The sequence below is a fragment of the Capricornis sumatraensis genome, chromosome 5 (assembly GCF_032405125.1).
Source record: "Capricornis sumatraensis isolate serow.1 chromosome 5, serow.2, whole genome shotgun sequence".
NCBI lineage: Eukaryota > Metazoa > Chordata > Mammalia > Artiodactyla > Bovidae > Capricornis > Capricornis sumatraensis.
The window spans coordinates 80,900,246-80,971,673 of NC_091073.1; the positions used below are offsets into that span (position 1 = coordinate 80,900,246).

General features: G+C 47.2%; 2 protein-coding genes across 2 annotated transcripts; one reads left to right on the forward strand and one right to left on the reverse strand.

Annotated features, from left to right (window-relative positions):
• Positions 1-39,014: 39,014 nt before the first annotated feature.
• On the forward strand, positions 39,015-47,269 carry IGFBP3 (insulin like growth factor binding protein 3). The gene is made up of 5 exons (XM_068972549.1): positions 39,015-39,423; positions 42,358-42,584; positions 43,062-43,181; positions 44,174-44,310; positions 45,870-47,269. Exons 1-4 carry the CDS (start codon positions 39,015-39,017, stop codon positions 44,297-44,299), a joined length of 882 nt encoding a protein of 293 aa, XP_068828650.1. The 3' UTR covers positions 44,300-44,310; positions 45,870-47,269.
• A 6,776-nt stretch (positions 47,270-54,045) lies between these two features.
• IGFBP1 (insulin like growth factor binding protein 1) lies at positions 54,046-58,897 on the reverse strand. The gene is made up of 4 exons (XM_068972539.1): positions 58,465-58,897; positions 56,782-56,966; positions 55,566-55,694; positions 54,046-54,706 (listed from the first exon to the last, which is right to left on the reverse strand). Exons 1-4 carry the CDS (start codon positions 58,808-58,810, stop codon positions 54,575-54,577), a joined length of 792 nt encoding a protein of 263 aa, XP_068828640.1. The 5' UTR covers positions 58,811-58,897; the 3' UTR covers positions 54,046-54,574.
• Positions 58,898-71,428: the final 12,531 nt, after the last annotated feature.

Genomic DNA, 71,428 nt, shown 5'->3' on the forward strand with positions numbered 1-71,428 from the left:
CCCCTCCATCAGCACACAGCTTCTGCCTGTGCCAGTCACACTCCTCGGTCCCAGGTTCCTGGGGGCCCTAACACACCTCTAATCAGGAAAGCTATCCCATGGCCACGCATGCAGGACTGAATGAGCCACTGTCTCGTGGGCTTGCCCCTCAACTTGGGGATGGGATGCTAACTTTGTCCACCAATCAGTTTAGGTTAAGATCCAGTGTGGGGATACAAGGGAGAGTTTTTGAAAGCTGTCAAGAGCTATGAAGGTATCAATAGGGAAAGCATCCAACTCCCTCTGCTGAGATCCCAGTGCAGCAAAGTAATTCCCAGTCTGACAGACCAGGCCTCCCATCACAGCCCTGCCATGCATTGGCCCTGCCACTTGGGCATGGGACTTTCCCTCTGAGCCCCCATTTCCTCTTCTTCACATGGGACAATGACGTCCCATCTGAGACATGATGGGAGTGGGATGAGAGAAGCAGTGCAGATGGTGCTCCCTTCGTGCCCGGCACACTCCAGCTTTCAGCATGTCATCCATCACTTCTGTGTGCTCCCAACGCTACCTTTTTCCAAGTAGAAAACCCCAAACAGGGACTTGAATCTTGGGGCAAGGGAGGAAGGAGTGAGGAGGGAAGTGGGAGGCGGGTGCAGAGCACGAGGCAGGTCTGACCTGATGATTCAGCAGGGAGAGGAACAGAGAGGTCCCCCTGCTCCCATTCTGAGAGTTTATTACATGCAAGGATGCAGGGGGGAAGAGCAGCCAGAGGTGCCAGCTCCCCAGGTCCTCGTGCAAGGTGGTACCGAGACGAGGGGGCCAGAGAACAGACAAGCAGAAATGGGATACCTTGGTCTGCTGCAGAGAAACAGTTCTATCATCTAAAGGGAGGTGAGCAGAAGGCTTCACACCTCCTCAACATTCAGGAGGCAAATGAGAAAACACTCGAGATAGCCTTCTTGATCCAGGGAAGGGACTAAGAGATGGAAGCCCCTTACAACCAATCCTGGGGTCTAGGAAGACCACAAGGCATTCTGAAAAGACTGGAGTTCAGCCATAGCTCCAACCCTGCCCCGTGGTCTCTGCGGACACTTGAGAGAGGCCTTAGAGAAGCTGACCTCCTTTCAGGGGAGAAGGTTCCGGGTGGAGTGGGGTGGACAGCTTGGTAAAGGGCAGGACTGCATAGTGAGAGCCCTCTTCAGGGCTGAGATTTCCTCCAAAGGGCATTGGGAGCCCTCGGGATTTGAAGCAAAATAATCTAATCAAATTGGCACCATTTGTCTGTTATGTTTCCTGAAAGCAGAAAACTCTGAAGAGAATGAATATTCAAATCATCCTTAATAGGGAGGGTAGGCTTTTTGTTAAATAATATAAAATAGCAACAGATTTTAAGTTTGGCTCTGCGTAAAGTCTAAACTCCACTACTCAAGAAACTAAGAAAGATATTTTGTAAGATTTTCTTAGCAGATTATGATGTTTCCCAGACTGCACTGGGCTTCCTAAGTTCTTCCGGGTTTATTTTATGAGATACCAGCTTTTTAGCAGTCAATCCAAAGAAGGGGATTGCTACAGGGGAAAGTTAGGATGCCATTAATGTAGATTTTAGAAAAAAACAAGTTTGGGCTGGAGAGAGCATCAGCTTTGTTAATATTTATTTAGTACTGCAAAGTCAGGTCTGACTTGGGACGTAAAAGTCATGGAAAGGATGCTATTCTTAGAACTTCTCCTGGGATCTCTGCCCCTGACGCCAGGAACTCTGGAGCCCTGAGGCACCAAAAAGGCCTGAGCAGGGGACAGTGGCCAGTTGTTAATTACTTGCAAGGATGAGGGAGGAACGTCCCCTACCCCCAGAGAGAAAGAGGGCTCGCTGGGGGCCACTGTCTGGGTTATCAGACTGCCTCTAATTGTACTACCCCCGTGCCTGGCCAGAACAGAGGCAGATGTAGCTGAAACAAATGAAGAAGCAGCTTCTATAATCCATCCCCTCTTTTGACGAGGAAACGAGGCTCAAAGAAGTAGGGTGTCCAGTGTGGACCAGCCATGATGCTCTCCTCTGATCCCATAGCATGCGGCCAGCAGCCTGTGAACAGGGCAGCTGCCCAGACACCCCGCCTCCTCACCGCAGCCCCATCTGGTCCCTGACCTGCCTCCCGCTCATGGGTGGGTTCCGCCGGGTCTGGTTCCGCCCGCACAGTGTCTGACCCCCACCCCCAGCCACACGGGACAGCTGCAAGCTGCCGGTCAAGGTCTTACACTGCAGGGCCAGTCACTCTCTTGTAAATAAAATCTCCCTGGAGCCATTTCTGGCAAATGACACCTGGACAGCTGGAGTCTGTGTGGTTTGCTTTTCAGAGATTTCCTGATTTCTGGTGGTGGACAGCCAAGGCGAAATCCAAATTCCCATAATTTAGACACAAGAGCCTTGGGACTGTGTGCAGCTGATGGGACTGAACCCTCAAGTTGCCCTCTAAGGGTGTGATCGGGTTTATCTTTGTCAATCAATCCAGAACAACTCACACCTGAAACAGGGGGGTTGGGGACAACAGCTCAGAGACACACCCCAAGCCTGGGCAATGGGGCAGGCAGGACTCCTCCTCACTGCCTTCACTCCCCATGGCCATGGTCATAGTTGTCTTCAAAAGTACATTTCATAGACTACTTTCTTGTAAAGTAGTTAGCAAAGAGTGGAGAAGTCTTCTTTTTTGGCAACTGTCATGACTCAGCATGACAGCAGTGCTTCAGCCAGCAAAATCCTGTTTTCCTAATGATTCTTCTTGGTTTCATGAAATCAAAACTTGCAATGTCAGGAAGGAAGATGCAAAGGCTGTGAAACACGTGTACTGAAAAGGGCCCCAGTCGAATGTCTGCACTTTGCAGTGGTTCTTTCACAGGCTGCTTGTGAGGATCAGCTGCCCAGATCCTTCGATGTGCCCCCATGAATCAGACTTGGGCATGTGTCCTGGCTTCTCCCTGGGAGCACCTGCAGGGCTTGACAACCCCAGACCAGTGACTCAGGAGTTCCAGGAGGACATCAGGGGCCACCCAAGGATCCTCCCTGCTGCACCCCTTCCCAAGATCTGTATTTGAAGCTGCTGAGTTGGTCTCTGCGTCAGGACCTTTGCAAGCTCTTTTCCTGCCTTCAACACTTTTCTTGGCTCTTTTCATGGCTGATCCCTCACGCGGTTCAGACTTAAAGCAAGTGTCATTCTTCTGATAGGCCCTCCTGTCATCTCTATCACTCTGCCTTCATTTATTACAACCTAAAGTCATCTTGGCCATTTTGGTTTGTTCACTGCATCTCTCCACTTAGAAAGCCTACCTTAGAAAGCATCTCACCTACCTTAGAAAGCAAGACAGGACTTTCTTCTTCCTGCCTCCTTCCTGCAGTCACTCAATGAAAAACCACTGAGTGTTTACTCTGTGCTGGGTGGTATTCCAGAACTGTGTGAGCAGGACAGCCATGGAGCTGGTATTCTAGGTGTTGTGGAGACCAGGGTGAGGGTTGGAGCTAAAGAAGAGGATGAGGGAGGCCGTTTTAGTCAGTGGTCAGGAAAGCTCTCTGTGGGAGCCCAGGTGTTAGGAAGGAGCCAAAAGCCCTGAGGAAGTAATCAAAGGACAGAGAGAAGCCCCCAGGTCTTGAAAGTCCATACCTCCAGCCCCCCTGTGGTGCCAAACACGTGTCTGGGTCACTGTCCAGGGTCCTGAACCAGACTGTCCAGTGGTCTCGGGTCGGCTAGGCAAAGGTCTGGGCTGAGGTGGAGGCAGAAAGAGTAAAAGCTTCAGGGGCTTAGACCTTCAGTCTAATGGAATAGCTGGCTTCAATCCCACCTATTTCCTACCAGTAAGTGTGTGAGTTAGTTGCTCAGCTGTGTCCAACTCTTTGCAATCCCAGGGACTATAGCTCACCAGGCTCCTATATCCATGGAATTTTCCAGGCAAAAATACTGGAGTGGGCAGCCATTCCCTTCTCCAGGGGATCTTCCTGACCCAAGGATCGAACTCAGGTCTCCTGCATTGTAGGCAGATTCTTTACTGCTGAGCCACCAGGGAAACCCAGCAGTGACCTTGGATAGTACTTAATCCTTGTATAATGGGGCTAACAGACCTACCTCGAGGGTTGCTGTGAGGCTAAAATAAAGCCCTGACACACAGTACAGGAGGTGCAGCAGCAGAGTCATTGTTCCTTATTACTGTCAGGGAAGGGCTGACCACTGAGGCAGGAGGGAAGCTGAACTCAAACACACATCCCACGTTTTGCTGTCAGAAGGGCTGTTTGGGGTATTCTGGCTGCCTACCACCCAAGGCTTGAATCCCACCATGGGCAAAAGCTACTCATCTCTCCCACATGCACAGGATGGTGGGGAGAGGCAGCCTCGGGGTAGAAGAGCACTTATTTGGGGTGGAATGTTTGCTTCAGATGAACAGTGGTCCGCAGAATGTTTTCTTCAGTCTGTCTCCTTGCAACTCCCCCATCCTGGCCCTAGTCCTTTGTGCTTATGGCCGCAGAGAAGCCGCACGTGCCCTTTCTCAAGGTGTCTTTGCAGGATCTCCAGGCAGCCCCACCATTTCCTGACTGCAACATGGACTGGTGCACATCACTGTCCACCAGCCCTGCGGGGGAAGCACAGGGGAGGCCCAACTGACAGGGGCTGTCCCAGAGGTCACAGGAGATGGGGTTTGGGGGCAAATGATGCTGGCAGGACAGGGAGGTGGCCGGAGACAGGGCACTGGGGCTCAGAGTTGCTTCACAGTCAGTGAGAGTGATTCTCACGGCCCGGGTGCATCCATGACATCAGCTCCTCACTTTCCCTTCTGGGACTCTAATTCTCATCAGTTAAATGTGACTGAATTAGCCCTCCTGAAACCCCATCCACCTGGGAGCCCAGTGACATCATGCTCCTACAGGCGCCCCCTCCCCACCCACCCAACCCCGCCATCGCCTGCTGCGCCTGCCCCTGAGCTGCTGTCAGACTGAATTACCCTGCTTATTAAGATCTCACACAATGGAATGACGAGCAGCTGGCTCTGCCGTCCAGCCCCAAAGCATTGAGTTTCTGTAACCCTGCTCCCAGCTCTCAGGGCTGCCCAGGAACAGGAGGCCCCCAGTGGGAATATGCTGTTCTCTATGACCTCCCCCAATGCCCAGACTCAGCTGCTGGAAATTCAGACTCAGAACCTGTTCACAGACACGGGTGCCCACCAGATCCCCAGCCCAAGCTCCCCAGAGGAGACAGTGGGGCCATGGCCCACAGCCCTGCCTAGCTGGAATGCTCTCCAGGGGGCCCGTGGAGCCTGGTGCTCTGAGGCTGGGCACCCTCACGGAACACTCCCGGCATCCTCAGCACCCTGTCCTGCTGGGTCCTGGTGGACACCCCCCTCCACATTAGTGGTCCACAAGAAGACAGAAGGGGTGAGTGGGGTTGCCCAGAGGCACCTTGAGAGGAACCTCAGGTTTCAGATTCCTCTGGCACCCCAGCCATGTTGTCAGTCTCACTTTACGCTTCCTCCAAAATCCATAAACCCTGGCAGGGGTCTGAATGCTGCCCCTTCACCCCCAGAGGACTCACACTTTCCTCCCTCGTGGGCTTCATCCAAAGCCACTCTGAGGATGCCTGGTAAAGTGTAGCAGTGTGAGGGGAGACCCAGGGCAGGAAGGAGATGGCCTGGCCCCAGGAGGCCTGGGGCACAACCCAGAACGTCTGTGCCCTTCAGTGAGCTGTGGGCCTCCTTGTCGGGCCCTCGGGGTCTCAGCACCTGTGGGAAGTGGAGGTGACAATGGTGCTGCCTCTCTGCCTTACTGTAGGACTAGAGGCAAAGCCCGTGGACTCTCAGTGACCCCCTGGGGTGGGCCCTCCTCAAAGCAGGGACCCTCTGGTGCTGTGGCAAGAGCACACTCGATTTGGGACAGAATTTTCACACTGGTGTTCTATGGTGCCTAAACCCTCACCACTCCCACCCACTAAGACGTCTGTTCTTGAGGAAAAGAACTCTTCCTGCAAAGGGGTAAATTGAATGCCGAGGAGACAGCCAGGTCCCGGGGACCCCCGACAGCTCTGAACCCGGGGTTTGCCATCAAAGACAGACACTTAGATGTATGTCTGCAGAAGTGGGCCCGCATCTCTCTGAACATTGGCCTCTCTGTCTCTGAAAATGGGATAACACCCACTTCAAAGGACAACTTTGAGAATGAGACCACGGAATGCAGGCTTGGAGCCCTTGTTTTTCAGTCGTTCAGTCCTGTACAACTCTTTGTGACCCCATGAGCTGCAGCACGCCAGGCTTCCCTGTCCTTCACCATCTCCTGGAGTTTGCTCAAACTCATGTCCGTTGAGTCAGTGATGCCAGCCAGCCATCTCATTCTCTGTCGCCCCCACCTCCTCTTGGAGCCCTTGGATGATGCCTGGAGATGGTGAATCTGGATCCTTCGTACCACATTGTTTCTGGAAGAGAGCAATGCCCTTGGCTCTGACTACCTGTCTATGGTGGCTGCCTCTGGGGCAGATTTTAACAGCTGTGGCCATGTTACCTGTATCCCTGACTCTAGAGCAGTGAGGAATCTCTGGGATTTCCAGCCTCCACACAAGGAGCCCACAGAGTCCACATCTTTCCCTGGGCAGTGGTGCCTAGTGGTCAGCCCGAGGCCCCGTGTGATCCACAGCTCATACTTCCCCAGTCACACATCATCAGACTCCACAGGGACAGCTGAGGCTCCCTCCCAGCAGCAAAGAGAAGGCATGGGTAACGTGGAAATTCGCCAACCTCTCCTGAAAGTAGAGGACAGGATCCACCCAGGGACACTGGACATCGGAATCAATGTTTCGGGCTGCTGACTCCCAAAACAGAACTGATGCCTCCTTAGAACTCCAGGAGAAGAGACTTGTCTAGAGGTCACCTCCAGGTTTCCCCCAGCAGCCCTTCTGCCGCTGCCCCCACACTGAGCACCACCGACCATGCAGACCAGGTCGGTGATGAGAGGGCTCCACACAGGCCCAGGCAGAGAACTGGACTGTCTTAATGAGCCTGGGCCCTATAACTAAGTCCAGGCAGCCTAGGCATTGATTGCTTAGGGTTCTGAAGGTGGGAAGGCTGAGATTAGGGTACCAGCAAGTTTGGATTCTGTGAGCACTCACTTCTTGGTTTGTGGACAGTTCTCTTCTCACTGTGTCCTCATATGATAGGGAGAGGGGAGAGAGAGAAAGGAGCAAGCATTCTGGTGCCTCTTCTTATAAGGACACTAATCCCATTGTGAGGGCCCCATCCTCATGACCTCTTCTGACTCTTCAGTTCAATTCAGTTCAGTTCAGTCACTCAGTCATGTCCGACTCTTTGTGACTCCATGAATCGCAGCACACCAGGCCTCCCTGTCCATCACCAACTCCCAGAGTTCACTCAAAATCATGTCCATAGAGTCGGTGATGCCATCCAGCCATCTCATTCTCTGTCGTCCCCTTCTCCTCCTGCCCCCAATCTGACTCTTATCACCTCCCAAAGGTCCCAACATCCAAATATCATCCCACTGGAGTTAGAAAGTGAGGTCTTCAACATATGGGATTGGGGAACAAGAATATTCAGCCCACAGCACAGGGTTTCAGGACACTGCCTGTTAAGGGAAACCAGAATTGGGGGTGCCTATTGACACTAAGCATGGGGTAGAGTCCCGCCATTGTTTTGCGATTCACCTTTTTTCAGGACACAAGGCACCATGCCATGGGCACTTCAGGCCCTGCCCCTCGGGAACTGCTGGCTATTTTTATTCCCATCTGGTTGAGATCAAGGTTTTGTTCTGGGACATACAATGTGATAATAGACTCCTGACTCCTCTGGGTCTCCCTGAATCCATTTCAATGTGAAGTGGAGGTTCCAGTAGTAATAATAACAAAACCCACCTTGAGACATCACAGTCTGGGTTAAATGAGATACCGCAGCATTAAATTTCCCTCATAATAAACAGTCTAAAACATGACACTTACCTAAAATAAAAAGATATATTACGGGGTAGAATACAAGGCAAGCACCCACTTTTAATGTAGACTGTGAGCATTCGAGCTCTGTGCCCACTCCCTCAGGGTGTGCAAGCAGGAGGGGCTGTTCAAGAAAATTTTACAGTCAGCTCAGGCCTCTGTGAGGCTAGTCAGCTTCTGGGGTTAGGGATCCCAGGACCACAGATACTGCAGCTGTGTCTCAGGGTCCCAGGGGCCCTCTTGCCTGGAGCCCTGCCTTCAGACCTGTGCTCTCTCCTGAATGGAGAAGCTGTACCTGCAGGCATTGGGCAGAGCCAGAGGGGAAGTGGGATGTGCAGCTATTTCAGAAAGCAACTGCGATCTTTCCTCTTAGTCACCTCTCCTCTTGCCCACATCCCGGGTCTCTCCTCTGAAACAGCTCTGGGTCCCCTCCTACTGAGGGAATGACCTTGACCCGGGTGTTCCCCCAGTTCTCATGTAGACACTGACAGATGACCCAGACACACCCTAGGCTCCTCCTCCATGAGTCTCACTCCACATCTGGGGGCCCTGGGCCCAAACACGATGTGTCCACACCCTCACCTGCCCCCATGGCTCCTTGGGGCCCCACAACCTAATGACTGCCATCCACGCTGGTCTGCTCAAGCCCACCGCTCCAGTCGAGGCCTGTACTATTTTAGGCTGGTGCTTTGACCTCCCACCCCCAAAACCCAGCCACAGAGCCAGCTTCATGCTGCTCTGCTCTGCTCACTTGACATCCCCAGCTTCATGCTGCCATCATCTTTCCACTCAGGCCCTCCACAGTCAGGGCTCACCCAAGAAACAGATCTCTTCCTGCTCTCAGGGTCCAGCCTCCTGGTCCAACACACAGGACACAGAGAACAGAATATCCTCCATCAGGAGGGTCACAGGCAAAGCTAAAGTAGATAAATCAGAGAGTGGGTGTGCCAAGGGTGTGGGGGACAAGAATCAACCATCCAGAGGGCTTTTCCTAAAACAGGGCATTTGGCAGCAGACCTGTGAAAGACTTAGCTTTGAAGTTTCAGGCCCAACTCAGCTCTGAACAGTCCCTGGGCCCAAATGCCACCTGTCCCTGTTCCCAGCTCAAGGTCAATGCCCCCAGTTTTACTGTATTTAACCTGCCCTTTGAAGTGGTGAAATGTGGGCATCATGAGGGAAAGATGGCATCTGCAGCCCCAGGACACACATAAGAAGGTGCTGGGAGAGTCAGGGTCCACGGAACACAGGGGGACCCACCCACCTGTGCCCATTTCTGTGCCCATTTCAGCCAGCAGTTTCTGTGCCCACCCAGGGGGACCAGCAGCCACTGGGTCCTGGACAGGTGGACTCCCACAGCACTGTCTTCCTTGAGTTGTGGTGGTTATGCAGTCACTCAGTCATGTCCGATTCTTTGTAACCCCATGGGCTGCAGCACACCAGGCTTCCCTGTCCTTCACCGTCTCCCAGAGCGTCCTCAAACATGTCCATTGAGTCAGTGATGCCATCCAACCATCTCATCCTCTGGCACCCCCTTCTCCTCTTGCCCTCAATCTTTCCCAGCATCAGGATCTTTTCCAGTGAGTCAGCTCTTTGCCTCAGGTGGCCAAAGTATTGGAGTGTCAGCATCAGTCCTTCCAATGAATATTCAGAACTGATTTCCTTTAGAAAATTTAGATTGACTGGTTTGATCTCCTTGCTGTCCAAGGGACATTCAAGAGTCTTCTCCAACACCACTGTTCAAAGACCTCCTTGAGGAGCAGAAAACAAATAAAAAGGAAAGTACAGAATGGGGTGAGTGCTTTAAAGGAATTGCTGGGAATTCACAATTTGGAGTGAGGACGGGGTTTCCTTGAGGGAGCAAGCCAGCTGGCCTCTCTGAAGAGAGCTGGGAAGGGCCGAGGTACCACCCTGAGGCCTCCTACATGGGGAGGGGCTCAGGGAAGAAAGCACTAGGAGAGGGCCTGGGGCACCAGGAGTGAGAATGGGGCCGCAGTCCCAGGATGCTGTGCCCCACTGACCATGAAGGTCCAGACACCACACCACTCTTAACAGTAATCCTATGAAGGGCGTGGCAACAGGTCAGAGGGAGCAGGGCCGGCGCAGGCGAGGACAAGAGCACAGTGAAGGGACCGAGGGATGGGTACAGCTTCAGACAGAAACATAACTGGGCCTCTATTTCTGTTTCTTTCTCTCCTTGTTGGTGATGGGTCATTCTCTCAGGGAGGTGTTAACCCAACTCAGACTCAGCTGCTCGCTCCTTGAAAGCCAATACTGAGAGACAAGTGCTGGGGGGAAAGACAGACAGCTTTACTGAGGAAGCTGGCAATTCTGGGATGAAGATGGACTTATGTCCCAAAGAATCAACTCCTCACTGTCAATCAGGTGGTGGTGGCTTAGTCGCTAAGTAGGATCTGACTCTTACAACCCCAGGGACTGTAACCTGCCAGGCTCCTCTGTCCCTGGGATTCTCCAGGCAAGAATACTATAGTGGGTTGCCATTTCCTTCTTTGGGGAATCTTCCCAAGCCAGGGATCAAACCCAGGTCTCCTGCATCACAGGCAGATTCTCTACTGACGAGCTATGAAGGATATTGTCAATCACAGGGCAAGAGCTTTCAAAGGGGACTTTCAGGGGTGCAGAGGCTGGGGGGTAGCTACATGCAGAACAGCACTGTCAACTCCAAAAATCACCTTGAAATCAGTAATGCAGTGGTCTGATCAATGTCATCCTGATTGCTTTAAGTACACTTAACGTTCAGTTCCAGAGTCAGTGTGTTCCCATTTCCTTGAGGCCAGTTCTCAGCATTGTGCATGATGGAACAGCTTATATCACGGCTACTGTCTGGTCATCATGTAATTAAGTTTTTCCACCTGACTGGGGCCTCAGTTGTTTTGTATCTGCAAAACAACTCAAAGGATACAGCTCAGAAGATTATCTATAGCCCTTGTGCATGTGTGTGCACTCAGTTGTGTCCAGCTCTTTGCAATCCCATGGAGAGTAGTCCACCAGGCACCTCTAGAGTGGACTTCCATTTCCTCTTCCAGGGGATCTTTGAGCCCTCCAGGAGGAGCTAAAGGTCTTTGAGTAGTTTGTTTAATGGCTAAACTGCTACCACTTTGTCTTATTTACCTATCTTCTTTTGTTTCTGCATTTCCTCCCTTCTCTGATTAAATTTGTTGATAGAGTTTTTCTATAGGTAAGAAGCAGGCAGAGAACGTGATGCGGATGGGTGCAGGTTCTGACCTGAGAAAGCCCCGTAGGGTCCTGCTTTATTATAGAGGAAGTCCTTCACCCTCCTCCATGAGGCTGGAAGCCTCTCCAGGTCTACAACCTGAAACTTTATAACAGCAGGGGACATCTGTCCTCCCTGCCAACTCCACATAGAAAAATCCCCTGGAACCTGTTGGCTGAGAGCAGGTCATACGTCCATTCCTGGAAGGAGGCATTTGCTTTGGGATGTCCGCACTGCGAGTGCCCCCACCTAAAAACACGCTTCTCATGGGGAGAGGCAGCCCCTCAAAATGAAAGGGCTGCTTTACTGTGAGAAGACATTGTTGGAGGCCCTAGAAGTCCTAAGGAAACCTAGAGCAGGGACAGCAGCCCAGGTCTCCAGGAAGATGACTTTGACAGAAGTGCAGGCTCTGTGGGTACACAGCTGTCACTGAATTTAAATGAGAGTGACCTGGGACATTTTCTCAGAAATGAGAGAAATGGACAGGATGAAGGAAGTGAAACAAAAGCAAACAGAATTGAAGGAAGGAGGGAGATGAATTTCAAGGCCAGAAGGCAGAGTGGAGGGACATGGCACACCTGGGGTCATTGTTCTTGTCCACAGATACTTGCGGTCACTCCTGCCTTATGTCGGCTCCCAGTTCATCAAAAGGTCTCAGCTACTTCCCTGCCTGAGACCAGAGCACTTCACAGCCACAGAGGTCTTGTGGCCCACGCCCAACATTTCCCCTTCTGAACGAGATGAGAAGTGCACACAGCAGCCCAAACTCATTAGCCCTTCTGGCACTTTCCAAGGTGGCAGACTTGGATCCAGGCAGGAGTGCTGACCTGGCTTATGAAGCTTCTGCAGAGGGTCAGCAGCTCTGGAAACAGAAACCACACTGGCCCCAAGGAAGAAGCCTGTGAAGGCAGCACTAAGCAGGCCCTCACACTTACCACAAAGGGCTAGAATAACAGTCAGGTCCATTTTTAGAAGTCCATCAAAATGTCCTGCCAAAATGAAACAAAAGACAATAACATAAAAATTCATGGCAGCAGGGTATGAAAATGAGGGTCAGACGCAGTGCAGGCCACACAGGGGGCCACCCACTGTCTGGTCCCAGAGGGCCCCCAGACTTCCCTCCTTGACCTCACAGAATTCTCCCTTCATCCCAAACATGCAGCATCTCTGGGCCTCCTGCACCTCTGCTCTCTCCACCACTCCTGCCTGCAAATGCCTAGTTACCCTTGAGGCCAGGTCCCAGCAACGCTCAGTCTGGGCAGCCTGCCCTGAACCGTCTCCCATAGTTCTCATTTCCCAGCCCCAAAATCATGTCCCCAGATGCTTGGGTGGTGTGCCCCTCTCCACCACTCTGTATTCAGCCACTGTCCTGGCACCTGGCACCCTTCACACTCAGTAAATGTCGGGGACCTGTTTGGTGATTGATACAAGGCCTCTGGCTTAAAGGCAACTGACCTAAGGTCATTTTTCCATTCCAAAAACAACTCCAAAAGGCCAGGGGCTCCAACCCACACCTTCTCCTGGTGCCAAAACCCATCTGAAAAAGAGCACAGCACCAGGAAGTCAACTCACACTAGATGGTTTCTAAACAGCAGCACTCTGAGAACACCTTCCCCGGGGTTGGTGGCCTCACTGTCAACCTCTGAAATAGCACAAAGCCATGTCAACTTCAGAAACAGTGCAATAAGAAATGGCCAACACTAAGGCCACAAAAACAGCAGGGTTTTAGAAAGGGAAGTTTCTCTATGGATTGGGACATTTCAAACCTTTGCAGGAAGATGCCCATGAAAAGTATTAAGTGAGAAAGCTTCCAGTTACCTGGCCTATTCGATCAGGCCCCTTCTTGCCCCTCAGTGGGCATCTGATGTGTCTTCTCTGATGGTTCAGGAGGCAGCAAGAGACCACTAAGTCCCAGGAGGTGGCAAACACCTGCACAGACAAGTCACCTGCAGTGACTGGGGGCCTAGAACCACTGTCACCAAGCCCAGTGTGGGCGAAGCTTCAGAAACCTTCTCCACCTGAGCCATGGCAGCTCCGGGTCCTCACCGAAAAAAAAAAAACATTTCGTGTTGTGCACAGGATGAGGACAGGTAGCTAAAGCCAGAATGTTAATCACGGATACACTTATGCACTATGTATGGTCCTCTCAGATTTAACAGCCTGGTGTGTGGTGTCACAGAACATGCATGCTGAGCCGAAAGAATCTATACTGACTTGAGAGCCTCCACCAAGGTGCTTGGGGTTCCTCCTTGCAAAGCCTTTGGTAAATTGAGGGAAGCTCTGTGCACAGGGAAGGTACACAGAGAGGAGAAAAGCAAAACACAGAACATAATATAGCCTCATCTCTCTGCAACAAAATTTTCAAAATGGTCACCCAGACACCTCTCAATTAATGAATATTCTTCATCTAAAGAGAACTGAGTTTTCTTCACAATTCAACTTATATCAGAAAAAAAGTGAGTCAGTTCTATAATAACTTATAGGGGAAAGAATCTGATAAAGAAAGGATATAAGTATATATATAACTGAATCACTTTGCTGTATTCCTGAAACTAATACAATATTGTAAATCAACTATATTCCAATATAAAATAAAAATTAAAAAGAAAAGAAAATGATGAGTCAAAAGGGAAAGGAAAGCTCATTTGGAAAGCTTGGCACCCAATAGATACTCTTGTTGATGTCAACACCAGTCATGGTGATTGCTAGCTGATTAGAAGCTTCACACCATCATCCCATTGCTACTGTTTAGTCACGGATCACTTACCTGCCTGGAATAAAAGGGGGAAGTTCAATATATCAAGGTTTATCCACCATGCAAAATACCCCGCATCCATTAAAAGAATGAAACAGATGTCTGTGTGCTGTCATAGAAAGCGCTGGAGACCTACTGTAGGGAACAAATTGTGCACATCGCTAGGTACACAGATCCTGGTTATGCGTGCGTGTGTGCTTAGCCACTCCCGTGTGTCTGACTCTTTGGGACACTATGGACTGTAGCCCTCTAGGCTCCTCTGTTCATGGGATTCTCGGGCAACAGTACTGGAGTGGGTTTCCAGGCCGTCCTCCAGGGGATCTTCCCAACCTAGGGATCGAACCCTCTTATGTCTCCTGCATTGGCAGGTTCTTTACGACTAGCGCCACCTGGGAAGCCCGATCCTGGTTAAATCCTACTCAGCACAGAAGTGCATAGGGAGGTCCTGCAGGACACTTCCCAAGCAATAGCCACACCCACCTCTGGGAGGAGAGGGAACAGGTGAGGGTGGGTGAGGACATGTGAGGTCAGGTTAGGGCATGTAGGCACAGGTGGGGAACAGGTGAAGGCAGGGGAGGGCAGTTGGTGGCTGGTAAGAACAGGTGAGGGCAGGTGAGGGCAGGTGGGGACAGGTGAGGATAGGTGAAGACAGGTAAGGGCAGGTGAGGGCAGGTGGGGTTTGGTGAGGGCAGGTCATGGCAGGTGGAGACAGGTGGGGGCAGGTCAGGTGAACTGGCTCATCCTACTCTACACTTCCCGTGTTGTTGGAATCTTTCTCTGAAAAATGGAAGGGCAAGACGTCGAGCTCCCCCTAGTCTGTACCCCTCGATACAAGGAGAAGGCCTTGCCAAATGCCCCAATGTGTACCCCAGAGGAGAAGGAGGAGGATGACCATCTGGTGGAGCAGCTGGCAGAGAGGAGGGAAAGGCAGGCTGGGCCAGGCACCCTGAGGGGAGGGCGCAGAAGGCTGCCTGGCACCCTCTGTGAGGCAAAGGGGATGGGGTTCCTGGTAGGACCTCTCTCATGTGAACTTGACAGGCCCTGAAGGTGAAGTGGAGTCTGACCAGGGATAAAATCAGGTTGAGCCCCCAACTTCCAGGGAGGGGTAGCACTCAGAGGCACCAATTCCTCTCTCCTAATGATAAGTTTTTGACAGTGAACATGGGGACACAGGGAGAAGCTGTTCCAAGACAGAGAATGCAGAGTTGCCCAGCACACTGCCTCCATGGCAGCTGAATGTAAGCTCACAGGTGAGTCATGCAGGCCAGCTGCGTCATTTGAAATCTCTCATCTCTACTGAGGATTAGACTTGGGTGTGAGACAACCTGGTCAAGTCCAAGTCAGATTCAAGGGCCTAGAGTCCACTTTGGAGGAGGCAAGCTGTTGGTGGGTGCCAGGGCAGCTGGGTTCTCCTGGAGCAAGCCTTCACTCTTCACTCACCCTGAGGGGCTGCCACTCATCCAACTACTCTGCAGGGAGGGATGACTTCACACTGGCTTTCAGGGACCTGGAGAGTTCAGTGTTCTTACAGGAACAGTTAAGACCATAGTCTTGCAGCAAAGGGCTCCTTCCTCCCTCCCAAAAAAAAAAATATGAATTTGACATCCCCCGTGTCAGACAATGAGGTTCTGTTCTCTTGGCCCAAGTCCTTTCTCACTAAAGAATCCAGACCAGACACTTCGAGATATGTGCCAGGCTGGTCTCTCCACCCTTGGCTTTAGGGAAGGCTGCAGGGAGGGCTGGAGAAAGAGTGCCTGTTGGAGGGGACAGGAAGATGGAATCTGAAAAGTGAACTCATGTTTTTATGTTGATCCCCTTCCTCAAGTGGAGTAATGAATTAGGTAAAGAACTATATCCCAGTTTACAAAAAAAAAATAAAGATGCAGATAGAAGGCTAAAAAGAAGCCCAATGGTGTGTCCTCTCTGTCTGTGGAAGACCACAGTGCGCCCTCGTTTTGGTATGGGAACGCTGAGCTTGGACATTCCGTAGGCCCTGGGGCTGCCTGGTGTAACTGCAGCCTTGGTTCCTGCCAACAGGTGTGCACAGAAGTAATTCATGCAGAAGTGGGACAGTGGCCTGGGAACAATTCCAACATCACTGAAAAAAGCGACCGAAGGATGCTAAACCACAAACCAGAGGACCTGCCTCGGACGTCTCAGGACCATTGGCTCACCCTGTACCATCAGCCATATCCGCACACTGACTCAGCCACTGTAGTGAATATCTTCCTCAGCCTTCAATCTAAAATATGTTCATCCTTCTAAAAGCTTCTGTAATAAGAAGAGTAACCAAAAAAGTAATAAAATGTGCCCTTTAGGACTTAAGGTAGAGTTAACAAGATTGACATATGCAGGAGTGGGGCTTCCATTCCAGGAAGGAAAGATATTTAGCAGATATTCTAGAGTCCAAATCTATGAAAATAGAAGCCAATTACCTTCTGGAAATGTCTACTCTGATATAAAATGGTGGTAGTAGGGGTTTAGTTGCTAAGTTGTGCCCAACTCTAAAGACCCCCTCCATAGACTGTAGCCCACCAAGCTACTCTGTCCATAGAATTCCCCAGGCAAGAATGCTAGAGTGCGTTGCCATTTCCTCCTCCAGGGGATCTGCCTGACACATGGATTGAATCCATGGTGCCTGCATTGCAGGTGGATACTTTACCACAAAACCACCAGGAAAGACCTTGACATAAAATGGTTACATACAACCGTATTTATTACCTTTTCCTAAATTTTCTTAAAGGTAAATCAGCATTTTAATTTCTTTGAGGTGATTACATAGTACTTAGTATTTCCAAATAACTGAGTTTCCACATCCTGTAGGATCACAGGAAAGTGATAATTTTTTAAAAAGAATAGAAAAAAAAAATCTTGTTCTGTTTAAGCCTGTCAATGCATCTGTACAGACCTTCACAATTTTTATTCTTCATTTCAAACTGGCAGCCATCAGTGAAAATGGACAAAGAACTCCCTTCATTCACCTAACGTTTTAAGAACCTCAGATCACAGCCAAACACTTAACCAGTTTAGTTGGCCAGGCTGCACCAGGCAGACTCCACTTAAGATATTTCTGTGGTTTCCTGCTCCAGATGAAGCTGAAAATCCCCTCACAGTGGATTTTCTGGTAGGTTTCCACCCAATGCTAATAGCACTCCTTGGAAACAGTTACTGCAGAAAACAAAGTTGTAACCACTCACAGGGAATTTAGTGGCATTTGGTCTGTGAGCAGAACTGTTTACCAAGAGCCACGGTCAAGACCACTGTAAGGGATCTCACAAAGGAATCAGGGGCCAAAAAGTGTGTCTCCAACCACTCCCCAGGGCAGAGAGAACCTGCTAGGTTCACATCGTATTCTAAAATGGGTTGTATAATCAGGTTTTTTATGGATTTGATTAATATGTTAACATATTGGGCTAGTGTATTTTATTATAAAATATACATAATTTGATCTTCATCCCCTTTCTGGCACAGAGGTACTAAAACCCTTGGAATTCCTTGTGATATGAGTTATAAAGGTATCTCATTATGTTAATGAGATGGTTTCGGAAAGTACCTAAGGATGGAGCTTGGTTGCCAGGAGAACAAACCACGTGATTAGAGGGTTAGAACTTCCTCCATCAGTGACCTCCATTAATGGAGAGGGGCTGAAGGTGAAATCAATCACCAATGGCCAATGATTTAATCAGATGTTCTTATGTAATAAAGCCTCCATAAAATCCCAAAGGACAGGATTCAAAATCTTTCTGGTTGGTGAGCACATGGAGATTTGGGAAAGTGGTGCTCCTCGAGAGGACATGGCAGCTCCACACCCTTCCCCCTAACTTGCCCTGTGCATCTCTTCCATCTGGCTGTGAAATAAAATTCATATCTTATGGCAAGACAAGAAAAATTTTAACATAAAAATTTTCTCTGCCCTTTGGCCTCCTCTCTCTCCCACTGTGCATTGTGCATGGACTTAACCTCCCCATCCATATGAACACCTGCTCAACCATAAATGGCAACATCCTCCTAGCATCGACAACTCCTTAAAAGGCGGCCTTCCTTCTCGACCTTGTAAGGGGTCATGATGTTCTTCAACCAAACTTGGGTCCATTCTCCAACACACAGTGAAGCCAGTCTACCAAACGCCCAGCTGTGGTTAAGGAAAGCGCAGCGTTTGTCATAAGGCACCACAGGGAGAGAATGGCTGGCTCAAACACCCCGAACTCCCAGAAGGGCTTCTGAAAGGCATTTTTAAGGCCAAGTTGGGGGGCAGGGGTGCGATTGGTAATGAGCCTGTGTACAACTCTCTGGTTGGCTGATGGCGAGATAACAGGGCGGTGTCACATGGGTCAACCTTATTGATCCTTAGGCTCCAGTAAGCCTGGAGGGCTACATGCTCATGGTCATCAAGTGGTTAATTCTTTCATTTGGTGGAAGGTTTAGCATCTGTAAAACAACCCAGGAAAGCTCATCGTATGCTATTATCTAGGCACTTCAGAGAGGAGCTACAGCAGAGGATATGGGGAAGGAGTCTGTCCCAGGAAGGCCCCATAGTATCCTGCTCCCTTACAATGATGACCCGCCACTCTGTACCTGCAGATCTGGATTTTGTAAACTGTCAATAATACGTCATTTAAAATACAGCCCTGAGTCCAAAAGTCCGTTATACACAAGGGCGGGATGATTTGGGAGAATGGCATTCTATCATGTATACTATCATGTAAGAATTGAATCGCCAGTCTATGTCTGACACAGGATACAGCATGCTTGGGGCTGGTGCATGGGGATCACCCACACAGATGTTATGGGGAGGGAGGTGGGAGGGGGTTTCATGTTTGGGAACACATGTAAGAATTAAAGATTTTAAAATTTAATAAAAAAAAAAAAAGAGAAAAAAATAAATAAATAAATAAAATACAGCCCTCTGTCTCAAAAAACTTATATAACCGTGCTTTGACTTCTAATGGGCTAAACAGTTCTTGGGGCTTTTTGAGATGCTCTTCCAGGGTTATAATCCTCAATTTGGCTTGAATAAAATTTTCCATTTCTTTCTTAAATCAACTGATTAATTCTTCATCAACAATACCCTTTCACCATACCTAGCCATATGAATCTCTTCCATCTGGCTATTTCTGAGTTATACGCTTTTATAATAAACTAGTGATCTAGTGAGTAAAATGTTTCTCTGAGTTCTGAGAGCCACTCCAGCAAATTAATTGAACCCACAGAGGGGGTCACTGGAACGCCCCATCCATAGCCAGTTGATCAGAAGCACAGGTGACAACATGGAAGTGGTGACTGCCCTCTGAAGTTGGGGCTCCCAACTTCCTGGGGTACAGTCTTGTAGGAAAGAGCCCTTAACCTGTGAGGCCTGATATTCCTAGGGTAGACAGTCAGAATTAAGCTGAATTGCAGGCTACTCAGTTTGGCGTCACAGAATTGCCTTTTTATGGGAAAAACTCTCAACATGGTAATTGGTGGTCTGATACATAGCTGGTGTCAGAATAGCACATACTAACTAAACATTAATTTGCATTAATATATTAATTAACAAACTAATGACTTTTTGACTAAAAAAAAAGATTTCAACAACTGAGTTACCAATGATAGAATAACTTTTCCTTAGAGTACTATTTTCTTCAAACTGGTTAGCTGGATAAGTAACCAGTAGGGCTTCCAAGGTAAAGAATCTGCCTGCCAAACAGGATACACAAGAGACATGGGTTCCATCCCTGGGTTGGGAAAATCCCCTGGAGGAGGAAATGGCAGCACACTCCAGTATTCTTGCCTGGGAACTCCCATGGACAGAGGATCCTGGCAGGCTACAGTCCATGGGGTCGCAAAGAGTCAGACATGACTTAGCGACTAAACCAACACCACAGGGTCACCATAGCATCTTTCATGATAATGCAGGTCTGAATCCATGGAAATCCAAAGGTTGTGAGCTGATAAGAGCTCTACCTGTCAGAACAGATCAGAATACAGACAGACAAGTCTGTTCTAAGGATCAGTCTATGAAACTAAATCTTCCCATAAGCGCTGTATATGCCTGCATGCTCAGTCATACCCAAGAGACGTCAACAAGTCCCACTGAGGCACAGTCAGTCAGTTGATAAATTATGTCTGACTCTTTGTGACCTCATAGACTCTAGCCAGCCAGGCTCCTCTGTCCATGGAATTTTCCAGGCAAGAATACTGGGGTGGGTTGCCTTTTCCTACTCCAGGAGATCTGCCTGACCCAGGAATCAAACCCACATTTCTTGCATCTCCTGCATTGGCAGGCAAATTTTTTACCACTGTGCCAACTGGGAAGCCTCTAAGGGCTATACGGACCATGATAAGAAAGACAGTCAGTCCCAGGACTTGCAGGGGAACAATCTCTCCAAAGTCCTAAAGACTGGTGTCACTTCATAGCTCCAGGGAAAAGTCTTCCTCAGGAAAGAAACGACATCAGATCTTTCAGTATGAAAATGTCAACTGAAAAAATGCACAGCCTCAAAGTTGAGAATTATGTTTCATTCAAGGTCCTTGCTGAGGACTATAGTCCAGAAGAGAATCTCTCAGATAGCTCTGAGAAAACTATTCCAAAGAGGTAAGAGAGGAGCCAGGATATAAAGGAGTCTTTGCTGAAAAAAATACACTACTGAAAAGGATCACCACTAAACATAAAAAACAGACAACTCAAGATAATGACTTTAGTCATTAACCTTTAGTCATAAGCCTTTCTATGTATGGGGAACAGCAGGAGTCTGGACTCACTGAAGTTATTCCTTTGATATGTATCTTAACTATGGTATTCAGTTGCTCAGTTGTGTCTGACTGTTTGGGACCCAAGGACTATAGCCCACCAGGCTCCTTTGTCCATCAGATTTCCCAGGCAGGAATACTGGAGTGAGTCGCCATTTCATTCACCATCTCAACTATATCCAGGGCCAGTTTCCTATTTTTCTCATCCTGAATTCCCTCAGGGCACATCGTGGCTGGGAAGAGGGGTAGCTGCAGTGGCTGATGGCCTAACAGCAGGCAACATGTGTTGTTCACCAAAATAAACTTGTGGGTGGCGTGATCTCACTGTGATGAATTCTGCATGTTCATAACCCAGCCAAGTGGAGAAGGCTGTCATACCTGAGGCTCATGCAGGGGCTATGTGAACTCAGCCACCCCAGAAATCAGACACTTTAAACAGGTCTGGACTCCTAATTACTCAACCTCCTCAAGGGGTTTCCCAAATAAGAATAACCCTCAGATAAGTGTGGCAATGGGTTTCCCTGGTGGCTCAGTGGTAAAGAATCTCCCTGCCCATGCAGGAGATGCAGGTAGGAGACACAAGTTTTATCCCTGGGTTGGGAAGATCCCCTGGAGGAGGGCATGGCAACCCACTTCAGTATGCTTGCCTGGAGAATCCCACGGACAGAGGAGCCTGGCGGGCTGCAGTCGAGGGGACTGCAGAGTTGGACATGACTTAGCAACTAAACAAACAAAAACAGAGTGTGATAACACATGAAGATGGTGTGATCATTCGAATGAGGACTCCCTTTGCCCGAGAGCTCTCTAGGAGGCTTTGGGGGTTTCTTGGTGGAAGCAACTTGCCTTGCTCCTTCAGACTAGGTGGGTCCAGGGTCATTGGTTGGGGTCTCGTAGGCCAGTCTCATGAGGACTTTGTGGCTGCCCTGCCTGTGCTGGGCCTGGAGCCTGGAAGGGAAGCTCCATAAGGGGAAACCCCTCCCCAGGAGGGAGCCCACCACTTTCTCCCACGAGAGGCCATGTTCTGGGTCTAGCATGGACATTCAACCATTCATCTGAGAGCACAACTTTGAACTTCAGGACAATAGGCATTTGGATTTGCCTCACTGCCTTTCCCTCATCACACAAAGTAGAACCTAATATGCTCTCAAGTTTGGGATTTAGGCAAGGTTTGGGGGCTTATCCAAAGCTCTGCCACTTCACTGTAGTCAAGCAACATTCTGTAAATTTCACATAGGATATAGACCACAGGACCACAGCAGTGGCCACAAGACTGGAAAAGGTCAGTTTTCATTCCAATCCCAAAAAAGGCATGCCAAAGAATGCTCAAACTACTGCACAATTGCACTCAACTCACATGCTAGTAAAGTAATGCTCTAAATTCTCCAAGCCAGGCTTCAGCAATACGTCAACCATGAACTTCCAGATGTTCAAGCTGGTTTTAGAAAAGGCAGAGGAACCAGAGATCAAATTGCCAATATCTGTTGGATTATTGAAAAAGCAAGAGAGTTCCAGAAAAACATCTATTTCTGCTTTATTGACTGTCTCAAAGCATTTGACTGTGTGGATCACAACAAACTATGGAAAATTCTGAAAGAGATGGGAATACCAGACCATCTGACCTGTCTCTTGAGAAATCTGTATGCAGGTCAGGAACCAACAGTTAGAAGTGGACATGTGGAACAACAGACTGGTTCCAAATAGGAAAGGGAGTCATCAAGGCTATATATTGTTACCCTGCTTATTTAACTTATATGCAGAGTACATCATGAGAAACGCTGGACTGGAAGAAACACAAGCTGGAATCAAGATTGCCGGGAGAAATATCAGTAACCTCAGATATGCAGATGACACCACCCTTATGGCAGAAAGTGAAGAGGAACTAAAAAGCCTCTTGATGAAAGTGAAAGAGGAGGGTGGAAAAGTTGGCTTAAAGCTCAACATTCAGAAAACAAAGATCATGGCATCTGGTCCCATCACTTCATGGGAAATAGATGGGAAAACAGTGGAAACAGTGTCAGACTTTATTTTTGGGGGCTCCAAAATCACTGCAGATGGTGACTGCAGCCATGAAATTAAACGACGCTTACTCCTTGGAAGAAAAGTTATGACCAACCTAGATAGCATATTCAAAAGCAGAGATATTACTTTGCTGACTAAGGTCCATCTAGTCAAGGCTATGGTTTTTCCAGTAGTCATGTATGGATGTGAGAGTTGGACTGTGAAGAAGGCTGAGCACCGAAGAATTGATGCTTTTGAACTGTGGTGTTGGAGAAGACTCTTGAGAGTCCCCTGGACTGCAAGGAGATCCAACCAGTCCATTCTGAAGGAGATCAGCCCTGGGATTTCTTTGGAAGGAATGATGTTAAAGCTGAAACTCCAGTACTTTGGCCACCTCATGCGAAGAGTTGACTCATTGGAAAAGACTCTGATGCTGGGAGGGACTGGGGGCAGGAGGAGAAGGGGATGACAGAGGATGACATGGCTGGACGGCATCACTGACTCGATGGACGTGAGTCTGAGTGAACTCCGGGAGTTGGTGATGGACAGGGAGGCCTGGCATGCTGCAATTCATGGAGTCACAGAGTCAGACACGACTGAGTGACTGAACTGAAAATCACTGCAGATGGTGTTTGCAGCCATGAAATTAAAAGACGCTTACTCCTTGGAAGGAAAGTTATGACCAACCTAGATAAAGCAGACACATTACTTTGTCAACAAAGGTCCGTCTAGTCAAGGCTATGGTTTTTCCAGTAGTCATGTATGGATGTGAGAGTTGGACTATAAAGAAAGCTAAGCACAGAAGAACTGATGCTTTTGAACTGTGGTGTTGGAGAAGACTCTTGAGAGTCCCTTGGACTGCAAGGAGGTCCATCCTAAAGGAGATCAGTCCTGAGTGTTCATTGGAAGGACTGATGTTGAAACTGAAACTCCAATACTTTGGCCACCTGATGTGAAGAGCTGATTCATTTGAAAAGACCCTGATGCTGGGAAAGATTGAGGGCAGGAGGAGAAGGGGACAACAGAGGATGAGATGACTGGATGGCATCACCAACTCAATGGACATGAGTTTGGGTAAACTCCAGGAGTTGGTGATAGACAGGGAGGCCTTGTGTCCTGCGGTCCATTGGGTAGCAAAGAGTTGGACACAACTGAGCGAATGAACTGAACTGAACTGATAGACCACTATCTGGGGTTCACTTCTATCTGGTCTGCCTCTGTTGGGCTGAGAATTTGCCTATTTGTTGGTAGCTTGTTAGAGAAGATACTCACTCTTAATCTTAATTTATTTCATATATCTCAATGTGTGTTTTTTGAGTGCTTAGTCGCTAATGAGTTTTTGAAGCTTACAACAACCACATTTTAAATAAATCTCACATTATCCCAGGATATTAGCAAAAGATGGGGGAGTAATCAGAAGACTTTACACAGGTTTTATTTTTTAACTCCCTCAACCTAAAATTAATGAAAATTACTCATTGCACTTCAACAAAATACAACCTATTTTGGCCATTAAAATTGTTTTCAACTTGATGCTTGCACTTTTGCCAATCTTGATAATTATTGCTTCATTATGGCTTCAGCTAATACTTTATTAAACTAAAAACAAGTGATAAAATCAGAAAATGTGGATTTGTGTCCGCATTACACAGGCAGACACACTTAAACACACACACAAACTCCCAATCACACACACTCGCACACTCATGTGTCTATCCACACACTCAAATGTGTGTATGCACAAACACACCCATACAAGTTCACACACACATAGAAAATCCTCAAGAAGGCTGTTTTACGTGGAATGAGGAAAACATCTGAGATCAAAAATCTTTTCCATTGCCTCACTGAGAAATGGAATCTTGTCCAACAATAAATATTCCACCAACTCTTTAAAAGCAGCTGATGTACCCATGCAACAGGGGAAGTTTTTAATTTTTTTTAAGTCTCTGGGATATTTAACCATGAAAGCCTCCTCTTATTGTCTTAGGCTTTCTCTAAACTCCAGGTTCTGGGCTCAGCCCAGAACTCCACACTTAGGAGACTGTCTTTGCAGAGCCCAGAATGACTAGATCCTCCCAACCACACATGGCTGTAACCCCATTGCATTTGCTGTGGGGCATGGCACTCTAGAGAACCCTCTCATTGTTCTGCACGTGTACTTAGCTGGAAAACCTTCCAGATTAATACAAATTACTGAAATAATAATCAAGATAAAACAAATGAAAGACTTGCCACCGTGTTGGGCACCCGTACATTTGCTCTCGCTGTGCTGCTGGCTCCAGGTACCCACAGAATCTAGGCCAATGGCTCTGAGGTCTGGAACTGCTTCCCCTGTTGCATGGGTACATCAGCTGCTTTTAAAGAGTTGGTGGAATATTTATTGTTGGACAAGATTCCATTTCTCAGTGAGGCAATGGAAAAGATTTTTGATCTCAGATGTTTTCCTCATTCCATGTAAAACAGCCTTCTTGAGGATTTTATATGTGTGTGTGAACTTGTATGGGTGTGTTTGTGCATACACACATTTGAGTGTGTGGATAGACACATGAGTGTGCGAGTGTGTGTGATTGGGAGTTTGTGTGTGTGTTTAAGTGTGTCTGCCTGTGTAATGCGGACACAAATCCACATTTTCTGATTTTATCACTTGTTTTTAGTTTAATAAAGTATTAGCTGAAGCCATAATGAAGCAAAGAATAGGAAAAAAAATTAAAAGGTGAAATATTTGCAACCTACATTACAAGCAGGGACCATAGGCAATTCCCACACAGGAAGTACTGGCAGGCAGAAACCACAAGGATGGCACACAGTGGACTCAGGGGAGAACTCCTCCTCCACCCAGGGTCAGTCTGACCATACAGGGGCCCCTCCATCTGCCCTGTCAGGAGCAGGCTGTGCAGTTAAGAGACATATCACATTTTTTAAAATGGGGTGCAAAAAGCAGAACATGTGCCTTCCCAAATAACCTATGAGGGGTAAAAATCTCACCTATGCCATCGTATTGGTGGTGTCCCACTGTCTCAACCACTTGACTTCCAATACCTTCCTGGGTTTCACTCTGTGGATAACCGGCTTCTTTTTTATTCTGTGTCCTCAAACTCAAAAAGTAAGAACCAAGTTCATCTATTTGGTGAATAACAATGGCCTCTGCATAGAGAAGTCCTACTAGAAACTGCACTGGAAGACAATCATAAATGAAGGCATGATTCTACGGCTGAGAATGGCATGTACTTCAAGGCAGGAAAAAACAATGCACCCTTAGGGTCACCACTACCCACTTTAATGGCCTCCTTAGAGAGACTCTCTGAGTCTGATTCCTGGTCTGAAGAATTCTTACAAAATAATTGCTGCAAGGATTGAATATTATAAACTGAGTGGTCTAGTACAGAGAATGCCACAAATAGGTATCCAAGGAATGACTGATCTTGCTTTTATGTTCCATATCTGCACTTTCCTCTCCACCATGATTCAGCCGCTAGATGACCACAGCAGCAGTCCATAGTGATCCTGATCCCAAATCAAGGCTCCTGCCTTTCCTATAGTTACCTCTGACTTTTAAACACCCCTACCCCTGCTTCTAGTCATTGAGATACCTGATTCTATCATCATGGGTTAAAACCCCTGATATCCCAACTGCCCTGGAGACAGAGCCAAATGACAAGCCTTTTCCCCCTCTTTAAAACATCCATCAAGCACCTCAATGCAGGACCTGGGATTTGATTCGAGATATGAGTAAGAACTGGTCCCTGCCCTGAAGAAGAGAAACAGAGAGGTAGTCAGTTCTCTGAAAGGCAGAGTAAGTTCTATGATGGGAGCACAAGAAAATCACGAGGGCAGTAGTAAAAAAATGTTTATCTAGAGGTGGTAACTACCCAGCCTTGTTTTGAAGCTCTCAGAAGGAAGGGAAAGCATTGAGGGCTTACCCAAAAGACAGGAAACAGCACGGTGTGTTCAAGACATATTTAGTGTGGCCAAACAAACAAAGGGATTATTGGAAGATAAAGATGTGCCAAAGAAAATCATCTGGGATCCTGCATCAAGTCTGGAATTTACCTTATATATACCTTTAAGTAGAAAAAATAAAAAACTGATAAGTACAATTGTGTCCAAAGTGACTATTCATGTCTTCAAGAATTAGATTCTAGATGGATCTTCAAAAGTCTACACAGACATTAAAAGAATAGGAAAAAAAATTAAAAGGTAAAATATTTGCAACCTACATTACAAGTGATATAAAAATATTAAGTTCCTTAGTATAGAAAAGAGAGAAGAAAAAGAATAAGAAATCTATAGAAAAAAAATGACTTAAGAGATATGAACAGACAGTTCACAAAAAAGAATTAAAAATGACCTTTAAGTTTATGAAAACATGCTCACTCACTCAGAATTAGAGGAAAGCAAATCCGAAATATACTGAGTTAACTGTTTCTCACTGGTCAGGTTGGCAAAAATTCAAAAGACTGACCACCTATAATGAGGCAAGACTAAAGAAATACACTCATATACCCAGGGGAATGCCAAGGGGCACATGCCCTGAGGCGAGAAATTTAGCTAACTCATACATGTATTTACCCTTTAACCCATCAACGTCATTTCTAGGAATGCACTGGCAAGAATTTTAAGAGATATACGCATAGGGTTACTCACTGTAGCACTATTTTATGAAAAGATAAAAAAGAAACAAAAAAGGCTGGAAACAATAAAGGCACTGTGGCTCCTATTCAGTTGCTCTCTGTCTCAGACAACTTGATCTAAGAAAGCCAACTGCATGTCATGAGTAGCTTGATGACCCAGGTGGTAAGGAACTGAAGCCTCTGGCCAACAGCCATGTCACTAGCCATCTTAGAAGTGGGTCCCCATCCCCAAGAGGCACATGATTGGGAAGGACCCAAAGCAGCATCACACATGTTCTCAGAACTGAACTGGAATTTAGACCAGAGCCCATAGGGTGCTTCCTTGGTGGCTCAGATGGTAAAGAATCTGCCTGCAATACCGGAGACTCAGGTTCAACCCCTGGGTTGGGAAGATCCCCCGGAGAAGAGGATGCCTACCCACTCCTGTATTCTTGCCTAGAGAGTTCCATGGACAAAGGAGACTAGCGGGCTACAGTCCATGGGGTCACAAAGAGCTGGACACAAACATCACATGACAGAATAACCCCTATAGGGTTCAGGCCTGATGCAGACCCAAGAGTATCAGAAATCTTTAAAGCAGAACTGAGATTAGAACCACTGGCCACAGACAGTGAAATAGAATTTATGGTTGGACCTAACCAAGGTGATAACCTGCTAAAACAAGAAATGGGTAAACAAAGCATCAACATTTAAGAGGACCCTGCAACTAGAGAGTCTAGAGAATATACATTCCTCATGTGGAAGACACAGCTATAAAGCCAGGACAGTATGAATAATTCTTAAGAGAAAAAAAGGCCAACCTCCAGGCAACTCAGATGTAGAAATGATCAAAGACATAAAGTAGCTACTAGAACCATGCTCCATGAGGTGAAAGAAAACAAAATCTAAGTGAAAGAGAAGTGCTCAACAGAGAAAGGAAATGTAAAAATAACCCAACAAACATTTTAGAAGACACAAATGTAGCATGTGAAATAAAAACTCACTGGATCAGCTCAATAACAAAGTGATTATCAGGAAGTAAAGAGTAAGTGGACTTGAAAATAGGTTAATAGAAATCCAACCTAAAATGACAGAGAGAAAGAGGATCAAAAAAAGAGGTGAACAGAGAACCAGAGATGTACATAAGAATCTCAAGGTAACACGAAAGAAAACAGGAGAAGATTGGCACAGAAAAAAGAATCTGAAAAAATAACAGCTGAAAACTACATCCTCACAATGCAAATTTACAGATTCAAGAAGTGAGAAGAGGAGGAGGATAAACTCCAAGAAAACCATACCCAAACACTTCACAATCAAACTGTAGGGAAAAAAAGATAAAAACAGAAATTAAACAGCCAGAGAATGGGATGTGTGTTTGTGCTCAGTTGGTAAGTTGTGTCCGATTCTTCGTGACCCAGGGGACTGTAGCCCACCAGGCTAATCTGTCCATGGGGTTCTCCAGGCAAGAAGAACTAGAGTGGGTTGCCATTTCCCCTCCAGAGGATCTTCCCCACCCACGGAACAAACCCACACCTCCTGCATCTCCTGCACTGGCAGGTTGAGTCTTTCCCACTAAGCCACCTGGGAGCCAAGAATCGGATGCATTACGTAAAAGAGAACAGACATGTTCTCTAAGGATTTTCCTTCGGAAGTAGGAAGCCAAAAACAGGTTAGGAAGATGGCCACGGATTAAAAAGTAAAGGGAGCTTTGTCAAGTAACCACTTGGTTGTCCAGATGTTCCCATGAAGACTGGGAGACATGTGGTTGGCTACTAGCTGGGAAAAGTGGACTATTAAGGTTCATCCTGCCCTGAATGTGAGCACATGGACTTCTGATCGCCACCAAGGTCTCTATCAGAGCTGAGAAGCCAATGTTTAAACAATGTTTGGAGAAGCTGCCTCTCCATCTGCTGACTCTAGATTTCCAGGATGAGGATCTGCAGCCTAACTACAGCTCAAGGCTAAAAGCCACAGATACACGCTCCTGACTTTTTATTATGAGGCAGTCATCCCAGCAGATCTCCTGCTTATGTCACTTTCTACCTGCTTTCAAGAAAGCCTGGGGCTTCCCTGGTGACTCAGTGGCAACTACTGAGGCCTGTGCACCCTAGAGCCGATGCTCAACAAGAGAAGCCACCAAAATGAGAAGCCCAGGCACTGCAGCAAAGAGCAGCCCCTGCTCACCACAGCTAGGGAAAAGCCCTCGCAGCAATGAAGACCCCGCCAAGCCAAAACAGTAATAAAATCATTTTTTAAAAAAGAAAACCTGTTGATTCTGCGGACAGCCCCAGTGGAAACAGGGAGCTCTGTCTATAGTATAAATGTTTATACTGTGGTTCTAAGACATTTTTTGAGGCAAATTATCTGTGTATATGTAGGTTATCTTTTTAATAACTCTTCAGCACAAATTGTAACCAGGGAAGTCTATCTTCTTATTAAATGGACACAAATATTCATGACAGTTTATACTTCATACAGAATTGATAAATCTTTCGGTGAACACTAAGTCATGATTTTAAAAGTTTGGTTGCTAATGGTGGAAACTACTTGACTGAATTAAGTATCTGGGATTAATCCGTGAAAAACAGATATCTCCACACTTTTTTGAAAAGAATGACTTCATTTTCTAATTCTCAAATTCTTCTAAAAACAACTGTCTAATTCTTAAGTGGGTCAGTTTAAAAAAGAAGAATGGGGAAAGATACAGCATGCAGGCAATAAACAGAAGGAACTGGAGTGTCTAGATTAGCATCAGATAAGCAGACTCCAGAGCAAAGTTAACAAGACAAGAAGGAACACTGCGTGATCGTGAAGCATCAATTCACAGAAATCCTAACTGTATATGCAAAACTCAGAACCTCGAAATACTTGAAGCAAAAGCTGATCAAACTGAAAGAAGAACTGATTTTTGAGCTTAAATTCTGTAGCCACTCACAGCCTGCCTGTCTCAATTTCTGCTCCGCCTCCCCTCAACTCAATCTCTTGGGAAAACCACTCCCAGTTAAATCCAACTGTCTGACAGCTCTTTGCACCTGTTGCTGAATGGAGCCGGAGAACAGGACACAGTCATGCTAATTAGGCTTACTTTAAATTCACGACATTCCAGTGGATCCTTAATGGTACCATTTTCCCAAGCCATTCCTCTACCCACCTACCCCCTGCTTCGAGATCTCTATTTTCCCCCCTCTCTCCTCCCACCTGTGTTGGTTTTTCTCTTTTCCCCACTGATAACTCAGCCTTTTTTTTTTTTTTTCTTTTTTAGTTTCTCATGACCTCACTCACCACTTCGGTAATTCCATCCAATCTCATTGTTTCAAATACAAAATATATTCCTTTCTTGAGGCTGTCTAACAAATTACCACAAATGGGGTGGCTTAAAATAACAGAAATTCACTATCTCTGAGTTCTGGGGAGCAGAAGTCTGAAAGAAGGGGTCAGCTGGGCCAGTTTCCTCCAAGACACTAGGTAGACTCCTAGTGTCCCCTAGCACATGGTGGTGCCAACAATCTTTGGTGTTCCTGGCTTCCAGCTACCTTTCTCCCATGTCTGCCTCTCTTGACGAGGCATTCTCCTGTTTGTATCTGTGTCTCTCCCCGTCCATGGACACCCATCTCTGGATTTAAGACCTCCTCTCATCCTGTGTAAGCTCATCTTATTTAATTGCATCTGCAAAGATATTTAAAACTAACTTCACCTACCATGTGTACCTGAATTTTGAGGTATCACTATTTAATTCAGTATACTTCACTCTCTATCCTCCAAAAGTTGACATCTGCCATGCATACAAAATACATTCACCTCATCTTAAAATCCTCCATTCCAGAATTAACTCAAAATTTCATCTAAATATGATCAACTCAAAAAGTTCCCAGTCCCATCATCTACTTACCTAAATGACCCAGATGGTTGATCCTGAGAGTGTGACCCATCCTGGGGCAAAATCCCTCTTCATGGGTAGACCTTTTAAACTAGAAAGCATGTTTTCTGCTTCTGAAATGCAATGGTGGGACAGGCATAGGATTGGCATTTCCATTTCAAAAGGGAGAAACTGGAAGGAATGAAAGGGTCATGGGTCCCAAGCAAGTCCAAACTCAGCATGGAAAATTCCACTAGGTTTCAGGACCTGACAATAATCCACTGTTATTTGATTCTCTACCCTCTGGGCCTGCAGAGAAGAAAATCAAAACAATTTAAAAACTTCCTATAAAGAGAACTTCAGGCCCAGATGGTTTCACTGATAAATACTACCAAATATATAAAGTAATATCAAGATTCTATATAAACTCTCCCAGAAATAAGGCATTACCAGGGAAGAAAACTACAGATTAATAACATTTATGAAAACAGATGCAAAAAATTCTGAAAAAAATATTTTAGCAAACCAGGTTCATAAATATATAAAATAATAATACACCATGACCAAAGGGCTGGGGGAAGAGACGGGGGGGGGGGGGGGGGGGCAGGGGTGGCTGCTATCTCAGGAATGCAAGGCTGGTTTAACATTTGAAAATAATTCTATGTAACTCACCAGACTAATAAACTTAAAAAGAAAAGCTACAGATCACTTTAATAGATTCAGTAAGGCATTGGACAAAAGTCAATATCTATCCCTAAAAATTGCTCTCTGTGCAAAATAGGAAGAGAGAAGAACTTGGTCATCCTGATAACTGTCATCCATGCAAAACCTATAGCTAATATCAAACTTGATTATGAAAGTCTGAATGTTTTTCTCCCAAGATCAGAAACAAAACAAGGAGGTCCTCTTTTACCATTCCAAATCAAGCATCATACTAGAAGTTCCAGCCAGGGTAACGAGGCAAGAGAAAGTAAAAGCATCCAGATTAGAAAAAAAAAAAAGTAAAACTTCTTTATTCACAGATGATATAATAAATAATATAACTACTAGAACTAATAAGTAAGTTTTGCATAGTTGCAGGATATAAAATCAATATACCCACACCAATTGTATACTAGCAATAAAAACTTAGAAATTTAAACTTTAAAAATATACCATTTACAACCACATCCAAAAAATATGATATAGTTAGGAATATGTCTGACAAAACATATGAACAACTTAAACACTGAAAAATACAAAATATTGCTAAGAGAAAATATAGAATTCCTAAAGAAGTCAATACATATATACTGTGTTTATGAGTCTGAAGACTCAGTTAAGACCTCTGTTAAGAGGTCAGTTCTTCCCAAATTGATTTCTAGAATCAGAGAAGTTCTAACCAAAATTCTGGTAGCCATATTTATAAAGAGAGAAATTGAAAATTTGGTTCTAAAATGTATATGAAAATTATAAGACTTGAAAAACCAAAACAATGTATGGCAAAACCAATACAGTATTGTAAAGTAAAATAAAGTAAAAATAAAAATTTAAATTAAAAAAAATAATGAAATGAAAAAAAAAGAAAAGCCAAAACAACTTTTCAATAAAAAAAAATTTGGAGGATTATTACTATATGATTTTAAGATTGTTATAGAGCTACAGTAAGTAAAAACTGTATGATACTGACATAAAGATAGACATGTAGAGATGGCATAATGAATTGATAAATGGAACAGAACAAAGAATCCAAAAATACACTCATACATATAAAGACAACTAATTTTCATCAAAGGCAAGTCAGTGGAAAAGAATAGTCTTTTCAGAAAATGATGCTGGAAATAAAGATATCCATATAACTTCAATTCAAACCTCACACCATATTTGAAGATTAACTCAAGTGGACCATAGGCCTAAACGTAAAAGCTAAAATTGTAAAACTTTTAGAAGAAAAGAAGATAAACCCTTTGTGTGTGACCTTAAGTTGGCTAAAGGTTTCTTAAATGCAACACTAAAAGCATAGTTTATAAGAGAAAAGGACAAACTACACTTCATGAAATTAAAATCTTCACTCTCCATAGGACCTTGTGAAAACCTTGAATGACCAGCCATAGACTAGGGGAAAACAAGTTGCAAGTCATATATTCAGTAGAGAGGGAATTGTACCCAAAAATATATAAAGAAATCTCAAAATTCAACAAGAAAACAATCAGCCCGATTTTTTTTAATGGGTAACAATTTGAACAGACAAGAGAGAAGATACACAGACAACCGATTAGCACAAAACAAATGCTCAACATCCTTAGTCATTAAGGCAATGCAAATTCAAACCTAAACGAGATACCATTATTTAACTAATAGAATGGCTAAAATGAGAAAGACTGCCCATCCCAACTGTTGGCAACTGGAACTCCCACACACTACCGGTGGGAATGAACATGATATAGTCATTCTGGAAAACAGTTTGACAGTTTGTCCACTTCATAAACATCATATATATATATATATGTATATTCTATATATGAATATGAATATATATGACTGGACTTATATGACATTATATATATTACATATATATGATTATATACAATATAATCCAGGTACTTCATTACCAGTATTTACCTAGGAGAACTGAAAACTTACATCCATACAAATATTTGTCCATGAATCTTCATAGCAGTTTCATGTTTAATAGCCAAAGAATGAAAACAACTCAGATATACACCAACAGGTGAATAGATTTAAAAAATCAGGATTGTAGCTATACAATGAGATTCAACTCAACAACAACAAAAATGAACTGCTTATTCATCCCTGACTCAACAGGGATAAATCTCAAAATATTAATAATTATACTGAGTAAAAGAAGCCAGATGAAAAAGAGTCTATAATGTATAATTCCATTCACTGAAAATTCCAGAAAATGCCAACTAATCCGGAGTGACAGAAAGGAGATCCCTAGCTGGGAGGTGACAGGATGTATGTTGGTGCCAACTGAATGAAAAATGCCCGCCAAATCTTCCTTGCTCCCTATTTGCCAGGGGAAGACCCTGTTATGTCCATGGACAATCTGAAGACTGCATACTATCCCCAAACAGAGCAGAAACTGGAAACACGCCAACATTTGAACTAAACAATCAGGCATCTGAGGGGAGCAGGTGCTCTGCGCTGGCATTCATCTGAGAATAAAACTTCTAATAGAAGGCTTGTTCAGGTGGCTATGAGAATACAGGAATAAACTCTTAACTTCCCACAGAGTGGGCATCACTGTTTCCAAGAGTTAACCCTTCCATAGATGCCATGAGATCCACAGCAGCGCCCTTTCAGAACCTGTTCCAGGTCAGAAGCCAGTAAGGGGAGGAACGAGTCAGCAGATGGGCAAACATTCAGATTTCCTGTGATCAAGGTCCCAATCTCCCTTTTTGTTCCCGAAGTTTCAGCCTTGAACAAAAGCTGGATTTGAAACAGACATAGGAATTGCCCTACTGTGTATAACCAGAACAGAGAAACAGGCCTTGCCCTGTAAATGACTGTGTGGACATGGGTACTGGGCCCATGGGGAGAACAATGCCCTTGGGAGAGAAAAGGCTGTGGCACAGAATCATCGTGCTGGACAGAAACCTGCCTTTCCACCCCTAACTCCTGGGGAGCGGGGGTTGGGGGGCGGTCCCAGAAGGCTTGTCTTCTGCTCAGAACGTGCCCAAGCCCTTTCTCTGGAGCCCTTCCATTCATCTCCAAATTGTCAGCCAAGCAGGATGGCACTAACTTGGAAGTGCCCACTTATGCCACCAGTGCCACCTTCTCAATTCAGTTTATTGAACTTTTCTCTCTTCTCTTCCAAACCTCAGAGTCCACCTCTTCTGACAGACACATGCCAACACCAGTGCTGTCCATTCCAAGGCCTCCCTCATCCCTCCAGATACACAGAGCTGAGGTCCTTGCATGCTCATACCCCTCTTTAAACTCAACTCCAATGCCACCACTTCTCTGAAGCTCCTTCCATAGGAAAGTCTCTACCCCTCGTCCTCGGGGTCACAGGTAGACTAAGTAAACTCTGCTGTATTTCCCAGGCATACTGCCCACCACTGTCCGATCCCCCTCAGTCTTTACAGACAGCCTGTGAGACCCTGTGGCCAGCACATGGAGGTGCTCAGTTCGAGGACAGATAAACTCTTAATGGTGTCATTTTGTAGCTTATGGTAATTTCTAGTGTTCTTCCCAGCAGTAGTGTCCCGCGTGCATGCGTGATCAGCTGCTTCAGTCGTGTCCGACTCTTTGCCACCCTATGGACTGAACCCGCCAGGCTCCTCTGTCCATGGGATTCTAAAGGCAAGAAGACTGGAGTGGGTTGCCATGCCCTCCTTCAGCGGAATCTACCCGACCCAGGGATCAAACTCACATCTCCTGCACTGCAGGTAGATTCTGTACCTCGGAGGCACTGGGGAAGCCCAGCAATGCATCCACAAATTCAGGAGGCTTACCAGCAGACCATCTGATAGAGGAGAAATCAGGTTCCCTTTTCCCTACCCCCACATGTCCTAGTGGGAAATGGCAAAGCTTTAGGCAGAATGGCACCCATCCCTGAATCTAAGTCTATAACATCTCTCCCCTCTAGGAGTTAGAACATTTCTATTCAAAGCTTACTCTGGCAGGTAAACCTGACAGCTACACCTCTGGGATGTGAAAGAGAGAGCCTGCTGCTAGAGGCAGGGAGAGAGACAGTAGGGTGGCATGCCCAGCCAGGGCAGAAGAGAAGCTAGGGAGGCAGATGTCATATGGAGACAAGGTGTCTGTGAGCCGAGCAGTGGGCTCCAAGAAATGAGCAGCTTCTGTCATGAGGTGAAGATAACCAGGCTGACCCCAGCAATCACCAATCATAACCAGGCCCGCTGAACTCTGTTAGTGAAGAGGAAACGCCCCATCCTGTCTCCTGTCCTTCATGCCAATGGTTGTCTGCTACAATTCAGCAATTGTATGCCAAGTACCTTCCCCAGGGGAAAAGCCATCTTTCCGACTAACTGCTATAGTTTATGTTATAACCATAAACTCCAGATTGATTAAAGTTGGACAAAATTAACTAGTATGCCATAAAATTAAGTTTTATCCCATTCAAGACCCTAAGTTTACCCTGCAACAATTACATTAGAGGGGGAAGGAGGGCCATGGGGAGAGGTGTGGTTCCCTGCAGTTGTGTCAAATAAAAATGACTAAAATTGAAATACAGTTCTTCCCACATCACTGCCACATATTTACTTACTTCCTGTTGCAAGATTTCAGAAAAAAGGCCATGACAGTCTATAAAACGTGGTTGTGGAATGTTATTGAAAGTTACAATGTAACCTTTAGTTTTCTTGGTCTCTGGTTTGTTGGAGGACATCCTGGCGCTTAGGCGCCCCCTAGGGACTCCCTCGCAGAACACTCACCTTTTCTCAAACTGCAAGGCCGGGGTGACTTAGGCATTCTCCCTGGGCTTCCCTTGTCCACTACTCAGATGATAATGCTGGTAAAAAGTATCATACTGACCAAAGATCAGCTCATCCCATGTATAAACAGAGTACTGAACAGAGGGGGACTTGTCACTCCAAGAATCTTAGTATCAGTCAAGTTATCCATGGTTAGTTATTGAGTAGCAAGTCTTGTTTCCTTTAACTTTCCAATGGAATTGGAGATTCTGTTCCTGTTCTTGGCTATCAAAGCAGATGACATATGGATGCAGAAGTGGTACAAGAGAAAGGGAATAGAGAGTAATGGTTATGGCACAGTTCACAATAAACAGGGCAGTCTAGTCTGAGTTCTGGGTGGGTTAGGGTGGGTAACAGAAATGAGGGGCTGTGGCTTTGTGGGCTGGGGGAGGCAAAATCCTCTCTGTTTGCCTTTGATCTCTCCTTTGCAGAGACTCAATAATTGTGTGTGTGTGTGTGTGTGTGTGTGTGTGTGTGTGTGTGTGTTAGTCACTCAGGTGTCCAACTCTGTGCGATCCCATGGACTTCAGCCAGCCAGGCTTCTCTGTCCATGGAATTCTCCAGCCAAGAATACAGGAGTGGGTTGCGAGCCCTACTCCAGGGATCTTCCTGACCCAGGGATCAAACCTGGGTCTCCTGCATTGCAAGCAGATTCTTTAACATATGAGCCACCAAGGAAAACCCTCAATTATTACTATTATTATTTATTAGGTATGAGTAAATTGGCCTTTCCAGTTTCTAAAAGGAGGCTAGCTATGGTGATACACACACACACACACACTCAAAGAGGAGAGCTCTGGCCAGAGTGGAGGAAGGAGATGGGAGGTTTCTGTCATGAGGTGAAGATAACCAGGCTCACCTCAGCGATCACCAATCATAATCAGGCCAGCTGAATTCTGTTAGTGAAAAGGGATATGTCCCATCCTATCTCCTGTCCTTTATGGACAGGAGGGAACGCAAGGAGGTCCTTATTTGATGTTTCTACTGCAAACTGCAAACGGCTCCTCCTAGACGCCTAACCTCCTCCTAGCCAGGGAGTATCTGTTTTCCACAGCGTCCAGGAGAGTCCGCTCCGTGGTGGTATCGCGGGTTGCCACTGCCTATCCACAGGCTCTTTTTAAGAACCTTGAAAGTGTATTGATAATTCTCAGTTTAATCCTGGACCACTGGCGTCCTCTGTTGGTCACCTAAGGAAGGGGAGGGCAGACACCATTGACCCGCACGGAGCTGGCCCACCGGATTCGCGGAGACTTCGGGGAGCAATTGTGCCCTTCGGCTCACCACCCCGCCGCTCCCGCCCCCCGCCCGCCCTGTGAAATGCGAGGTATTCAGATTACACAGACGAGCGAGACTCCCAGTCTCCATTTCAACGCACCGCTGGGAACTTGAAAAAAAAACTAGCCTGAAAAAAGACAGTGAATATCACCAATTTTAAGGACTGTTCAGTTATTAATTACACTTCAGCAATGCTCGTTTTATTGTTTTTTTATATTCTTTTGTTGTGACTATAAGCTCTATTTGAAAACCTCATCAGGGAAAATACCTAAAACCAAGACAAGCGTGTCAAATTTCTGACAAACCCTCTAAGTAACCATTTGCCGCCGGTCCATTTTAGTAACAAGGGACTTGCAGACACCCGGAGAGTGCGAACCCTCAAGGCACTAAGTCTTATCTGGAAAGAGCGAAGACCACGTGCGCACCTGCAGACGCGCATTTGTGGGGAGCGGGCTGCTTGTGGTAAAGCCCCAAGTGCTTGGCTCCCTGAGACTTAGATGCGAATCGGGCATCCTCATTCAGAAATTCACCCTCCACCCCCCCGACCCGAGGAATTAAAATTTTCAAAGCTTTGCAAAGTACACACGGTGAGAAGCTGCGCTCACCGGTTTCCTTGACACCATTTCGACGCGGAGTGACCTCCACCTGGGACACAGAGAGGGAAGGGCGGCTGCAAGGGAGTGGCCCAGGTCAGAGTCGCCGGCGTGGCCTGGGGCGCCAGAGATCTCGAGTGACCAAGACTCCTGGATGACCGGAGGCACCTGGGACTGCAGACTGGTGGGGCTGCCAGGTTTCCGGGAATGGAGGGGTTCTCGGGGGGCACCGAGCTTGCGGTAGCGAAACAGGTGCCTGCCGCGGCGGCCGCGGGCTATGCGCCCCCGCACTCGACCCTGCAACACACGGCTTGGCGCGGGTCGGCGGAGCCGGGTCTGCGCCGGCCCGCCCCCGCTCCCCTCCCCGCAGCCGGCGCGCCGTTCCGGGGCGTGTCCTCGGCCGCCCGGCTTCTATATAGCGGCCGGCGCTCCCCCGACCGCCCAGATGCGAGCGCGGCAGCTATTCCACGCTGAGGGCCAGCCCTTGCCAGCCCCGCTCCTACAGCCTCGCTCAGCTCGCTGCCGCCCAGTCCCCGCGCCCCGCGGCCGGACGAGCATCCGGCCCCCGCGGCGGGCGCCATGCTGCGGGCACGCCCCGCGCTCTGGGCTGCGGCTCTGACCGCGCTGGCGTTGCTCCGCGGACCGCCGGCGGCACGAGCTGGGTCGGGCACGGTGGGCGCCGGCCCGGTGGTGCGCTGCGAGCCGTGCGACGCGCGTGCCGTTGCCCAGTGCGCGCCGCCGCCCCCCTCGCCCCCGTGCGCCGAGCTGGTGCGCGAGCCGGGCTGCGGTTGCTGTCTCACTTGCGCGCTGCGCGAGGGTCAGCCTTGCGGCGTCTACACCGAGCGCTGTGGCTCCGGCCTCCGCTGCCAGCCGCCGCCTGGCGATCCGCGCCCGCTACACGCGTTGTTGGACGGCCGCGGGCTCTGCGCCAACGCCAGCGCCGTCGGCCGCCTGAGCCCCTACCTGCTGCCCGCGCCACCCGCGCCAGGTGAGCTGCCCGCGCCAGATGCGCTGCCGAAGCGCACCCCTGGGCCAAGGCCAGAGGTGGTGCTACTTCGTAGCTCTTCCCGCCCCAAGGGTTGGTTGTACATGGGAAAGCTGAAGCCTCAAGACGCGAGGGCGCTTGCCGGAGGTACCCTCCCAGACCGGCCTTCTACTCTCTTCGTTCTTTGAGTTGCGCGTTCTTGTAAATTGTAAAACTCTTTCGGCGAAAACGGATTATAGATTCCCTGGGGAGGGAGGGAGCAGATTTGGAGGTTAGTGGTCAATGGAGAGGTCCTGGACGGAGGAGAGTCTCCGGCCATTCATGCAGGAGCCGCGCGGAAATGTGGGCGTGTACTGTGCGGCCCAATTCCGACTTGGGTTTCCCACGAACTAAGAACGAATGTGTCCGCGCAGACGATTCTTGCGGACCTAGAGGCGCAGGGGACGGGACCGGGTGCATTTGGACCGGGAATGTGGGCAGGCACGTTGTAGGAAATGGTACCTGGCTTTAAAAGTACTAAGATATGCACAGACCACAGTTTGCAAAGCGGTGTCCCGTCCAGGAGTGTCCCAAAACCAGGGAGGTGGGAACCGGGTATATCTTCTGCAGTCGGACAACCTGACGTTCAGAAAAAAGTGACTCTGAAGGTGGCAGGTGTTCCTCTAACTTTGAAGCATGCTTAGCCAGCCTCAGTCCTGTGAGTGAAGAAGTTTCCACATCGCTGAAGGCTGGGAGAAAAAGCCCCCACCTCCAACCTCCAGCTGGACAAAGCACAGTAGGCTAGCCTCCGCCCGCCCCAACATCCGTGGCTGGAAGGATGGAAGGCCCTTTCTAATTTCCCTCCGTGCAGGTTTCCTCTCCCAGGTGAGGCTATTTCCTTTCCAAAACCAGTGAAAAAGGTAAAATTACAACTGCCTAAAACATATACTGGCTATAGTAGACTGTTAGAATTCCTGGATGTGTTTGACACTCAGGGCAGTTGGGTCATTTGCTGTGTGAGTACTTCACTGTTACTGTGCATTTTTGGAAATTCAAAAAGTGATCTTAGAAGTTGTTACAGATATTACCGTTTGGGGCCAGACTTTAATAGGCATTATGATTACTGTCATAGGATCTCCATAGTATAGGTTGATGTAGTTTATTATAAAATTACATAAAGATCTAAGTGACTTCTCAAATTCACTTCAGCGGGGAGAAGTAAATTTAAGTCACAGTCAAAAGTTTAAGACGATTATCTGTGGCTTAAATGGAAGGGGTTTCTCTTTGTGCTTGTCAGCAGGCCTTAGAAAGAAACCAAAAGAAATTACTCAAGAGTTCTTGAAAAAGAAATGCAAATATATTTATTTACATATTCTTAGCATTCCCCTTTGGCCCAGTACTCCCTGAAAAGAGAAAACTAAGATGAAAGGAAATTGGAACCAAATTTAAAACTTACTGTATCGGATCTGAGCTTGATGAATTTGTGCTTTCCCAGACACTAGACCCTTTGGGAAATTTGCCACTTCTCTTCAAGGAACCGTTTCTTTTTCTGGGTGAGGAAATCAAAACCAGAGGGAATGGGGACTTCTCCAAACACCTCGGTGAGCATACCTGTCCAAAGAGCCTCCTGAAGAGAGCAGAGTACCTTTCAACCCTACTCAACCCTCCAGAAGCATTCTCCAAGCTAGAGCAAGGCATTTGCTCCTCAGAGCCCAGAGCCAGAAGTCTTGGCGGGCTTCCAGGAGGGTGAGCAGGCTGCCATCTCGATGGGTGTGTTCTCAGGAGGGTAGAGAACAGGTCAGCTGCAGCAGTACACTTGGCACCTCAGGTGTAGTAGACACAGGATCAGACAGTGAACTGAGCCCCACCTGGGAGGATAGCCTCAGGGCACTGCTTGTCAGAGTGAAACCATCCTATGACAGTGTCGTGGCTACATAGAACCAGACAAAAGGAAGGGGCTCTCTACTGGCCCTTCTCCCTGAACATCCCAGGTTCATCCAGGAAAAGAAATGGGCAGAGCATCCTGGCTCCACATCAGCTGTACATTTAGTCCGAGTCCTTGACATTCCAGTGATATTGTGGACATTCCAATGCCCATAACAAGTGTGTCTGCATTAGTTTGGTTACAGTCAGAGATCTGCAGGAAGGCTTCCTTTTCAAAGTGAAGCTCTTTGGAACAGAGGATTGTAAGCCTTGAGAGATGGAGATGTCCTTGTCCCCTCTGCTCCTGTGCAAAGGGGGTAGAAAGGACTCATCCAGGACAGTGCCCCAGGATGCACAGGGTCTGTGTAGCTTTCCTGAGTGTTCCAGACCCTACCTGGACAGTGAGTAAGAGTTGCAGCCGTGAACACCATATAGAACACTACCAGACAGGCCTCCTGAGTCCAGGTGCCTGAGGTAAAGCTGCTTTGCAGAGAATTCAGTTTCTCCATCTGAGCCCTTTACCTGGTACCGCTTAGGACAGGCTGGAATCAGAATCCCTAGGGCTTGCTGACTCCCAAGTGCCGCCATCACCCCAGTGCTTCTGATGCAGCAAGTCCAGGTGGGGCGAAGATACGCTTGTCCACAAGTCCCAAACCCAGGAGGCCCGCTCTGAAGTAGCCCTACCGGATTTCTGAATGGGCCTGAGCCTTCACTGACTCAGGTCTGCCCCGTCCTGGTGCAGGCTGAGAGATACGGGAAAGCTTAGAGCATGAAAAGCATTTTCTTGAGCAGCACATATGTTGTAGAAGCACATCACATTTAATTTTTAAAAGATGACTTCTTGAGGCCAAAGGAGTACCTTTCACCACTAATATTATGGAATGATACTTTACTGTGGTGCTTTTTCTAAACTTATTTGTAATTGTTGAATCACGTTTCCGTGTGGATCAGACTTGATCGAAATAGTAAGATTTTGAAAAGGCGGTCATCAAATATCAATGACCGTCAAATCTGTGCCTCCTTGTGTCTTTCAAGGAAATGGCAGTGAGTCAGAAGAAGACCAGAGCATGGGGAGCACGGAGAACCAGGCTCTCCCCACCACACGCCGGGTGCCCGACTCCAAATCCCACCTTGCCCACACCAAGATGGATGTCATCAAAAAAGGTCATGCCAAGGACAGCCAGCGCTACAAGGTTGACTACGAGTCTCAGAGCACAGACACCCAGAACTTCTCCTCCGAGTCCAAGCATGAGACAGAATACGTGAGAGCTTTTCCTCTTGCTGATGTGGGGGTGGGGCCACCTGGCCTGGGTCTCCAGAGATCACAGGGTCACCATTGACTCAAGAGCCCAGCAGTTACTCCGGTGGTCCTGCTGATGCACCGAGCAGCTGTGAGCCCCTCCTACAGAAGGGATATTGACCCTCCCCTGTGGCAGAGATCCCATGAGAATCAGTGTGCTGCTCTTCAGACCTCTGCTGGGCAGAGCAGTGTGTTCACAAAGCTGGCCTCTTTTTGTTCACTTGGCCTCTGAGTGTCCTGGCCTGTGTGCCCCTGTCCCAGTTCTATAGCTTGCCCTGGGGAATCATGAGAGAGACAGGGGGCTGTGGTTGGCATCTGCACGGGAACGGTGACAACTAAATCAGACAAAAGATACTCGAGGGGCACATGGTCAGTTCCCTGGGTGTTATGGGGTTTTATCAGACACAGGGTTCCCAGGTAACCCATGCCTCCTCCTCAGGGGCCCTGCCGCCGGGAAATGGAGGACACACTGAATGACCTCAAGTTCCTGAACACACTCAGCCCCAGGGCCATCCACATTCCCAACTGTGACAAGAAGGGCTTCTACAAGAAAAAGCAGGTGAGCACAATCCAAGCAACTTGCTCCTATCCCTCCTCCGCTGATCTGGACGAGGGAACAGGCTTCCACCTGAGTCCTCGGCTGCAGCCCCTGCTCCCGCCCCTGCCTCCCACCCACCACAGCCAAGACCTGAGGGGCTTCACATGAATGTCTTCTCACTGTCTGTGACTCCTTCCCAACCCACAAGCAGTGTAAGGCCTCCTGGGACCCCTTTACTAGCTGTGGAGGGCCCAGGACATGTTACCATTGCACCATGGAGGGACATTTTTCATCAGCAATTGTAGAGAATTCCCAAGAAGCCTGATGTAATGTCCTATGGCAGGAAGCTTCTTCTGCGTTCCCATGTCAGACCCTTGTACGCCCATGCCTTCCTGATGGTGCCCAGCTGTACAGGATCAGACACATGGGAGATGTGTTCATTTGAAGGCATAGGGAGTGCACCTGTGTAGATTTCAGATCATGTTCTAACAGCATCTCAACTGACTTTTTAGTGGGACAGCTCCTACCGCAGTACCTACAGAATTAATCACAGAACAGCACAGCCATGTTCAAAGTGTTGGTGGTAGTGGCCTCGATCAGAGGGCCCCATCCTGTTCAGTGATCACTGAACAGGTCTCTTTGGCCTTTTTGTATATTTCTATTAATCACTTATTCAGCAGACTTACCCTGAGAAGGTACCACATACACAGGGGCATTGTCATGCCTCCCCCATTCAGCAGAGACTTTGCAGGGCCAGCGGGGTCTAGTGTCCACTCCTGTGAAACCCTGAGGGACACAAAACCACCAGGTCCCCTCACTTTGTGGGGCACTCACATCCACCCATCATGGCCCCAGACACACACTGTGCACACAAGGCCTTGATCAGTTGTGCTTTCTGAGGGTAGCAGGGACTGCGCTGGGAAGCCATCCTGGGTGCTGACCACCTGCCCCATTGATAGGACCCCCAAGGTGGGGCCTCCCCAGGGCTCATTTAATCTGTGCTCTGCTTGCAGTGCCGCCCTTCCAAGGGCAGGAAGCGGGGTTTCTGCTGGTGTGTGGATAAGTATGGGCAGCCCCTCCCGGCCTTCAGCGTGAAGGGGAAAGGGGACGTGCACTGCCTCAGCACGGAGAGCAAGTAGACTGTGGCCACGTAAGTGCTGGGGACTGGCAGGGATCCGCGGGGGCTCAGGACCCGGCCCTGGTGGGAGGGACACCTGTAGATCCCAGGGGCTGGTGACCCAGCAGCTGCACTGGCCTGGAGGACAGTCCTACACACAAGACAGAGCTCTCAATCTGCCCAGACAAGAGCAGGAAAGAGGGCCTGTGGCCAGGTTGTCTAAGAGACACCTTGCATGCATGCTCCCACTAGGCTCTTCTGTCCATGGGATTTTCCAGGCAAGAATACTGGAATCGGTTGCCATTTCCTTCTCCAGGGAACCTGCCTAACCCAGGGATCGAACCCACATCTCTTGCATTTCCTGCATTGCAGCTGGAGTCTTTGCCACTGCACACCTGGGAGGAGACACTTTGCTTCATTTCAAAGAACTTACAACACTTAAACATTCTTACACATGCAGTGTAAGATTTCCAAAGTTAAGCTTTTCCCCCATGAGCCTCATGGTTCATTTAAGTACACATGAAAATTGTTTTCATCCAAAAGCACTTGTTGAAAGAATGAGTTTCTAAAAGATGGTAGCATTTTTTTTCTGATAAAATACATTACAGCTATCCTCAGTCAATGACTAGTATCATTTTAATATAGAGTTTACTTAAGTCTAATATGAATGGAGACGGGAATGGCAACCCACTCCAGTATTCTTGCCTGAGAAATCCCATGGACAGAAGAGCCTGGCGGGCTATACTCCATGGGATCGCAAGAGTTGGACATGATTTACTGACCAAAACACCAGCACCACCAAACATTGGCCTTGTCCTAATTATACTTTGTTTAGTGACACTCTTAAGAGCCACAGAAAAATCAGATCAATAAGATGAAAGTGTATCTGATTGTAGTATAATATACCGCTTTTAATGAAAGATCTTATCAAAGATTGGTAAGTATCGCTTAAAGCCCATGAGTCATACTTAACACTGCGCTATCATAGAACAAAACTCCTCAAGCAACAGGTACCAGCCCCAGGTTTTAGCAAGGATGGGAACAATGAACATGGTTTTGGTTTCACTTTTTGTTGAACTTTTGTTTTCAGGCTTTATGAAAGGTATTTCCTTTGCAAACTAGTGACTAGTTTTGACTTGTGATTTCCTTGATTTTTGAGCAAGTTCATTAATAAATGAATCATTTTCTTTAAAAAAAAATCTAATATGAAAATGAAATTTGAAACCATCGTGTGAAAGAATAAAATCATATTTCATTTTGTTTTCTTTTCATAACTGAGAGCTACTGGGAGAAAAAAGATAAATATATTTCATGGTCTCAAGTTAAATTTAAGTAAACAGAAGAAAATGTCATTTTTAGTGATCAGTTCTGTTTCCTTGCAAGTTAAAAAAAATAATTGTAATTTTAGGGCAACTATGTTAGTGGACATCGTGGGCATCTCATGGAGTTCTCTGCTTCATTAAAAAGTGCAGAGTGAGCCCCTGCTCTGCCAAATGTGTGGGTGTCATGCCTGATTATCCCAGGGTGGGCGTTGAGCCCTTTTGATTTTGGGGAGATTTATTTCAACACATTCCTTTTTCTTTCTGTTTTAGTTAATGTGGAGCTCAAATATGCCTTATTTTGCACAAAAGACTGCCAAGGACATGATCAGCAGCTGGCTACAGCCTCGACTTCTATTTCTTTTTGTGGTGAATTGATTTTTTTTTTTTAAACCAAAGTTTAGAAAGAGATGTTTGAAATGCCTAGTTTTCTTCCACATGGTGAACCTGGCATCTTTCCACTTTCCAGTAGTCAGTGAAACGCTGTTTGATTTTTCTCGTTGCTTCCTATAAAAGTACTTGTAAGCTCAAGCACGGTGGTGCAGCCGTAGCTCACACTGCCCTGGGACCCTCCCCACCTGTTCACCACAGCCAACCCTCCACTTCATGCCTTAGCAACGGGTGTTGCTCATGTAGACTCGCTTCGTCTCCACTTGTAAGACGAGACAAGGCCTCATCAAGAAGAGGAACGCCCTGTCCTTTAATGCCTACGCATCCCGACACACCCACCTGGGGCTACCCGGGCCACGGTCCCTGGACCAAGAAGATATTTTGTATCTCCAAGGGGCCTGAACTGCTTGGAAACAAGTGGAGAGAATCAAGTGGAATCTTGTTTGAAAAAAAAAAATGACAAGAATTTTCTAGGGAACTCTGGAAACCGACAAAGGCGGGGATTTCTGACCCTTCTTTGTCAGGCAGCTTTCTGAAGACGCGGGCTTTGCTGAAGCCCCATGGGGCAGGGGGGCAGGGCGACAGCCAGAGGCATCACAAGTCATAGCCTGACTCTCCAGATGACTGCGGAAAACAGTGTTTTCCTACTCAGCCGTTCAAGAGCAAGTTTATTCTTGAGGATAAGCTCCTTGAAGGCAAAAAAGGTTTCTTTTCATCTCTCCCCTTTTGTCCTCCTTGGCACAGTATAAAAAATAATCCTCCTGTATAACCTGGAAGACGAGTGGCTTGTTGGGGAGCCGGTCAGGGACACTGGGAGCACAGAGCATCGCCCTTGCTTGGTGCACTTGGACTTCCTCCTTTTCTTTCTAAGTCACAAGTACACACAGAGTACCCTCTTCCTGACTGCTCACAGTATATACGTCATCGTCCAAATATGATAGCACCTATACTAGATAATCCTAGATGAGATGTAAGCGTTGCTAGAGAATATAAACACAGCCACGACCGAAGGAGGGGGCTTGTGCACGAGGCTCAGCCAGTGTCCCAGGGGGCGCCCTCCCAAGTCTGCAGAAGAGCGGGGAGGGGTCCCTGGCCACCCCCCTGCAGCCTCTGGTTGGATCCACGCTGCACACAGCCCTCCTGGAGAACACAAAGGGATCTCAAAGATGTTCCGCCTACCTATTAGCTTTCCTTTATTTTTTTAATTAAGTTTTTGAGGAGAAAAAAAAGTATTTTTGAAAAGTTTGTCTTGCAATGTATTTATAAATAGTGAATAAAATTTTTACCATAAAGAAATCCCCCTTCCTCCAGTTTTTGTGTTACTAACAAACAGGAGGGCAATGGTGTTCCGGCTGTAGTTGGAACTTTCCAACTTTCCCTGCTTGCGTCTCTGGCAAGAGAACCCAAGGAGGCACCTCAGGGTTTTGCTGGTACCCATGGGGGCACTGGGTCATGTCTGCAGTGAGCCTCTGATTCTAAGAGGCCAGCTTATTGACCTGAGTGACCACCTGACCCTTGTGGCCTTTAGATGTATCCCCTGTTGTCCTGTCTGTCACCACTCCAGGCAGCCTTCATGGCTGAGCAGGAGAAGGCATGGAACACTCTGGAGCATTCGCCACACATCTTTTCCTGTGATCCGCTCAGCCAACCCCTCTCTGGTCTGGAGAAGGGAGTGGATGAGGCCAGAAAGGGATAGAAACCCCAGGAGACACTGGGTGGGGTTCCAGGGTCTCCATCCCCTCTCCGCAGCCTTGGAACAGTTGCCCCTTGTCACAGAGCCTCTTCAGGCAAAGTTCTGAGCCTGTGACTTCTGGGCATCAAAGGATGAAATGCACATCAAGGAATCTCCTGTTTAGAACCGTAACTGACCTGTTAGTAAAACATCTAAGGTGGGCCCTGCATCACAGAGCTGTGTGTGATGAGCAGAGAGCTCTGTGGGTGCTCTGGGCACCGGGGGTGTGGGAGGTGGTCCTGGGGACCTGGGGAGGAACCTGGCAGGCCCTTTGGAGCCACCATGAGCCGTGAGCTGCCCAGGATGCTGACTGTATAAGCCCTCTGGGCTTGTCTTCCTGGAAGCCCCCAAGTCATGTGCCCTTTCTTATCCTCATTCTCCACCTCCTTCCACATCTGTGGTCACCTTTTCTTCCAAATGTTCTCCTGCCACGTCCAGTAAGCACATGAATTGCACCCACCTGGTTCTGCCCATACCTTCCCTTCCTTGGTCACCTAGGTAGACCTTCCACCCTCAGGCTTCAGCTCTCACCAGCCCTGAGTGCAGGTCCCCAGCCACCAACCCCAAGGGCACAAGGAAATGAGTGATGGGGCTCTCTACTCACCAAGGCCAAGGCCAAGCGGTTGCTATGACAACACCTTACCAGGATTCAACCAGAAAATGAACACACTAGGAAAATCTCAATCACTGATGCTGACATGGGTGTCATGAAACAGGGCTTCTCTGATGAGGCAACCTGTCCAGAGTCATTTTCTTATGTGGTCCAAACTTGAACCAACAGTACTTGTACAGAAACTTAGCAGAAAGGCCTAATTGGAATGTGCCCAGAGACCACTAGGACATTTTAAACTGAAATAACCTCTGTAGAAAGGAATATTATGCCACTACTAGAATGTTTTCGATGTTAACAAGACATAAAAATGCTCATGGTGAGGTAAAGGAAAAGCAGAATGCAATTACTTTCTGTATACACACATACACACACACAACTGAATGGAAATACACCCAGATGGTAACCTGGTTATACTTTGAATGTAGATAATGTCCTTATTTTGTTTCTATTTCATTACAATTTCAACAACTTCCATAGTGAACAGGAATGAATTCCTTTTATTTACCGAAGTATCCTGCTGGGGTGTGGGGGAGGGGCAGCCCACTGCCCAGGAAGGCATCTGTTCCCAAAATTAGGGGTAAGGTGTCTGCCCCCGTGGCCATCTCAGGCTCCCACTCCCACAACCCCAGCCCAGCCACACCCCCAGCACTGAGAATGGCCTGGCCTCCTCTTCCAGCCCCACGTTCCACCAGTCATGTCCACGTTTTCTATCCTGGAACCGTATGTATGCAGAGAACAAAACACAGGATCACTGCTCTTGTAGAGAAACATAGTAAACGAGACAAAGCAAGTGGGCCGTGCCGCTGGTGGGGAGTGAGTGCAGGGGAGCCCAGGGGGAGGAGTAAGGCCCAAGGCATCATTGCTGCTGGTTTCCCTTCCCTTCCCTTCCCTTCCAGCTTAGGTCCTTGGACTCCGTAACCAATAGAAACTGGTAAGAGGCCCGATGAGAAGTTCAGGCTAGGGCTCCTGCTGCAGCACCAGGGTGTGAGAGCAAGTAACAGGGGTCCTTGCTGCCTTCCTGAGACGGGTCAGAGGAGGGGGTGCGCCTGCCCCTTGAATGGGGTAAGGTTAGGGGCCGATAGGCGGGCTGGAGGGGTGGCTTAGGTGGTCCGGCCACCCCCTTGGTGTGCAGGGATCATGCGCAGTCCCCCACTTTTGCTCCCAGAACCTCAGAAATGGCAGTTGGGTTTTGGCCTTTTTGTATTCTGTTCAGTCACTCAGTCATTTCTGACTCTTTGCGACACCATGGACTGCAGCACGCCAGGCTTACCTGTCCTTCACCATCTCCCGGAGCTTGCTCAAACTCATGTCCGTTGAGTTGATGATGACATCCAACCATCTCATCCTCTGTCGTCCCCTTCTCCTCCTGCCTTCATGCTTTCCCAGCTTCAGGGTCTTTTCCAATGAGTCAGCTCTTCGCATCAGGTGGCCAAAGTATTGAAGCTTCACTTCAGCATCAGTCCTTCCAATTCAGGATTGATTTCCTTTAGTATTGACTGGTTTGATCTCCTTGCAGTCCAAGGAACCCTCCAGTCTTCTCCAGCACCACAGTTCAAAGGCATCAATTCTTCGGTGCTCAGCCTTCTTTATGGTCCAACTCTCACACCCATACATGACTACTGGAAAAACCACAGCTTTGACTAGACGGACCTTTGTTTTCAAAGTGATGTCTCTGGTTTTTTTTTTTTTTTAATTTTTTTCTTTTTTTTTTAATTTTAAAATCTTTAATTCTTACATGTGTTCCCAAACATGAACCCCCCTCCCCTCCCTCCCCATAACATCTCAGTGGGTCATCCCCATGCACCAACCCCAAGCAAGCTGCAAATAGAACTACCTTATGACCCAGCAATCCCACTGCTGGGCATACACACTGAGGAAACCAGAATTGAAAGAGACACATGTACCCCAATGTTCATCGCAGCACTGTTTATAATAGCCAGGACATGGAAACAACCTAGATGTCCATCAGCAGATGAATGGATAAGAAAGCTGTGGTACATATACACAATGGAGTATTACTCAGCCATTAAAAGGAATTCATTTGAATCCGTTCTGATGAGATGGATGAAACTGGAGCCGATTATACAGAGTGAAGTAAGCCAGAAAGGAAAACACCAATACAGTATACTAACACATATATATGGAATTTAGAAAGATAGCAATGACGACCCTGTATGCAAGACAGGAAAAAAGACACAGCTGTGTATAAAGGACTTTTGATGTCTCTGGTTTTTAGTACGCTCAGTTTGTCGGAGCTTTTCTTCAAGGAGCAAGTGTCTTTTAACATCATGGCTGCAGTCACCATCCGCAGTGATCTGGAGCCCAGGAAAATAAAGTCTGTCCCTATTTCCATTTTTTACCATCTATTTGCCATGGGGTGATGGAACCAGATGCCATGATCTTAGTTTTTTGAAATGTTGAAATTTAAGCCAGCTTTTTCTCTCTCCTATTTCACCGCCATCAAGAGGCTCTTTAGTTTCTCTTCGCTTTCTGCCGTTAGCGTGATATCATCTTCATATCTGAGGTTATTGATATTTCCCCTGGCAATCTCGGTTCCAGCTTGTGATTTATCTTTAATTTCTTTTAAAGCTATTTTGTAGTTTTCAGAATGCAAATTTTGTATTTCTTTTGTTAAATATACTACTAAGTATTTTATTCTTGTTGGTACTATTGTGAGTGAAATTTTCTTAATTTCATTTTTTGATTGTTGCAAGCAATTAATTTTTATGTATTGACTCTGTATCATTTATTAGTTCTAATAATCTTTTAGTGGATTCTTTAGAATTTTTTGTGTATAAGATCATGTCATCTTCAAACAGACACAGCTCTACTTCTTCCTATATCTAGATGCCTTATATTTCTTTCTCTTGCCTAACTTACCTGACTAGCACCTCCAGCACAATGTAAGCAAAGTCATGAGTGCAGACATACTTGTCTTGTTTCTGACTTTAGGGGAAAAGCATATAGACTTTCACCATTAACCATGACATCAGCTGTGGTGTTTTCCAAGATGCCTTTTGTCCACTTGAAGAAGTTTCCTTCTATTCCTAGTTGGTCGAGAGTTTTTATCATGAAAGGATGTTAGATATTATCAAATACTTTTTCTGAGCCTATTGAGATGATCTGTGGGGGCTTTTTATTTTATTTGTACTGTTTATTACATTGGTTGATTTTAGGATGTTAAAACAACCATGCCTTCCTGAGGTAAATCCCACTTGATTATGGTGAATGATTATTCTAACATGTTGTTGGACTTAGTTTGCTAGTATTTTGTTGAGAATTTTTGTGCCCATAGTCACAGGAGATTTGGGGCTGTAGTTTTCTCTTCTTGTGATGTCTTTGTCTGGAATGGAATCAAGGTAAAACTTTTATGACTGTAGGCTCATAAAATGAATTGAGAAGTGTTCTCCCATCTTCTAACTTTTGGACGAGTTTGTAAAGAATTTGTAGACTTTAAACATTTAGTAGAATTCTTCAAAGAAGCCATCTGGGTCTGGGCTTTTATTAATGGGCAGTTTTTTCTTTTCCTAATTGAATCATTTCACTTGTTACAGGTCTGATCAGATAGTCTAATTCTTCTTGTGTCAGCTTGGGTAGTTCGTGCGTTTCTAAACTGTTTCCATTTCATCTCAGTAATCCAGTTTGTCAGTGTGCAGTCCTTCACGGTATTGCTTTACAACCCTTTTTGTTTTTTGTATGATCAGTGGTGAGGCCGCCTCTTTCACTTCTGATTCTACTCACTGGAGTCTTTTTTCTTGGTCAGAAGAGCTGACAATTTGTCAATCATGCAGATCTTCTCAAAGAACAAGTTTTGATTTCACTGATTTTTCTCAGTTGATTTTCTTTTCTCCATTTATTCATTTATTTCCCTCTAATCTTTATTATTTCCTTGCTTCTGCTAGATTTAGATTTGGTTTCACTTTCCTTTTCCATTGTCCTAAAGTTTTTTGAGACTTTTTTTCTTAATAGGGGCATGTCCAGCTGTAAATTTCCTTCTAAGCGCTGCTCTAGCTGCCTCAGATTTGAGGGAGTCCCAAGCTCAGGAAGTAGGGACGTGTTATCCCAGTTTAGACCCATAGAGTCAAAAGCATGAAAACCAGGGAGAGGTTCCATTCGTACCTTCTTCCTCTGCTGGCTGTGAGGCTAAGAGCAGCAGCACTCCAGAACTGACGCACCCACAGAAGCCATCCTGTTAATAATGCTTATGGCCTGGATCAGACATGGAAGAGTTTCCAAACACATCTGGGGCAGAGGTCCTTCTGTCCCGCCAAGGAGCTGTCCCCAGAGCCAGTGCCCCCAGACACCTGTGTGCACCCGTGGGACTTGCTGTTGTGACTACGTTCTCCACACATGGGTGCACAGCTTCTACCAGTGAACAGAGAGAGCTGCCCCCTGACCCAAGGGAGCTGCTGAGAGGTTGCTGGAGAATCAGGTGGACGCAACAACAAGAAAAGATAGGTAAGGGGCACTGAAATCGTGAAGGACACTTAACTCAGACTCCCTCACAAATGCCCATCAACTCCTGATTCGTTTGAGAGAAACTGGAGCTAGAAATATGAGACACGGTGGCAGGTTATGACCGATCCATGAGAGCATGTTCAAAAGCCTTGGGACTGGACAGGGCTGGGCCCCCGCATCCAAGACCATATTGATACTTCTGTAGTTTAACTGATACTTTCAATTAACCACCTAAGCAAGGTGGATGAAAGCCCCCAACTTCGGTTGAGATGAGGACCTCTGTAGGCACTGCTGTGATGGTACCTTCAAGTTTAGAGTTGAGTCCTTTTAGTTTTGCCCAGAAGATACCTCCCACATGTCATGGGAAGGGAAGACCACCTTCCCCCAGCTCTGCTCCTGAGTCAGGCCCTCAAGCTGGGTCCTACAGGGGTTTCATGAGGGCTGAAGTGCTGAGAATGCTGCCATTGCCGTCGTGGGATAATGGTGACCACGATGCTGTACACTTTTACCAGGGTGGGATGAGGCTATCTTTGGTTGACTCACATCAGACTGACTGGTACAGTTTAAATGATGAGTCTGAGAGCTGAGTTCACAGGGAGCCCTGGGGACTGGGCAGAGGAAGGGAGCAGACATGGGGTCAGACAGTGAAGGGGCAGACCCAAGATGGGGAGCCCAGATCAGGGAGGGACCTGGTGGGATCCACTAGGAGGGATGAGATGTCCATCCAGAGGAGACAAGGAAGGAGCAGTCAGCAGGGCAGGCAGGAATGAGGAAGGGGCAGTGTCAGGAAAAGCAAGCCGAGAACAGTTAAAGAAAGAGAGAAATCCACAAAACAGAGGACTCGCGCTGTGAGCTCAGGGCTTAGTCAGGCAAACAGCGGGGCCAACGGTGCCGTCATGGAGGACACCACTGGAGCCTGAAGAGGACAGGGTCGGGCAGAGTCAGAGAACAGACAGGCGAGGGGGAGGTTAAGGAAGTGATTCTATCTTGCACTGAAAATGGGAGAAACCCTGGCCTGTTTTCAAGAGGAAGGGGAAGAGCAAGTGGAGAGCTTAGGGCTTGCAGAGGGAGGGGTGCCCTGGGCAGTGGGGTAGGCAGAGCAAACCTGCCAGCTGTGGGTACAAGAAGCCTGCAGACTCTAATCACCAACGCTGCACAAGGAAGGGGCAGGATGGAGGACGGAAGGAACTCAGGAAGGAAGAAGACGTTATGTTCAACCAATGTCCACAACAGTAGCAATGTTCCAGGGTGGGACATTTATTCCATGTTTACACTGTGTTCCCATGTTTGACAATATATCCAGTGCATATTTTAACATTTAATGACATCATCACATGTAGCTTTGACTACATAATCAACATTTAAGTTTCCCTGCCAATTTACGCTAAACATGGTAAATAAAGTAAATCATTCTTACATGCAGCTTAAACATCCTCCATTGAATCACTTGAAAAATATCATTGCTACTTGCTAGGCAATATTTTCCTATGCTCTTCAAGACAGAAGCATGAACCCCTGAAGAGCTAAAATGCAAGTATTTACATACAACATGATGGGAAGCGTTTCATGATATATAAATTAATATAACACAAGTTACTGTGTAGAAAAAATAAATTTATGGTGAATAAATAAACTACAAGTAATATGTGGAGTATAAAAAAGTAATTCCTACATATATATACATATACATCTCTCTATATAAAAGTGTGTGTGTATTTCAGAGTATAAATATACTATGTACTTAAATATTTCATGTGCAGGAATTCAATCATATTGCATCTGTTTTCAGTTCTGTAAGTTAAAATACTGTTGGCATTGGGGGTCCCCTCTGATGGCCACAGACCCCAAGATCCTCTTCCCACTCCAAGGGTAGACACACCAACAGAGCCCAGGCTCTCCCTCCAGCGACGTCTCACACTGCAAAGAGAAGGATCAAGGTCAAGAGCAGCCCCAATGAAGCTGAGGGGGAGGGGAAATTCCGTGCTGCCCAGCTGAGAACCAACTGTGAGCAACCCAGCTCCCCAAACTGGCTGTGACCATGACTGAGGGCAAAGCCTACATCACAATGGAGACAAAGATCGAGTGCCTGGTGCAACTGGTGCAATAAGGACGTCGGGTGTGTGTTGAATGGTATAGCATGTGTGCAACTGTTTGCTTCACAGCCCATACATCAGAGCTGCTGAGCCCAGAGGGAGCCTGTCCATGCATGGCAGACCTTCTCTGACAAATTCCTCATCTGTTACGAAGCACTTCCTGGTCCTCAGTTTCCTCCAGAAATACTCACAGAATCTGGGCTTCACTGAGTCTGAAAGCGCTCTTCAAAATTAGGTCTTGGTTTGTTAATCTCATTTATTATCCAAGAAACAATGCTATTGTATTGAATTATAAAGCTCATTTACTTTCCTTTATAGGGAGAAAAATGTGAGAGATGTCGAAACAGATCATCGTTTTCCTAAGTAGAGTTGTCCCCTTTCTCTCTATTATGGTGAGAAACTGAGATCCTGAGGGGCCTGTGAAGGTCCCCACCTGCTCATACTTGCTGGAATAACGCTCAGCCCAGGACCCCTGAGTCTAGCGGCCCCCACTGACGGTAAGCACCGAGATGATCTTCCGGCTCCCAGGGGCTAGTGGCTCTAGTCCCAGAGAAATTAGTCTACATGACATGATCAGTTATGGGGCTTCACAGCGCTTACTTGGAGCTGGACACCCTGTTCACTGAAAGACTGGCTTAGCAGACGTGTGAGTAGCAGGGGCCATCCTGTGAGGATGCACATACCTGTTTGCTGTGATAGAATCCATTCTTGTTGCAGTTTGGCAGATAAAATTTATAAAGTTTGTCTCCTGCCTTCTGCTGCTCCCTGGCTAATCTGTCCAGCACTTTGTAGAGTTCTCGCTGGCAGGGCTCCTAAAAGGATAAATTGACATTGGGATAAAGGACAGGGTACTGTCAGCCTCAAGTGGAGGTGGGGAGTGAGTGCAGAAGGTTTTATGTGGGCTCTGAGCACAGGCCTGGACCCGCCTTCCCTGGGCCTCACTCTCTCACCTGTAGAAAGAGGTGGGTAATCTCTGTCCTAAATTGTTAACATAAAAGATGGGAACCCCATGCCCTCCCTCCTGAACATTCGCTAAGCACCTAAAGGAGTCAAGAGCATCACTAACCCCATGAGCTCTCTGACTCTCCTGCCTCCCCTCCCCACCATGGATAATTCTGCCACCAGTCATCTGGGCACAACTTTGTGAGTGGAGGACTTAGTAGCAGAGACTTCTAAATTTTGTACAACTTTCCTCTACAAGGTTAGTTCACATAAGCCAAATTCATTGAGGATTAAGGCATTCATTTGAACAATCTGAAATAAGGATGAACTTTTCCCTATTGTTATCATTTCCAGATGAAACTCTGAAGTGCCTAGAAAACAGTTCCATCCTCCACTGTTTGACGATGCATGTTTGCAGAAGTGATTTTTGGGTTCACAAATGAACCGTCACTCCAACTTTGATTCTTCGTCGCCCTCAAGTGGTAGAACTGAAAACAGACACCAATTAAGATGCTACCTGGAGTTTGTGTTTAAGGGGGACAGAGTTTTCATTTGGGAAGATAAAAAGGCAAAATAATGTGAACATACTTAAAGCCACTAGACTTTGTACTTTAAGATGGTTAAAGGGCTAACTTTTATGTTATGAATATTTTAACACAATTTCTTAAAAGTGGGGAGAAAGATGCAACAGGAGAAGATAAGAACAGCTTAGTGCTCTTTAGACACTGCTAGTCTGACACCCTTATTTTAGAGATGAGCTCAGAGACATGAAGTAATGCATCTAAAGTTGCACAGCATGGACTGCATTTTCTTTCTATCCAGCAGGTTCCTTTGTTGAAACTGAGGAATGTCTGCTAGGCTTTGGGGGAAGTATGTGCTTATCGCCAGGGCTCAGGACCAAACTGGCAGAGCCCAGCAGGTTCAAGCTAGAGGTTCCACCTGCTTCAAGGGTCTCACCTTCCACTTCTTGACGTCACTGATGTCAAGAGCCTTCAAGCTCTCATAATTACTGATGGCATTCCAGAGGATGGGCAGGTCCTCACTGGACTCGGTCATCAAGTGGAAATTGTCCAGAAGCTGCTCCTGAGTTATCTCTGAGCTCTCCGGGGACGCATTCTCTGGGCTGGTGGTGTCTTTTGTATCTGAAAATGGAAAAACAAAATCCCATGAGCCCCCCTCACGGAAGCATCTGCACTTGTGACCCCCTGAAGTTGCTTCCCTTCCCACAAAACCAAACAGGGACAGGATGGTCATACTGACCCAGAGTTTTGCCTACTTCCTCTTTAAATGAACTTTTAGTGGTTTCTGGGTAGAGGGGTAACCCAACAGCAATACCAAAGGCAAGAGTGCCCTGTGATTCTGCTTCTAATGTAGCCAAATGCACATTTGTCAAAGCCTGGGAAGAGCCCTGAGAAAGCCATGGATTACAGTTCAATATTCTTGCCTGGAGAATCCCATGGACAGAGGAGCCTGGTGGGCTATAGCCCATGGGGTTACAAGAGTCAGACACGACTTAGTGACTAAACCACAATTCAGATCTTCACCCCATCCTCTTCTTTCCCGTCCATAAAATGGGCATTTTAGTAATTCCCTATGAACAGGTGGTAGGGTTCATCCAGAGGTGGGGTCTACACTGCAGTTCTACTCTCTTCTTTTCCAGGGACTCTGCCTTCCCACAGTCAAAGTGATTTCTTTACAACCCTGGGAAGAGGAGAGAGGGTCACCAGATTTCATGCAGGGGGTCCTAAGGTTTGGGTTTGGTACATGGACAGAATGATGGAGAACTGGATCTCTTGTGGGACTGCCCTGGAGTGGGGTGCCCTATCCTTTGAGGGCCATGGAGATGACTCCATTTCATTGACTCTGAAGGCAGAGAACCAGAATAAAAACCGTGTCCCCTCCAGCAGATCCCCATCAGGACAAAGAGCCACAGAAAGGCTCCAAGAATCACAGAACCACATTGGACACGCAGCTGCCAGGACAGGGAGGTAAGGAGAGAGGGTAGAGAAGCGGGTATTTCCTCTGCTTCTCACTACAAATAAATCACTGCTAAATTCGGGAAAGCTCTAATTGTCAAGTTCTGGGCAGGTGGCACACACATCAAACACCGTTTTTCTATGGCAGTGAACACAAGTACCTAAACTTTCTCATTTTGTTCTGTAAACATCTGGTAAGCACATAATGGTCTGCACAGGACGTATATTACAAAGGACATTCCAAACACTTCCCAGGAGGCCAGCAGGATGGGCTCCCACTGCAGGCCTTTAGGAAAATGGCAAAGAGGAGAGCCAGGGGCACCTGGAGTGGCACCCACTGCCTGGGCATCCCCATGGCCTCCCTCCTTTCTCATGTCCAGGTTTCTATAGGTCAGTGGGCTGCCAAGGGGGCTCTGGGCTCCCTCCCCAACTCTCTCACCAAGTTGTGTGTGTCCTCCCTAATCCTGAGCGCCCCTGCAGGACCACACAATAGGGTTCATCTAGGCGACTTAATATCCTTTCCCCTTCCACGCTTTGGCTGCAAGCTCTGAGCCTGGCCGGGTTTGCTTTCTGCTGGCTTTGGTGGAGCACCCTTCCCTGCCTTGCCGGAGCCTCCTACCGCATCTGTCCCAGGGGAGGAACCCAGGGGAGGAGACGGTGGTACCTGTGGCCTCATCGCTGGGCGTGGTCATGCAGGCGCCCTGGCCTCGGGTGAGGGCGTGCAGGGGCCTCGGCTCCCCCGGGAGGGCGCGGCAGCTGAGCCCGCGAGCGCAGCGAGCAGTAGCCACGCCGCATGCAGCTCCGAGAGGCAGGGCGCACATCGGGCAGCAGCCGCAGCCCGCGGACCGGGTGAGTTCCGGGCAAGAGGCGGGCACGGGCGGGCAGAGCGCCAGCCTCTCGGCGGAGCAAGGCGCACAGCGCCAGGGTTGGGGAGCGCCGACCGTCGCGCCGAGCTGAACGGCCAGCGATAGCAGAAGCGGCCAGGCTCGGACAGCAAGGACTTCGGGCATCTCCAGCGGTGGGTGGCAGACAGGAACCGGCGCTCGCTGGACGGTAGGGGCGGCTCGGTTGGCGGATGCTGCCTGAGTGGTGGCGGTGGCTCAGGAGCGGTGGCCGATGCTCGCTGAGCACCGCGTGCGCCTTTTGAAGGGCGCGGGCTGGGCCACCTCAACCAGGGATTAATGATTGGCAGCGCCGCGTGCTCGAGGGCAGTGTTCAAAATAAGTTTGTTTTGTTTGTACGTGCACAGCCCTGCGCAAACCGTGGGTGGAAGGAGCGCAAACGGTCCACGTTTCAGACTGTGTTTGTCCTGTTGTTAAGGTTCAGACCTGGAGCCAAAGTGCAATTCCAGCCAGGAGCGCACAGCCATGTGAAGAAGGATGGCGCTTGCTTGTTTTGTTCAAGGGACCTCTTCAGGTTGAGCCTGTCAGTGCTCCCTGGACGACCTAGGGAAAGCAGGAGAGATGAGCTGGACAAGGCCAGCCCACTGGTCAATTTTCAAGTAGGGAAATCAAGGCCGGGGAAGAGGAAGGAGCGCTTTGAACCTAAGTCTCTAAAAGCCTTGTTTCTCAGTAGCAAAGCTGGAACTGTTTCTGCTTCTGCAGGAAAAAGACCAACAGGCCCCTCAGTTGCTGCCTTGAGAGCCTGTCTCGAGAGCCTGTCTCAGGAGGAAAGAAGGAAGGAAAGGGACAATACCTCCCAGGGCTGATGCCAAGCTCTGCAGTCTCACCATAGCCCCCAAAGCCCAGTTAACAGAGCTTCCAGAGAGTAGAGGGACTCGGAGCCATTAAGAGAAGGGCTTAATGGTGGTCCAGTGGTTAAGACTCTGCACTTGCATTGCAGAGGGCACCTGTTCTGTCCCTGTTTGGGGAACTAAATTCCTACATACCACATGGTGTGGCCAAAAAATAATAATAACAATAATAAGTTAAAAAAAGAGAGAGAGATAGAGAGACAGGGCCGAGGCTAACGAACTGAGGGCAGACCCCAGTTTCCTCTGTCTTTCAGCCTCAGATCAGATTTTTATCAGGAATCGATGATCATGGCTTTCTCTTTTGTTAAACTTCCTGTCTCTAGATATCCTCTTAGATGGAAAGAAAAATGTCACTGTAGCTTCCGAGACAGTGAGAAACGGGCCTGCTCCCATCCAGACACCAGGCACTCTCTCTGGCACCCAGTCCTCGGAAACCAGGTAGCTATTGACAAGAAAAAGGCAGTTCTATATTTACTGAGAGAGAAAAATCTCCAAGGTCTGTAAGATTAGGCAAGTAAAATTTCCAAGTCAAGTAAAAATAGGAAGGCACAGAATATGCTATTGTTTGTGCACAAACAAGTAAAGTGAAGGTATGTGCCATTGTGGTTTTAAATGTATGGACTATTTTAAGAAGAATGTGTAAGAAATTGGCCTGCCTTGCAGGGGAAGGTGTGAAATTAGGCGACTAAGGAAGAGACTGGTCTTCCCTTCACACTCTTTTTTTAGCCCTCTGGATTCACATTCTAAATACTACATTCTTTGGTATAATCAGGTTCTTACATTATCAGTTATATTATCTATCTCAGGAATCTTGCGTGCTAAATCACTTCAGTCCTGTCCAAATCTGTGCAACCCCATGAACTATAGCCCACCAGGTTCCTCTTTCCATTAGGTTCTCCAGGCAAGAATACTTGAGTGGTTTGCTGTTTCCTTCTCTAAGGGCATCATCCCAACCCAGGGATCGAATCCATACCTCTTATATCTACCTGCATTGGCAAGCAGGTTCTTTACCACCAGCACCACCTGGGAAGCCCCATCTCAAGAAGAACCGAGTTAAAATTAATTTACTAGATCTTTTTCCAGCCACTCACTGGCTCTGTGGCCCTCACCAAGTTACTTGCCTTGTGTTCTGCCTCTATGTATCAATAAACTGTCACACACACACACACACACACACACACACACACACACTTCTCCTTGCCCCCAGCATCTCCTCAGCAACAATAAAATTAAGGTTGGTGGGGGAAAAAATTGCAATTGGAAGTTCACAGTCATTTTGGTCATATTTTTAGTTTCTGGTTCAGGAGCTGACAACAGTTCTGAGTTTTATAAGATTATTTTTGAGGTGAGTTCCTAAAGGATTTTATTTCCCCCAAAGAATCTGTGCTCTGAATTTTCTCTCTGACCTCCTCAATGTAGAATCAGGGTACCTACTTGAAACCTATTTCCAAAGCAGGATTAGAAACACAGACACTGAGAGCGGACATGTGGACGCAGTGGGGAAGGTGGGATGAACTGGGAGGCTGGGGTAACAGGACCCTGCTATAAAGGACAGGAAGCTCAGCTTGGTGCTCTGTGATGACTAGAGGGATAGGATGTTGGTAGGGTGGGAGGGAGATCCAAAAGGGAGGGGATATATGTACGCATATGGCTGATTCACTTCATTGTACAACAGAAACTAACACGACATTGTAAAGCTATTATATTCCTTCTTTTTTTAAAGAAATGTTTTCTTAATGACACACATGAAAGAGAATCATACAGTAATATCTGGGGCCTGCCTACTGTGTGCCTGGCAGCTTGCCAGCCCTGGACAGTTCACCCAGTTGTGCATTTGCCCAGTGAGATCCCTCCCTCCCTCTCTGAGGTCTCAGTCACCCTGCACGTAGTGGAAATTCCTCTCTTGGCTGATCAATTTCCCAAACATTTCCCTGGCTTGCCTCATAGCCACAGTAAACCAAATGGCCATTGACCCAGAGAGAGAGGTCTCCCTGCTCCCGACTCCATCAATACGAATGGACAGGGCCCTTCCTCGAGGCCTGTGCAGGCCATTTGTCCCTCTGTCCTGTGAGGATGAGCTGCCCTCCCCTGGCAGGTCGAGAGGTGGCTGCTCCTGTGCTCATTTCTGGGTGCATCCTGGATGCCAGGTCCCGCTGCCCACTAGCCAGCATCCACAGCCAGGACAGGCCTTCCATGCCCCCTGTGGTCAGAGTCCCAGAGTCTGGCCTCTGTTAGCATGAGGAGGCACTCCTGCCAGAGGCCCTGAGGTATAGAGTGGGCCAGAAAGGGAACCCCTCCTTAAGTGTTATAGCCTTGGAACCTCAACCCTGGCCAGTAGGCCAGGCATTTGCATCTTCTCAGCCCTGCAAACCCCTACTCATTTTCCAGGCTTAAGGTCTCACCTCCCCACACCCATGGAAAAAAAAGAAAATTACTGTCATATCTTCATGACTTTCTTCTTGCTGTTCTCCATACTCAAATTTTCCTCACGCTACCACCCACATGTCCCTATCACCCTCATCTTCATGGCATTAGTCCTGCTCTTCCTGACACCCAGAACTCCTTCCTGCCCCTTTTCCATCCTCCAGGGCCCACCTGAAGCTCCTCTCCCCTGAGAAGCTTTCTGGGCAGCTCCCAGGTGAAATGAACTGCCCCCCTCTGCACTTCCAAAGAGTGTGACAGTGGGTTACAGGGATACCAAAAAGCTACATAAATCTGCATTTAGCTGTGTGCCTCCTGCCAGACTGGGTGGGCAGGGGACAGGCTCCCAGAGGCCCCTGCCCCATCCATACCTGGGACACTAATAGATGGCCCAGCCCATCATCCCAAGGACTGTAGAATCCAACAGCCGGGCTCAACTGGAGGCAGAGCATGGAGAGCAGGGTGTGGTGGGGAAATGGGGAGCTGGGACTTCCTGTACATGCACTGTGTGTCCCTGGCACCAAGCTGTGCTTGCCAGAGTTGGCAGGGGTCCTCCCCAGGAGCCCTACAGGTAGGGCTTATCGCACCAGCAGGAAGGAAGCCTCCTTTGCCCAAATCAAAGCTGGTACCCTTCATGCCAAACCACATAGAGACATTTGATGTAAGGACGGGTCAATACTGTCTGTGCCTGCAAGGGCAACTGGGAGTGTATCTGGGGGGGCGGGGGACAAGGGTGAAAAGCAGCTTTAGGGGTACATGTGAGAAGTTTTCAGAGCTGGCTGTGAAATTTGTATTTTATCAATTAGGCAAAATGCCAAAGATGCCTTGCAGTCCCCTTCCCTACCCGCCATTGTAAATTTTCTGCCTGCAGAGGAAAGGAAACCACTGCTCCCACTGCAGAAAAGCAAAGGAGCTCACATAATCCGGGCAGTCTTTCCAAGTGGGCCCAGGAGATAGGACCTGAATGGGGCTGCACACAGCATCTTTGCTGATCATTCCATAATGATTTACAGCACACCATCTCTGGTTGCAGCTCCAAGAACCCATCTCTGAGAGTTTCATCAGCAGGCACGGGAGCCCCCCAGCAAGCCCACCTGTGCTGACACCTTGAATTTCATGTCCACCATATTGTGTAACCTCACTGGGCCTCAGTTTCCTTGTCTGCAAAATGGGGATAATGCAGAGGCTGGCAGAGTCAGCCCTGAACAAACGTAAGCTGTCACCACCACCACCACCAAATGTAAGCTGGCCGCAGCGTGTATTCATAGAGCAGAAGCTGGGTACTCCCCGGATGATGAAAATGTGTGGGGCCTTCCGTCACCCACTGTTTCCAGTTCTGCCTTCACACCGCGTGCTGCTTACTCACCAGCAGCCGGAAAATTGGGCAATCCCTGCTTTGAAAAACAATGCAAAGATCAAGGGCAAAGCCAGGCTTTCAAAGGGAGAGAGCACTGAAATCCAGGGGATCCTTGAAGGGAAGTTGTTTTTAACCTGGGGGAAAAAAACAAAAAGATGTTCTGTTGTGTTCCCAATCGATCGACACACCGAATGATGTAAATCTTGCAAATGCCTGGCCTGCTGGCCAGCTCCTAAGCGATGAAGGGCACCGCTCCACAGACTGAGGACGAGTCTACTCCCCCAGCTAGTCAAAGTGGAAAAGTAAACCTTGCTCTTGTCACGTCGACACAGCCCAGATCCCAAACACAGGAGCACAAACAGAGTGCCCGGGCAGGGCCAGTGCCCAGGGGGCCCACAGAAAGACCAGGGTTTACTCTGCTGTGGCAGGCCACTCATCCTGCATTCCCATTTGGGGTGCCACTGGAGCTGCAACACAAGTGCCAGGCACATGGGCGGTGTTCAAGGGTGATCACTCCCCACCCTCCTCCTGCACCAGGAGCCTCAGTCGTGGTCTAGACTGGCCTCACATCACCTGAGTCTGGATAAAAATGCTTATTCTCAGGCCTCACCCAGACACTAACTCAGAACCTCTGTGGTTTTCACAAGCTCTCCAGAGGACCCTGAGGCTCACTAAAGTTTGACGGCAAGGGTTTAGAAGACTCCCCGCATCCCACTCCCATTCAAAATCACCCCATGAGAAGCTAGGAATGGAAAGTTCTGGGGAAGAGGCAAAGGATAGAACGCTGCTGGAAGCGGGTGAGGTGGGCTGCATGGGGCTATGGAGAGATCTTGGAAGGACCCAACAGACCTGAGCCCTCTTGGTCTCAGTTCTACTGCTCAGCGCAGACAAGCTGTGTGAGTCATTTCCAACAAGACTTCACTGCCCTGTGTACAAAGGAAGAGTCTGCCCCAGACCCCTCCATGAGCTGTGGGAAATCGGTAGCCTCTCCGCTACATTGGGCATCATATTGTGTGGTTAAGCGTTGATGGTCATTTCTTGGTGATGAGGCCTGTGGTTACATAGATGGATAAAGTGTCCATGACTTCTATGGGTAGGACAGACTGCTGCACCCGACTGGCCCCATGACATCCCTCAGTAGGTCTGCCTCCCCAGTTGTCCACACAAAGACCTTAATATGTCTATGGGCCCATCAGTCAACCTCAGACATTCAGGATCCCCCTCACCAAACCCCGTCCAACCAGCCCAAGGGCAGCAGGACCTCTCCCACACACACAATGTGGCAACAATGTAGTGTTTTACTCACGCCTGCCAGGCATGAGGTTGCTCAACTCTGCTAATTCTCTGACCTGGGCAAAGGGCAGGGACCCTGGGCAGAAAAGTAGGCGATGGCCTCCTACATTACAACCTCTAGCAGTTACCGCACCAAGTGTGTACATCCCCGGGGGAGGGGTCTCAGCCACATTAGAGAGTGAACATCTGTGGATGCCTTTACTAGGCGTAAATAAGTGTTCTTTTGCTCCACACCATCTTCATCAGTTGGTATTGTCAATATCTGGATTTGGGTCATTCTGATAGTTGTGTGGTTGTATCTCTTTGTCATAATTTTCATTTTCCGGATGAAATGTGAAGCATTTTTTTCATGTGCTCAGTTACCATCTGTTTTTCTTCTTTGTGGATGTGTCTTGTAAGGCCTTTGACCATTATTAATGAAGATGTTTTCTTATTTTTAGGTTTTAAGGGTTCTTTTAGCATTTTATCTAACAGTCCTTTATTAGATTTGTCTTTTGCAAATATATTCTCTCAGTCTGTGGGTTTTCTCCTCATTCTCTTGACATTTACTTTCTCAGATCCAAAGTTTTTAATTTTATTGAAGTATAGCTTATGAATTTTTGTTTTCATGTATCATGTTTTTAGTGTTGTATCTGAAAAAGCCATCACCAAATCCAAGGTCATCCAGGTTTTCTCCTAGGTCATCTTCTAAGAATTTATAGTTTTACATTTTACATTTAGTTCTGTAATCCATTTTGAGTTAATATTTGCAAAGAATGTAAACCTGTGTCTAGATTTTTTTTATTTTTATTTTTTTGCTTGTAAATGTGTAGTTGTTCCAGCACCATGTGTTGAAAAAATTATCTTACTATATTGCATTACCCTTGTTCTTTTGTACAAGACCAGTTGATGGTATTAATGGGGCTCTATTTTGGGCTCCCTAAACTTCTCCATTGCCTTGTCTGTCTATTAATTCAATACCACACTCCATGCTATAGATCTATACATTTATATATTATAATCTATTTACTGCAGATTTATAATAAAACTTGAAGTCATGTAATGTCAGTCTTCCAAATTTGTTCTTCATCAATATTGTGTTAGCTATTCTGAGTCTTTTTCCTGTCCATATAAAATTTAGAATCAGTTTGTCGACATCTACAAAGTAACTTAGTGATTTGACTGGGATTGTCTTGAGTCCATAGTTGAAGCTGGGAAGAACTGACATCTTGACAATATTGAGTCTTCCTATCCATGATTAAATTCCATTATTAAGTTTATTAAATTATTTATTAAATTCTTCTTTTATCTCTTTCATCAGAGTTTTATAGTTTTCCTCATATAGATCTCATACATATCTTGTTACATTTATACACAAGTATTTCATTTTAGGGGATGGTAATGTAAATGGGTGATTTTTGGGGGGGTGTTATTTTTCATTTCAAATTCCATTAATTTAATGCTGTTATTTTCAAAAGGGACTGACTTTTGTATACTAACCTGTATCCTGCAACCTTGCTAAAATGACTAATTAGTTGCAGGATTTTTTTCTGATTGTTCCAGATTTCTTTTTCCTAGACGGCCATGTCAGTCTGCAAATAAACCCAATTAGAATTCTTCCTTCCCAATCTGTATACTTTTATTTCCTTTTCCTGTCTTACTGCATTACCTAGGACTTTGAGTACAATGTTGTAATGTAATGGTGAAAGAGGTCATTCTTTCCTGTGCCTGCTCCTATTGAGAAAGCTTTGAGCTTTTCACTATTAAGCATGACTTAGCTGTAGTTTTCTTGTAGATAATCATCAACAAGTTGAGAAAGTTCCCTTCTATTTTTAGTCTACTGAGTTTTTGTCGTGAATTGGTGTTGGATTTTGTCAAATGCTTTTTCTGTGTCTATTGGTATTATTGTGTGGTACTTCCTTAGCCTGTTATGTGATAGAGTACATTAATTTTAGTGTTGATCCAGCCTGTATACATGGGATAAATCCTATTTGGTCAAGTAATGTGATTCTTTTTAACACACTGTTGGATTCAACTTTCTAATACTTTGTGGAGGATTTTTGTTTCTATGTTAATGAGAGACACTGGTCTGTAGTCTTCTTTTATTGTAAAGTCTTCTTCTATTTTCGGTGTGATGGTAATGCTGGTCTCATAGAATGGACTAGGAATTATTCCCTCTGCTTCAATATTATGCAAGATTATTACAGAGAATTGGTATAACTTCTTCCTTAAATGTTCAGTAGGATTCTATGTGGGCCTGGTGCTTTCTGTTTTGAAGAAAATTCTGGCATTTTGTCTTTGCAAATTTGAATTATATTAAAGCAATATTTGTACTTATTTATTAATTAACTTTATGGATTTTATTCTCCTCCTATTATTGTAAAGTGGTACCAACTGTTAGCCTTTTATTTGTAACCTGGAGTCAAAGGCAACCTTGAGCATATTGGTTGTGTAGAAACTGTACTAAGAATTTATGTTTTGGGTATGGAACTTTAAAGCTGATGGACCACAGGAGTAGATCTGAATAAATAAAATATGTATTTCGCTCCCAGGTCCTGGACGCAGGAGGTCCAGCATGCCAAGCAGGGCCACAGGAGATAGAGAACAAGAGCAAGGGGGAGATCAAAGCCATGGCCTTTCCTGGGGTCTCCTTGGGAAAGGCAGGGCAGAGTAGGGTGAACAGCTTAGGACTGGCTAGTTTGAACAATGCTAGTGGCTTTAAGGCCTAGGGGTGGCCTCTGGTTGCCTGGTACCTATCCCTGGGGTGACTAAGACAGAAGAATTGTGCTTCCAGGGAAGCACAGCCTAGATAGAATAGGCCTGGCTCTGGACTGATTGGTTCTTACATCAAAAACATGCTCTTGGATGAGCCCTTTTCTACCCAAGGAGAGCCAATATCTCCCCAGCCAGAAAGTTTCTGAGATGCCAAAACATCATCCAATGCAGACAATACAGAAACAAGAGGTAATTCATCATGCTGGAGTTCAGAAGAGGCAGCAAAGTGAGGTGCAAGTGGAAACCACCAAATGAGGATGACAACCGTAACAGCATGGTCAATAGTTACGCTGACTCATGCCCATTGCTGAGGATTTACCACATGCCAAGCGCTATACTGAGGGTTTCCTACCCATGACCAGAACACACCATGGGGTGACTCTCATCCTGGGCCCAAACCTTCAAAATGACCAGACCCAAGCTCTGAACCAGCCCTTCTACACCAAGAGCATTATTTGTACCTATAATGCAGGTTTCGGTGTGGCAGACTAGCAGGCGTGTGCGTGCCTGAAACTTGTACTTGAATCACACTTGAGTTTGGCCTCTCCAGGTCCTTGCCTACACAGTGAGGGGAATCCAGGTTCTGGGCTACTGAACCTCCAAGGGTCAACACAAGGAATGTACTGGGCTATGGGCAAAGATGAGGAGCTTGGAGACTGTGGGTCAGCTGCTGCCATGGGCCAGGCTTGGAGCCCCTGTGGGGCCTTTGCACATACCCAGACCTCCATGTTTCTCCCCAGAGGGCTGCCCAATGTCATAGTGGAAGGCACAGCTCACAGGTGACCCTGTGTGCTAGACTAATGCGACTCTGGACACACACTGCAGATTTCACAATGTTTTTATTCACAAACACAAACAAAAGAGGCTTACATTATGCTCAAAGCAGTGTGCCTAAGTGCCATGAGGTCAGGAGGACCCTAGGGGTGTACCGATGCAGCAACAAAACATTGACCCAGACCTCAGGACACCAGGATGGTGTCCAGGCAGCCCCCATCTTATTCAGTCCGGGACTTTGGGCAAACCCTTCCCCTCTGCAGCCCTCAGTTTCCCCATCTGGAAAATGATCCACTGTATCAGGTGAATATTTTTTTAATTATTGTTTACTAATTTACATGTTCTTTTTAGAAAAATATAAAATGGATTTAAATGATATTAAAATTTACCTATGATGCTGACACCTAGATATTACCAATGTTCCCATTTCCACGAATCTCTTTTTGGATGTGTGTGTGTGTGTCTGTGTGTGTGTGTATGGCACGTATTATGTAATTTTAAAATGGGATCATATTGCACTATCTGTTCTACAGCATTTTTTCATTTAATATATCACGAACATTTTGTCTACAGTGTGTATTTACATCCACAAGCATATGTGTGCGTACATACATGCACATGGACGCACATATGTTGAAACACAGATTGCTGGCTGCAGAGCATTCCTTGTCCTTGGATGTGTGTGCACTTCTGTCGGGGTTCTTAAAGACAACACTCCACAGATATAACAGAAAATGCGTGACTACTTGGTCTGATTGCTTCCTGGTGCTCCTATAAGGGCCTTCCCCTGTGGCTCAATGGTAAAGAATCTGCCTGCAATGCAGATGACGCAGGTTCGATCCCTGGGTCAGGAAGATCTCCTGGAGAACTGAGCCTGGCGGCTACAGTCCATAGGGTTGCAAAGAGTCGGACACGACTGAGCAACTGAGGACACAGACATGCGTGCTCCTGTAAATGGAACTGCTCCGCCAAAGGCTGAGCATGCTCTCAAGCCTTGCACCTAGCTGACCTGCCCTGCAGAAGTGCTGTGTCCACTAAGAGCCCCAGCAGCACGGTGAAGAGGGCTCCCTTCCACCGCCCAGCAGCACTTGAATCTGAAGTGCTTCTTCCGTTGTGATGGTCTGTGCTAACAGGTGGGGAAGGGTTCCCTGGAGAATCCTTGTCTCTGACAATCGCCTTGGTACTCTAGGGTGCCTCCAGGGTTCGGAGATCTCAGAACATTAGGAAAATTATGACCTCAGATATTGCCTAAATTTATAGACAAAGGAAAAAACAGTGACAACATCCACCCACCCAAAATCCCACAGTGACTTACTGTCAAAGCTCAGATGGATAACACGTTTTAAAAATAGAAGATTCGTAGCAAGGGCAAGGGACAGAGGAGCCTAGTGGGCTGCTGTCTATGGGGTCGCACAGAGTCGGACACGACTGAAGCGACTTAGCAGCAGCAAGGGCAAGAGGATTGCCATGTCCTTGGTCTCAGTGCCTTAGGGGACTAAGTTGGAATGATGATCTCCGTTCCTTTGAGGATGTTGATAAACTATTTGGCACGTAGTGAGAGCGCCAGGCTTGGCCCATTGTTGGAGGCCGTCCCCAGGCACCCATGGGCCCTGACTTCCTGAGTTAGGACTCACAACCCAGTGGACACAGAGACAGTGGGCCAGGTGGAGACCCTCAAGGCTCGGCGCCCCACCCCCCGCCCCGAGCTGCCCTGCGCCTGCGCAGTCATCAACGGAAGACTGCGCACAGGTGGGCTCCCGCACACATGCGGGGGTGCCCGACACCGTGGGTACTTCAGGGCGCAGGCGCTCTCCGAGAGAGCGCTGCAGGCGGCTGGTCCCCGCTGGGAAGCAGGATGGAGCCTGGGGCGACGGTAGGCCAGAGCATGATGGGGATCAGTTTAGGAGTGAGGACTGGAAAGGAGGTGGGGTGGGGAGCGGGTGCGAGGAGGCAGGGTCGAAGTGGGACAGTGGGGAAGGAGGCTTCCGAATGTGTCCAGGGGCAGGTAGGCCAGGGCAGGATGGGGCTGGGGGTGGGGGAGTGGAGGGATGCTTCAGGGGGCCGAGATAGGAATCCCCGGCTCCTGCCGCCACTGGAAACAGCCGCAGAGTCTTGCCTGAGTTCCAGGTTGGTCAGACAGGCCCTGAGCTAATATCAGGGGGCCTCCTGGTCCTTGTCCGAAGCGCTACACGACTTCCCTGGTCCAGAGACACCTGCCCAATTTTCTCGCCCCGCCAGCGACCTGTGCTCAGAGCCCCGACTTGCTTGGGTACCACACCCAGGGCACCATCCCAGAGACATCAGAGGGGATTCCCCTGTTCTGCCACATAGCCCCTTCTGCTGCTCCCTCCCCGCTCCTGCGGGGGAGTCCAGGTGGCTCGCTAGTGAAGAATCCGCCTGCCAATGCAGGCGAGGTAAAAGACGTGGGTTCCATCCCTGGGTTGGGAACTTCCCCTGGAGCAGGAAATGACAACCCACTCCAGGATTCTTGCCTGGAAATTTTCATGGACAGAGGAGCCTGGCGGGCTACAGTCCACCAGGCTGCAAAGAATCGGACATGACTGAGTGGCTCCCCCTCTCTGGGGAAAGCCTGGAGGCCAAGGGAATCAATGGGAGACAGAGAGGAGCCCAGGCGTTTGCCTTGTCCCAGGTGCAAAATGGAAAGCAGGGCTGCAGCATTAGGTAACAGGCCCCAGGTGAAGTTCAAAACCTGACCTTCATAACCCTGTATTTTGGCTCCAGTGGCACCAGCTGACTAAGGAGCCGTCAATCACCGTCCCCCAAAAAACAGGGATTTTCTTGGGATTTCTTGAGTTTCTGTGTCTCTTCACCAGACAAGTAGGGGTTTCTTTTTCCTTTTTCATTTGTAAATAGGTAACACATGCTCCTGGTTTCAAAATAAAAAAAACATAAACAAGTACACAGTGACTCCCATCACCCTCTGTCCACCCTTATGTTTATACCATAAGTAAACATCATGTTTTCAGCCTCTTCTAGAACTTTCTTTAGATTCTTTTTTCCTCAGTTTGTACAAAAGAATTCTACCTAAAACAAAGAGATCTTTCCTTGTCAGTATATTTAAAACATTGTATATAAAACACTGTTAAAGGTCCTAGCATATTTATCCTTTAGTTTGTCAGTTTTTTCCTAGGTATTAGAAAGATTAAGCCCTTATTTATCTCTTCTGAAATTTGTGGTTTAACTATTCTACTTAGTATATCATCTTTAAAAAAGTTATATTTAGTTTAACTTTTTTTTATGGCTTCTGTATTATGA

Coding starts and splice junctions, on each gene's coding strand:
- IGFBP3 (XM_068972549.1), top strand. CDS start 39,015: ATGCTGCGGGCACGCCCCGCGCTCTGGGCTGCGGCTCTGACCGCGCTG. Junction 42,585..43,061: donor CCAAGCATGAGACAGAATAC/GTGAGAGCTTTT, acceptor CCTCCTCCTCAG/GGGCCCTGCCGCCGGGAAAT. Junction 43,182..44,173: donor GCTTCTACAAGAAAAAGCAG/GTGAGCACAATC, acceptor CTCTGCTTGCAG/TGCCGCCCTTCCAAGGGCAG.
- IGFBP1 (XM_068972539.1), bottom strand. CDS start 58,810: ATGCCCGAAGTCCTTGCTGTCCGAGCCTGGCCGCTTCTGCTATCGCTG. Junction 55,695..56,781: donor GTGACGTCAAGAAGTGGAAG/GTGAGACCCTTG, acceptor TTATCCTTTTAG/GAGCCCTGCCAGCGAGAACT. Junction 54,707..55,565: donor GATTCTATCACAGCAAACAG/GTATGTGCATCC, acceptor TTCTCTTTGCAG/TGTGAGACGTCGCTGGAGGG.